The sequence below is a fragment of the Epinephelus lanceolatus genome, chromosome 24 (assembly GCF_041903045.1).
Source record: "Epinephelus lanceolatus isolate andai-2023 chromosome 24, ASM4190304v1, whole genome shotgun sequence".
Classification (NCBI taxonomy): Eukaryota; Metazoa; Chordata; class Actinopteri; order Perciformes; family Serranidae; genus Epinephelus; species Epinephelus lanceolatus.
In genome coordinates, this window is record NC_135757.1 from 18,389,448 (window position 1) to 18,454,731 (window position 65,284).

The following is a 65,284-nucleotide window of genomic DNA, read 5'->3' on the forward strand; positions in this document are numbered from 1 at the left end:
CCCTATCCAATCAGAAACCTTCCCTGCCCCAAACCTTGCGCGGACCCGAATACAGGCGATTAAAAGGCGATTAAACTGATCTCCTGTGCAAACCCTCATTCGGAATGAATATTTCCCATGTAAACTACCTGGAAAAACTAATTCCGAATGATTTCATTTTCAAATTGGAATACTGTATACCAGGGGCGTTGTAGTCAGGGGGAAATGAGTCTGATTACCCAGGGCCAAAGTACTCTGTCATGTCTTCCCCCGAAAGAACGGAAATCAGGGATCCAAAAAAGAAAGGAAAGAGAAAGAGAGCAAACTGACTTTGGAAAATCCAAAAAAATTAAAAAAGGTGCATGAGAAAGACATGGTTCAAGAGAGGGAGTGCAGGGGCCCACGGATACCGCTTAAGCACAGGGCCCAGAATGTGGTGCTACACCCCTGCTGTATTCTTTATGGCAGTGAATCCCAACTGGTCCAGCCACAGGATCCAGATTTCTCCTTAGTGATTAGTTCAAGATCCATACAGTTAAATACATTAAGCATCATGTTGTCGAACCAGTTTGTTGTTTCTGTCCAGTTGCTATCCATTATTTACAGCAGTAAATGGTGCTTCAAATTAAAAGCTCTGTGCTAGATATTTACTATAATTTAAAATAAAGTGTGTTTTCTACAAACTTGACACATTAGCTCTTGTTCTTGTTGGTAATAAATACAGTAATATAAAGGGGAAGCACCTGGGGAACCTTGCCAAGGGTGCTTCATGTGCTACTGTGCCTCAGGCTATTTTTTATCTACCATAAAGTTTAGTGTAAACTCCCCATGGAGGCCTGTGGTTGATAGCATCATCATGTTCTAAAAGGTATAATGTGATTCCCATAGTCCTTTGTCGCGAGGGCAGAACGGTAGTCAGCGTCTTGGATCTCAGGTTTCAGGCAGAGGGGCCTCCTCTTCTTGAATGGGGCCGAGTTACGTGGAGGTGGTGCGGAGGGAGGAGGAGGAGGAGGAGGAGAGTAGGAGCCTGCGGGAATCAGAGATCTTTCTTTTGTCCTCTTGTTCGGGACCCCGACACATGGGGTCAACACGGGCTGTGAATGGGCTCCGACTGAAAAGACTGGCTCGGACGCGGACGTACGCAGACGCCGATGAGAGCGCGCGCTAATTAGGAAAACCTGGTCAAGCAATTAAGCGCGAGGAGAGAAGCCGCCGCGCGGATTGGAGCGCAGAAGGTGGGTGTTTGGCAGCGAGAGAAGTTTGTCAAGAAAGTTTAGCTTCTTTCTACAAGTTAATTAAACCTCGGCTGAGTCGTTTTGTGCTCCAGCGGCGGTGTTTTACAAGCAGGGGTTAGGTTAAATTTGCAAAGTGGGTTCCACGTAACGAGTTTTGGATCTGCGCGTGCCGGAGAGTGGTGAGTCGCTGCAAAGTCCTATTTTCGTCATTTTTAAGCTTCAAAGAAGAAACATTAACGTGTAACACTTTGTAAAAGTCACTCTTAGTACGACTCAACACGTTATAGAGTCACAAAGTTTGATAAAAGTGCCCTCAATGCTACTTTAAAGACCATAGGAGATTTAACAACTGCCACATCGGAATGGCTAAATAAACTCACACCACAGACTTTAAAGCGTCGCAGTGATTTTCCCTTTTTTTAAATGAGTAATGCTCCTACTAATGGTGGTTTTAGCTTCCAAATTAATCGTGTCTGCGTCTCTTTGAAATGATGGCTTCATCTTCTAATTCGCCGGATTTTTGTTTCCCCACTGAAGCTTGGCAGCACTTTGTTTTCCTGCAGGACTACCACATTTTCCAGAACAATTCAGTCTGACTCAGCAAAGCGTGTTCAGAGCCGTCAACAGTTCTGCTGTGGATCCTTTAAACCTCCTTTCAACTTCTTTTTTCACTGCTTATTTGAAACAGAAAGGGGAATCAGTACTGTGGGTAAACTCTTGCTCCCCTCTGGATGTCTCTTTGCAGAGTCAAACTTGCTTTTTGCACTCAAGAGACAAGCAAGTGATTGACATTTGTAGGTGCTGTATTCTTCTCTGGTTGCTCAGACTGCATGGGGATTTCATGTGCCCTCTGTCTGCTCCCTGAACCCTAAAATCCAGCTCTGCTTTTGGTTAGGCAGGAATGTTCGCTCGCCTTCGCTTTGTCCAGATCCTTTGCCCAAAAAACTCTCCAACCCCCTCCATCTCCTCCTGGAGCCGAGTGACTCCTGAAGCAGAAAAGCCATTAAATCAGTTGAGCTGGGTTTAGCCCACATGAGCAAATAAGCTACTGTTTAAAAGCTGTCTTTGGTTAGCTGTTGGGAGGGTGGCACTGCAAAAAAAATGTTTGCATTTGTTTGAGCCAGGAAGCCAGTTTGTCAGTCAAATAGATTGTTGTTTTGTTTTCCTTTGTGTCTTTATTTAAAGAGGAAGATTGGGGGTATTTAACAGTCTGTTAACAAGGGGAGCTGTAAAAGTTTCATCTAAGTACATTTGGTCTGTCTGCAGTGGGAGGAGAGACTCTTTAAACTTTTGCGTCATCCCTGCATCTCTGGAAACCTTTCATGGGCCCTGAGCAGGAGCCCAACTCATCTTGGAGCAGTAACACCTGCTGCACAGACTTTATATCACTGTGAATAACAGCTAAGACTCAAAAGTACACCTTGACCAATTGGTGGCGCACAGCCATTGTCTGAAATTACAGTTTTTTTTGGCTTTCCTGCTAAGAGTCAGGAGCTTGGAATCATGTACCAGTCAGGACTAGCAGAAATACACCACCCATGTTTGTGATGTTTCATGTAATTTTGTATTAAAGGGACAGTTCACGCCCAAGATCATATATCTGTATTTTTAAAAGTTTTTCGAATGAGTTGCAGGGTGTTGGAGATGTCTGCCTTCTCTCAAGTATAATGGAACTAGATGGCACTCGGCTTGTGGTGCTCAAAGCATGGAAAAAAAATGTGAAAAACTCAACGGCAATGTCTCTTTCCAGAAATCACGACGAAAAAAAAGTACAAGGAATTAGTCAACTCGTTGATTAAATGTTGCTGCCTTTAATCAGCACCAGACATACTAGTCAGGTAAGCCTATTATGAAAATTGTTAGTTTATGTGAGTCAGCTGCTCTTAAGTTCTCCCATTTAAATATCAGGGAATTTAGTCATTAGGAGCATCCCTACACACACACTAAAGGATATGTGGATTATCTTGAGTAACAGGGTCATGATTTCTGGAAAGAGACATTCCTGTTGAGTTTCACAAATGTACATTTTGGCACTTTTTGCACCACAAGCCGAGTGCCATCTAGTTCCATTATATTAAAAAGAAGGCAGACATCTTTTCAGCCAGTATCTACAACGCTCATCAACTCAAAACCAAAACCAAAAATATGCGTTTGTTTTTGAGTGAATTGTCTCTTTAAGGGAAACATGCAAATCTGCCTTTTGTTGAAAGCATGATAGAGCTGCAGCAATTAGTAAGTAAGTCCATCAAAAAATTATTTTGACTGTCAATCATTTCAGTCATTTATCACTCAAATGTTAAACATTTACTGGTTCAAGCTTCTTAAATGTGAGAATCAGCTGCTCTTCTGTGACATTTATGATAGTCAATGATAGGGTTGGGGGAAGATACTGATACAGCATAGTCCTGTGATATTTTTGTGTGGCAATATCGTATCGTCACAGGGACACCAAGTATTGTTTTTTATTAGATAAATTATCAATTGCCTTTATAGTCCACTAGACACATTTTGCTGCAATAAACATTTAAGTGAGATGAACAGACTGAAAGCCTTATCTTGTTAGGTAAAACAGGTGTTGATAAAGTTTTCCTATAGGGGCAAAATTTGAAGTTCAAAAAAAGGTAATAAATCAAAATGTATCGCAGTATGTTTTATCACAATACTCAGCATATTGCAACACGTTTAAAATCTAGGGCTGCAACTAACGATTATTTTCATTGTCGACTAATCTGTTGATTATTTCTTCGATTAGTCGACTAATCATTTTATCGAAAAATGTGTTAAAATGTTGAAAAAAATGTCGGTCTGTCTCTCCCAAACCCCAAAATGATGTCATCTAATGTCTTGTTTCGTACTCACGCCAAAGGGTTTTAGTTCACCGTCATTGGAAAGTGTGTAAAACTGCCAATATTTGAACGTAAGAAGCTGCAGTAAGAGTATTTTGAGGCACTTTTATAGTACTTTTCTATGAAAAATTACTCAAACCGATTAGACTAAAATAGTCACCGATTATATCGATTAGTCGACTAATCGTTGCAGCCCTATTAAAATCACAATAATATTGTATCATCTTTGGGTTTTGACTGTTGTTAAAACAAAAAAATGTCAATATGAGGATGTCACTTTGTCAAAAATGCCATCACAACTTTCCAAAACCCAATTTTTCTAGCATTAAATGAGTAATTGTGAGAGTAATTGGCAGATTAACCGATAAAAAGTAATCATTAGTTTCAGCCCTTGAGTGATTGAAGCCAGACTGCAAGAAAAAAGCATGAAATCTACTAAAACAGAGAAAAAGATGGAAATATGTTAACAGTAAAGAAATAATGACACTGTTGACATGTGACTGACTTAATTGGAGCTATGTGAAGAGTATTGACTGCATCGGCTCCATGAACCAATTGCATTTCTAACCTCCATGTTGGCAAGGGCAAGTCAAATCCAGTGTAGTGTAGATTTTCCAGCAGCATTCAGGTAACTGAAGTGTAGAGATAAGTTTGTTTAAAGGCTGATAAAAAGGCACAAACTGACCCCTTAGAGGTCAAATTTAAACGTCAGCCTTTGGCGTCTTGTTTTGGCAGTTCAGCATGTTTTATAATTACACTGATATTAGTCACATCCATTAGTGGTTAGACTGCTGCGGATTCATGACGGTAATGCCTTCCATTTCTCGAAAGATGCTTTTGGTCAGTATTTGGATAAACGCTCCTCAAAGCACAGTGTGAACCAGAGATGGCTGAATACCAGATCACAAAGAGTTTCAATGGAGTAAACCAAACCTACTGGTAACTGGGGCACGTGATGTTTAAAGGGACAGTTCGCCTCATTGGATGTCAGAGGGGCTTTTAAATTTGACTTTTTAGCTGTGATAAACTATGCTAGTTTATGTTTCAAAGTGCCTTTTGCATATAGTGTGTTGTATACCTCTGCTGAAGCACCTAGGCCATGTAGGTGGGGTTTGTAATTGTATGGTGGGGTAAATCAGGTGTCACCTCGCAGCTGTGCTTGTTCTAGTCTCAGACTTAATGTCAGGGTCACAAAGTTGTCTGTTTCCTCAAGCAATTAACCATTCCCATGTCCAAGAATCAACACTTGGACGTAGGCATGATGATATGATGTCCCTGTAGTGGGTGAATCTCACCTTTTTTTTTTTAAACATTTTTTGAGTGGGATTTAATGGAGCTGCTTTTTTTTTTTTTAAACTTAGATCTGAGAAGTGTTTCAAGGCCTGTAATTTTCCCTTTCTGGATCTAGCCAAGACAGGCCAACTTCTAACGTGTTCATAGCTTTGGTGCAGCTGATGAGCCTTTTTAAACACAAGGGTTTTGTTTTTGGTAAAATATTTGTTCTGGTCAGGCTGGGGCAAGTCAGCCTCACCATTTCTAAGGTGCCAACTCGGCAAAGGGATTCTGCAAAGGAATGGATGAGTAACCTGGCGAGGGAGGGCCTGCATCATGCACTAATCTGAGGAGACATGCCTAGAGATGCTTGTAATGGCTAAAGCCTTGTCCTGTTCCAATGAGTCATGAAATGCTGGTTATTTTCTTTGCTACAACCCGTTTTCTTAAAGTAGAAATGTTGAAGGTAGGCTCAATGAGTCCTGAAGACTTTTGGTCCTTTTCTCGTTTGGCTCTATTTATGTTCACGGCTGCAACTAATGGTTATTTTCAGTTGAGTGGACATTTTTGGAAGCATCCATTTTCAGTCGTTGCACCTAAAATAATGTGACAGTTAGCTACTTTTTTAAAGATGCAAGTTGCAGTAACATTAGCCACAATAACTAGATAAAGAGACTACAAAATGGCTAAGCCGTTACCTATAGTTTTCAGGTGATTTGCCAAGCTCATTGTAGATTTGTGCTATTCCAGTTTCCTTTGGCATATCTGGCACTTTTTGGAGGTCATCTTTGTAAATGTTGACACTATTCCAGATGGTTGACTTTTGACATCCTGCGAGCGCACATGTAAGCCTGTCACGTGTGGTCAAACTGTCAGATTCACTGTCACGAAGTTTAAATGTCAAATATGGATTTGGATATCAATTTTTTTTTATAGCAACGTTGGGAGCTTTGAAGTATTTTGGCCTTCCCTGATATTCAGTTTACCGTCATACAGGAGTAAAGAAACTAGAAAATATTCACATTAGATTTTCTGTCTTTTTTAAAAAAAATTACTCAAACCAGTTAATCGACTATTGCAGCTCTAGTTGAGTTGGTGTTATTCAGATTGGTGTAGAAATAAAGTAAATTTGGTATTTATATCAGTTAAAATATTTTCCTGTGCCCTGTTTGGTCAAATATCTAGTTGGATCTGTTCCTTAACCAAACTGATATTGGATGCCTTTTCAAAGTACAAGCTTTATTTAATGTCTAATATTTGATTTCAGTGCTTAATAGGCAACCTTTTAAGCTTGTTTTGGAAAAAGAAACCTAATAATCTCATCTTGAAAAGTTGCCAAACAACCATAAAAAGTCTGAAGTTGTCTGAATTTTGTTCCCAGTTAGTTGGAGTGGGGGGAAGAAAAAGATACAGCATAGTGTCACGATAGTTTGCATTGCAATACTGTAGCGATACAGAGTTTGGGGACGTGATTCACAGTTGAAAAGAGGTAATACATCCCACCAGCATATCCAAAATGTTTAAAGTTGCCATACTATCACGCCGTGGCTTGCATATCTTGATAATATCTTATTGTGGGGCATCCGATGAGTACCAGCCCTACCAATTCCCTTCCAAAAATAGGTAAATCCAAATTTCCTTTAAATGCCGATTCATCCGCTTTAAAGGTAAAATCACTTCTAATGGTTACTGAACTGAAAAAGGACCAGCTCTGTTCTCCTCTCTATGTCTCGGCCATGTTAAGGTATCAAACTGGTTTTTAAGAATTTAAAGGGATAACTCCTGGCATTGTGGCAAGGAATAAATTCCTAACCCCATGCACTGCTTTAGTATCATAATTCCTGTAGTCCAAAGCTGCAGCAGGTCTCCTCATGGCTAGCTGCAACTTGCCAGCCGACACTTTGATGTTTGATTAAGCAGCTCGAGCTTAGCACGTCAGGGAGCTGTAAGAATGTGGGTTTACCAAACTGCCACCCCAACAAATGCGCTCTGACCAGCAAGTCTGATTCACACTGTGTTGTGCAGTTTCCGCATGGATACCTGCATATCTAAGAGATCTGTGTCTGATTAAAACAAAGCATGTGGCTGTGTTTATTTCTCAGCCCTGCGGTAACCCTAAATACTTGCATGCAGTATTTGCACTTTAATTCTTTGATCATTGTGTGAATGGTAGTTGTTTGATGCATGTGTACACTTCCTATGAATCCAGTGAGAAGTATTTGAGTAATGCCTGGAGGTTTCAAACGCTAAAGCGCTTTTTTTCATTGTTGAATAATCAGCCAATTACTTTATCCATTAATCATTTGGTCTTGTTTTTCCCAACTAACAGTCCAAAAGAGAAGTGTGTTCAGTTTAACGTCACATGAAGACAGCAAATATTTACATGTGAGAGGCTGGAAATGGTGAATTTTGCGCATTTTGCTTTAAAAGTGATTGAAATGATCAATCAAAAATGTGTCAATCAAAGAAGTTGCCAAAAGTTTTCTGTTGATAGACGAATATATGAATCAACGAACTGCTTAGGCTCGAATCTCAAACTTCTGTTATTTGAACTGACAAAATATTGCGTACAAGTTGCTTCTGTTAGTTCATTGTAGTTTGGAAAGTGGAAGTAAAAGAAAAATGTTGTTTGTGCAAAAGACCATATGTTCACAGTGCAATGACAGGTCACTGTTTTTTCATCCAGAACTCATTTAGCTCCCCGGTCACCTTGGCAACATGAGTTGGAGCTTCCTAACTCGTCTGCTGGATGAGATCTCCAACCACTCCACCTTCGTGGGGAAGATCTGGCTGACGGTGCTCATCATCTTCCGCATCGTGCTGACAGCTGTGGGCGGTGAAACTATCTACTATGATGAACAGAGTAAATTTGTGTGCAACACGCAACAGCCCGGGTGTGAGAACGTGTGCTACGACGCGTTTGCTCCGCTCTCACACGTCCGATTCTGGATCTTTCAGGTGAGCTGCACATCATGTTCAAAATTAATGTTTAAATGCTATCTAGTCAAGAATATTATGTGTCTGAATGGTTCATTTTAGCAGAATATGTCTGATGTGCTTTGTACAGGTCATTTTAATCACCACCCCCACCATCATGTACCTGGGCTTTGCTATGCACAAGATTGCACGCATGGATGACAGTGAGTATCGTCCCGTCCGGAACCAGAAGAAGAGGATGCCCATTGTCAGCCGTGGGGCAGTTCGAGACTACGAGGAGGCAGAGGACAACGGAGAGGAAGACCCCATGATTGCTGAAGAGATTGAACAAGAGAAACCAGACAAGGCAGATAAAAGTAAGGGGGTGCAGTTTCAGTATTCTGTCTGATGGGTTTAGCCCCTCTTGATGCTGCATTCTAACCAGTGTCTCTATTTTCAAGGCTCAGAGAAAAAGCATGACGGTCGTCGGAGGATCCTGCGTGATGGCCTGATGAAAGTCTATGTGTGCCAGCTGCTGTGGCGCTCTGGCTTTGAGGTTGCCTTCCTGTTTGGCCAGTATGTCCTCTACGGCTTCGAGGTGATACCCTCCTACGTCTGCACTCGCTCGCCGTGCCCGCACACTGTGGACTGCTTTGTGTCCCGCCCCACGGAGAAAACCATTTTCCTGCTGGTGATGTACGTTGTGTCCTTCCTCTGCCTGCTTCTCACCATCTTCGAAATCATCCATCTGGGGATCGGTGGCATCCGCGACACCTTCCGCAGGCGGGCCACGCTCGCCTCACGAGCTCCCCTTCCATCCTCATCACGTGCCATGCCTACAGCTCCACCAGGATACCATGCCACCATGAAGAAGGAGAAACTGAAAGGAGAGCTGAGGGACTCGCCGATGGGCGACTCCGGGCGGGAGAGTTTCGGGGACGAGGGGCCGTCGTCCAAGGAGCTGGAGAGGTTGAGGAGGCACCTGAAGCTGGCCCAGCAGCACCTGGACCTGGCCTACCAGGCAGATGAGGGAAGCCCTTCACGAAGCAGCAGCCCCGAGGTCAACACGGCTGCACAGACGGCCGCTGAGCAGAACCGCCTCAACTTTGCGCAGGAAAAGCAGGGGGAGGCAAGCGAGAAGGGTAATGAAGACGCTGCTGAAATGTCCTTAACTTAGTCATTTAATCCAAAGTAAAGCCAACCATTGAATAGTTGTTCTCCTAAAGGTTCAGGGTTTAAGATTTAGGGGGATTTAGTGGTGTCTAGCGGTGACGATTGCAGATTGCAACCAGCTGAAACTTGGAATTCCATCAGTGTTCACTGTTCAGGAGGTTTTTACCGTGAGCCGAATTATCCACAGAGGTCTCTTCCTCTCCATAACAAACTGACCAGGTGATTAAAACTGATAAAAACAATGAGTAAAGCAGTTGCACGTTGCAAATCAGTGTTTCTCCTATGCCATTTGGCACATCGCAGACATGCCGCTAGCCCAGCACCTGCTAATAATGTGGACTCACCTTTTTTCTCTGAAAACTGAAGACCCAGACATTCAGGAGGTTTTTTAGTGGGGGCTGAATTATTCGCAGAGGTCGCCTCCTCTCCAAGACAAATGGACCAGGGGTCTCATTTATAAAAGAATCGTAGGATCCATACTAAATATGTACGTACGAACAAAAGCCAAACATGGTGTGCGCCATAAAATATTTGACAATTTCTACAATCAGGCCTCTACCTCACCATCTGCATCGCCAGTTTCCCGTCTCCAAAATGTTTGTAAGCATGGGTCAAGTTTCTCCTATCTATTCTTTTTACAGATTACAACTTTTGCGTGGGAAGTGGCGTACACCTCCTTAAGGCCTTGTTTTGTGCATATGCAATGTTTGTAAATGAGACCCAAGGTGATTTTCAGCTGGTGAAGACACTGAATAAAGCAGTTTCATTTTTAAAAAAATGATGGCAGCTGATGCAAAAATGCAAATGGACCTTTAACTGGTTAAAATTTTAAGGTTTATATATGGAAGTATTATACAGAAACAAATTAGACAATTAACAGACTCAAAACTCAATCATTTTATCCGAAGAAAAGCAAACATTCACAAGTTCAGGCCTCTAAAAAATAAAGATTTATGGCTGAAAATGAGAAATCATTGCAGCTCCAAGCCGTGTGGATGCAAAACATCCAGAAGAAAAGTGTTGCCAACCTTTTAAAAATACTTCCTCTATTTTCAGAAGCAAGAATCCTCTAGCTGCAGATAATTTTCTGTCGACCAAGTAATTCTTTTAGTTGTGTTGTGAACATGTCACAATAGCTACCTCAGGATTTCTTTGTGTCAGATAAGGCCTGACCTTAAGTCAGCAAAACATGATGTTACCCATGAAAGAACCTTTTTAAAATCCAGGTTTAAAGTGAACACCCATGCTGAATATTCCTCTGTCTCTTCTTCTCCTAGGAATACATGCCTGAGCGTGCTTCCTGCCTCAAACGTCTGTTCTTCCATTCCTACTGGCCTTTAAACACATGGGGGAAGCACATATGGGAGAGCAGTCAGACCACTGAGGGAGACCAAAGCGTGTATGTGTGTGTGCTTGTGTGTGGATGAAAGAGACATGCCTTTCAGTATTAGGGGTCAGTCCGAAAGAAAAGAAAAATGCTGACTGAACTGTGTTCGACAAATGGTTCATCTCCACGAGTCTAAACTTGAAAGCCTGCCACATCTCGAGTTTCTGCTTGCTGACCTACGTCCAAACCTTGACTGTGCCTTCAGCTAAAACCATGTCAACACCCTGTTCTTTCGCCCACTCTGTGTTTTTTGTGGCTGTGCAATAATCCTCGTCCATTTCAGACCTTGTAAGGATTATCGAAAGCTTTAAACTCCTCTGGCCAAGTGTACTTTTGTCGTCTTCCTCACAAAAGAGAGGCTCTCTGTTTATAAAATGTCGCCGAATGTTAATGTCTCACTTTGTTGAGGCTTGTTGGCTTCGGAGAGAATCTCAAACAACACAGCCTTCGGTTATGTAATTTTTGGAGCGTGTGTCGCAGTGTTTCTTTGCAACGAAGGCGGCTTAACCTGCGCTAGATGAGTCATGTTTAATTTAAACAGATTTGATGTTAGGGATTATCGGTGTTTATTAGCCACAAGTCACAGCATTTCAGAAATATTTGACAGAATTTTGAAGCCTGTATATTTACTCCAATCGGCCAAAATGTTTACCTGGGAAATGCTTGAATTCTTTATTGACAGGAAATGTTCCAAGGAATTTCCAAGAATCATTTTTGTGTACAATCAGTTCATTGAAAATACTCCGTTTATTTTACCACTAGAATATTTACTTTGCAAGTTTGGCATCACATATGCCACTTATTTCACACCACTGCTGAAAAGTAGGCGCTTGATGTTAAGATATCTTTCTTCCCTAAATTATGTACGATAAGTTGATTCATCACACTGTTCGTCATCACTGAAATTTAAAGAATAATTTGACATTTTGTGGGTTTTTTTGCAAACCAGCTGGAAACATCTATCTTCTGGGCTACTGTCAACAACAAAATTCCATCCTTGTCTTTTGAAATTTACATTCTCTTTTGGTGAGACATATTTTCCATCCTTGACATGTACCACTACCCCTCCGTTGTGCCAAACCACGGACGCTTTCATGTGTCCTGGAAAAAACACAACCCAGCTGAAGAAAGGATGACAGTTGGCTGCCGACGCACAGCTCGGTGCCATGTAAACACATAATCTTTAATTCATCACGAGGACTTTGATCAATAGCTTTCAGTGTTCATACAGACTTCATACTCTTTCACTGCCTGTCAGTTGGTTTTATGATCTTTGGCTGAAATGATGAAACTACAGATTGCCAAAGAGCTGTTTGATGCTGTATTTTTGTAAACATCTCACTTCCAGTTTTGCTACTTATTGCAAGGTACGACATTCCATTTTGAATATGGTATTTCTTCAGTGGTTTATACTTTTTTTTTCCTTTTGCAAGTTTTGTAGTTTTTGTAACTGTAGAGATTATTTTGTCTTCAGAGTAAATAAATATATTTGAACAGTTTGTTTTGGTCTTTGGACTCTGTGGTGAAGTTGCTGCATAGAACTTTGTGTGAATGGGACAAAAGAATCAGGAGCTTAAACACTGGATCTGTTTGATATTTACACAACACTGAGTTAAATGTGTCAATCAATGATTTGGTATACATACAGTTTAAAACAAGTCAAGCTGCATGTGAAGGTATTGCAGTGTAAAAGTAGGCTTACACTGCCCTCTAAAGGTTTGAATCACAACACTGAAAAGCAACACAATGCTGGCCTTATGGTATCTTTACTTACAGACTGTAGCTAATTCAAAGTGTCAGAAACAAGAAACTTTGATAAGAGTATGTGTTTAGTAAGGTAGATGGCATTTAACTATGTTACAATGTGAAAAAGGGATGTGTAACAAAGGTATACGTTATCAAATTGGACATTCGAGTACATTGTTTTTAAATTGGGTAGGAGACCGGTCATTCTTTAAAGGATCTATTAATTTGTCAGATCCAAGAAAGAGGCCGTGACTGTCGCACATATGGGATCCAGTTTGACCATTACTTTGTAAATCTATTCATTTGGTATATGAATTGGTGCACTTCCATTGAAAGCTGCAAGAACTATACCATTCCTCCCTTGAAATCTCAAAATGACCCTCATTTTCCCATTTATTTTTATGGTGCTCTGTGGGATGGGATTTCTTTGACATAAAACCCTTACATAGTCTGTATAACCTTCTGATGTCTAATTCTGACATGTAGGGTCCTGTAACTCATTTTATCACTGGCTCATCCAGGTGATTGATGGCATTTAAAAGCAGCTCACCCCAAAATCAAAACTGCATATTTTTCTTCTTTTGTAGCGTTTTGTAAGCAGATTCATTTTCTTTCCACAGAAGTAGACCTGCCAACTGTATCACTGTGCAGAAGGGAGCATGCATCATACTTGTGACAGCAAGAGATGTCAGCATTAATGGCATGTGTAAGCTTAGCTAGCTCAGTGGTGTTAGGTGAGCTAGCAGTAGATTAACGTTTCCTTCTACGGGGTGATACAGTTGGCGGACGTATTTTGGTAGAAAGAAAATAGTTCCTACATCAAACTGCTCACAGCAAGGTCTGTGGATTATCTTGAGTAACCCGGTCATGATTTCTGGAAAGAGACATTGCTGCTGAATTTTTCAAATGTCATTTTTGGCACTTTGAGCACCACAAGCTGAGTGCCATGTTGTTCCATTATATTGGAGAGAAGGCAGACATCTCTACAGCTGATATCTCCAACACTGGGCAACTCACACCAAAACAATCTAGACTAATAAATAGCACTACAGGTAAGAGCAAGAATATACGTTTTTGATTTGGGGGTGAACTCTCCCTGAGGTCGACGATCACGCTGGCGTGATCAAATCACGTGACTAGTTTAGGACGTCACTGCGAGAAAACTAAACCACGTAGAACGCTACCGTCAACTTTTCTGGAAAGTGCGGACTTGAAACTCCATGACAGTTTTTGTTTTATGTTGACAGACCAAGTAAAAACGGAGATAATGATAGTTTAAAGTTGAAATAAAAATAATGTTTACGCATACGCAAAGTGTGAACGGTGTGTTGGAGCAGGCGTTGCATTTATTTGAATATTTTTGTCGTTTTTTGGCATATACAAAACAAATGAAATCAACTTTATTTATATGGCATTTTTCATACGACAGTAACACAAAGTGCCTCACAGGGGTTAAAAACAACAGAGCCAAAACAGAAAACAAAAAAGAAAAGAGAAATCCCAACCCTCCCACCCCACATAGAGATACATAAGTATACACATATGCACACACACACACACAAGCTATCACTAAAGAGACATGGCTGAGCACCGAGACCTGAGGCAAGGAAAAAGCCACCTCTGGGGGCCGTCCACACTGAGAGGAGCGCCGCTGTAGACACCACCCCGACCCGGGCAGACAGGAGGCTCCACACCGAGGTGCAGAGCCCTACAGCCACCCAGGTCAGAGCTGTCCACGGGACAGCACCCCCATCAGTAGACCAGGAACAACTCTCAGTGTGGTAGGCCCCCATGAGGAAACACTGGAGCTAAAAATGGACTACAATGGTAGAATAGGATAAAAGGTATAAAATGGACCAAATAAACAAAAAGCTATTTAGCTCATAAAATTACGTTAATAGCTAGGTAAGAATGATCTAAAACAGAGACATAAAATGCATCAAAACTAAAACCTATAACTAAAATAACAAAAGATAAAGATTAAATGAGATAAGAACGTAAAAAGAGGAAGGGTAAGAACATTTTTTTAAAAACAAAAAACAAAGATAAATCGGTTAAAAGCCTGATTAAAAAGATGAGTCTTGAGCCTCTTTTTAAAAACATCAACAGTCTCTGCAGCCCTGAGGTTCTCCGGCAGGCTGTTCCACAATCGGGGGCCATAATAACTAAATGCCGCCTCCCCGTGTGTTTTAGTCCTAACTTGTGGTATGGTTAAAAGGCCTGTGCTGGGGCGTCGGTGGCTTAGTGGTAGAGCAGGCGCCCCATGTACAAGGCTGTTGCCGCAGCGGCCCGGGTCGAATCCAGCCTGTGGCCTGTTGCTGCATGTCACTCCCTCTCTCTCTCCCCCTTTCACACTTGTCTGTCCTATCAATTAAAGGCAAAAATGCCCCCAAAAAATATCTTAAAAGGCCTGTGCCATGGTCCGCAAGGGTTGATATGGTAAAAGCAGGTCAGATAAATAAGAAGGCCCAAGACCGTTAAGACATTTAAAAACTAATAAAAGAACCTTAAAATCGATCCTGAAGCGCATGGGGAGCCAATGCAGCGATTTTAAAATTGGTGTAATGTGCTCCCGCCCTCTGGTCCTCGTCAGCACTCGTGCAGCTGAATTCTGTAATAATTGTAGATTTGAGATACTCTATTTGGGAAGAGCAGAGAGCAGGGCATTACAATAATCTAACCTACACGAGATAAAAGCATGCATCAGCACCTCCGTGCTGGCCTGAGAGAGAAACGGGTGGACTCTGGCTATATTCTTAAGGTGGTAGAAACCTACCTTTGTTATGTTTTTAATTTGTGGAATAAAACAGAGCTCAGAGTCAAAAATCACACCCAGATTTTTTACAGATTGTGTTGGTTTAAAATCCTGTAGTTTTGGTAAAAGTTTCTCTCTCTGGCCTTCAGGACCAATGACTAAAACCTCTGTTTTGTCCTGGTTGAACTGCAGGAAATTTGCTGCCATCCATGACTTTATGTCTAAAATGCAGTTAAAAAGGGCATCAATTGGCCCTGCGTCATCAGGAGACACAGCGATGTACAGTTGCGTATCATCAGCATAACTATGAAAGCTGATGCCATGCCTCCTGATGACGTCCCCCAGGGGAAGCATGTAGAGATTAAAAAGAGTTGGACCTAAAATTGACCCCTGGGGGATCCCACACTTTATCTCATGGGTTCCTGAGGAACATGTATCCATACTTACAAAGAAGTGTCGATCAGTAAGGTAAGAGACGAACCAGTTAAAAACAGTACCAGAGAGGCCAACCAGGTGCCTCAGTCTATTTCATAAAATGTGATGGTCTACTGTATCGAAGGCGGCGGTTAGATCCAGTAAAACCAAGACTGTGAGTTTATGGTTATCTAAATTGCACCTGATGTTGTTTAGAATCTTTAAAAGGGCTGTCTCGGTACTGTGGTTCATTCTAAAACCAGACTGATACTTCTCTAAAGTGTTATTTGTATTTTAAAAAATCATTTACTTGGGTAAAAACCAGTTTTTCTAAAAATTTTGCTTAAAAATGGTAAGTTGGATACAGGCCAATAATTATTAAAAATGTTGGGGTCTAAATTGCTCTTCTTCAGAAGGGGCTTCACCACCGCCGTTTTCAAGGAAGTTGGGAAAACACTCGTCTGAAGAGAGCAATTCACCATGTACAGTAGCTGTTACTCAAAGAATCCATAAAACGTTTTAAAAAACGGTGTGGGAATTGGGGCTAAAAGGCAGGTTGTGGGCTTTACTTGGGAGAAAACTCGACCAAGTGTCCTCGCATCAACCAGGGCAAAACTCTCCAGTGTTTCCTCAGGTAAAAGCAATGATCCAGGTGTGTCAACAGTTAAAATCTGGAGAGAAAAGACTGGATCTGATGTCATTGATTTTACCTCTGAAGTGGTCTGCAAAGTCCTCACAAAGGGCATTGGTTGTTGTCTTAGGCGATTTGATTTGAGATGTTGACGTAATATTTTGTAGTGGACTGTTAGTTTTGATTTTCTGATTATTACGAAACGAATCAAAATGTCTGAATCTGCTGACTCTGCTCTACAGGCTGCACATTCTAGGGACGTGGGGGCGGGGCCAACTGAGCAGTGTGGCGGAAGCGAAGCGCGGGAGAGTGAGGCGGATGAGAGAGGCAGGAGATATATTGAGAGAGTTTTTGGAAGATTTGGAGTTGTATTAGTATTCGTATTTAGAGTTTATTAGTGAGGAGTAGAGGATGTTGAGGACGTTGAACGTAAGACAAGCCGTGGACTTGTTCTTCGAAAAGGAGGAGCAGCAGGGCGAAATCTGCATTTCACCGTTGGAGTGGGAGAGGGAATTTGACGATGAAGTTGAGGATCCGTCCTTTGTGATTGACGACAAGAGGTGAGTCAAACTTCTTATGAAAATGTATTGTTTTTGTTTTTCTTATTACTCTCTTTGTAAATGTGTGCTGTGTGATTTTGTGACACTGACACACACACACACACACACACACACACACAACTCGCGGTAAAATATTAATATTTTCCCGCGGTAAAATAATATTTTCCAGGGCCTCCCCAAGAATTATGTTATTTTATTGTTTTTGTGTATTTTATAAATTGTGCAAATTGAACTGAACTCAACTTTTTACAATGTGTTATTGTCGTGTACATATACAGAGATGATGAGCAGCCTGGGACATCTACAGCCCCAGTAACAGGCAGAGGCAGGGGGCGTCAGCGTGGGAGGGAGAATAGATGCCGATCTAGATCTCCATGTGACCGGTCATCCCAGCCACACCACAGCCATGAGGCCTGGAGAACAGAAAGTGAACCTGATACTGCTCCAGGAGTCAGTAGGTTCATGCCCCACAGACCACTAGGAGCCCAGGTGGACATGCACTCGCCATACACACCAAAAGAGCTGTTTCAGCTGTTCTTCTCCACTGCCACCGTGAGGATACTCTGCAAGAACACCAACAAATATGCAGCAATACAGCAGGAAATGGGGAAGAAATACAGCTGGGCTGACGTCGAGGTTGAGGAGCTGTATAAATTCTTTGGCCTTCTCATGTACATGGCATTAGTCTCACTGCCAAGTCTCCAGGACTACTGGAAACAAAACCACATCCTGTCTGTGCCGTTTCCAGCCATGGTCATGACAAGAGACCGATTCAGGTCCCTGATGTGGAACATCCACCCCAGCGATCCAGAGGAGAATGTGATAAATAACAGAAAGAAGGGAACACCTGACCATGACAAGCTCTTCAGGACAAAACCCCTCATGGATGAGATCCGCACTGCGTGCCAGGCTCATTACCACCCAAGGAAGGAATTGGCTGTTGACGAGCGAATGGTGGCAACCAAGGCAAAAAGTAGCCTGACCCCAGTACATGAAGGACAAGCCAACAAAATGGGGGATCAAGCTCTTTGTGTTGGCTGAGTCAAGCAGTGGCTACACTGTCAACTTCAGTGTGTACAGTGGGAAGTCTAGCTCGGCCAGTGTGCATGGACTGTCACATGATGCTGTGATGGACCTCATTCAGCCGTCATATCTTGGGACTGGATACCATATTTATATGGACAACTTCTTCACCAGTCCCAAGCTGTTCCTCGACTTGGCCAGCATGAAGTATGCTTGTGGTACCTACAGGGACAACAGGAAAAGGTGTCCCTGTGGAAGAGGAAATGCCCTCACCCCAAAGTCTGAGAGAGGTGCTGTGAGGTGGATCAGGGAGGGCCCCCTGCTGTTTGTGAAGTGGATGGACACGCGGGAGGTGTCTGTGTGCTCCACAATCCATCCAGCATTTTCTGGTGAGGTGGTCCAGAGGAGAGCAAAGGATGAAGATGGACGCTGGGCAGTGAAGGAGATTCCCTGCCCCACCCCTGTCATGGCCTACAACAAGTGCATGGGTGGGGTTGATCTTTCCGACCAGCTGATCCAGTATTACTCCACCCACTGCAAAACTGCTCGCTGGTACTGGACGCTCTTTTTGCACTTTGTGGACATTGCAGCAACAAATGCATACATCATGCATTGTGAGATGAGCAGCAAACAACAGGTGCAGCCCATGACTCATAAGAACTTTCTTACCCAGCTGGTGTCCGAGCTGTGTGGAGTGGACAAGACAGGGACTCCAAACAACAGGAGCAATCAACATGTTCCTGTTGCCATCGCCACTGCCACTGATGCCAGCCAGAAAGCCACTCAAGGCCGCAGGGCATGCCAACGCTGCCACCAGGTGGACAAAAAGAGGAACCTGACGCCATGGCGATGCAAGTCCTGTGATGTGCCCCTCTGTGTCATTGTTGACAGGAACTGTTTTGAGGAGTGGCACGTTAAAAAACAAAAACGCCTTGTTGTAAATAGTTATGTTATTGTTGTATATAGTTTGATTTTGTCTCAATTTGACATTTATATGTTATTTTTGCACTATTTAGAAACCCCTCACAGTCTGTGAATGAAAGGCCTGTTATATAGTTCTCTGTCTAATTGTGTACATAAACTATTTTGAAGAGAGGCACGGCCAAAATGGAGGAAAAAAAAAAAATGCCTGTGGCTTCACCTGTTTTTTGTTGTAAATAGTTTAATTTTATCTCAGTTATACTTTTGTATGTACATATTTACAACTTGTGTTTACAATTTCTACCTTTGAATTTTTTCATTGAGCATGTTTGAATTTTGTATAGTAAAGAAATTAATTTATTTTTCAAATCCGATTTTGTGTTTTTGAGTGTTTTTGGGTCAAGTATGTTAATATAGTATGTCAGAGTGGAAACATAATTTTCTGGTCATATAGCTAAGGTTGTGCTGAAAAAAAAAGATATCAAACATTGGCATGACAAACATTTTTTTTATGTGGTATATGAAGGCAAAAATTAAAAGTATACAAAAACGGCCAAAATAGCCCAAGACCCTTGAGGGTTAAGGGGTCTGTTCAACCAAATTACAACATATCTGGTATCTGCATGTAAACTCCATTTCAAACACAATCAGAGTGAATAATGTGTCATCTATGCATGTAAACATTACTTTTGAATAACAGAATGGCAAAATGTCAGTTTTGGGCAGTTTTCATAGGGACTATGTCTTTGGTAGCAGCAGCTAAGAAAACTTTAATATCCATTACATTACATGAAATTCTGGTAGCTGTGTAAAACAGTAAAGAGCAGGTAAACTGCACGAGAGAAATCTAAAAACCTCAGCACATAAATTCAGAAATGTCTGCTTGGCTAACAAGAAATGTCCCTCTGTAATTTGGGTGACTGTCCCTTTAAATTTTCAGATACAAGTACACTCTTCAGGTATGATATTAGGCAAGGTCTCATACTTAAAGGAGTACCCGCCGTCAGATGTTGTGGTGATTCTCAGCGACCTCATTGTCCCTGGGACCGGAGCGCAGCACTGTGTGATCCCCAGCATGGCGGAGGGTCTGTCCTCGGCCGAGCAGTTCCCATGACAGTAGTAGAAAGTCAGCACCTTTGGATGGACGATCCAGTTGTCCCAGCCCAGCTCCTCAAAGCTAATTTCGATCTCTGCTCGGTGGCAGTCGCTGTGCTGAGGTCTCTCCTGTGAGGGCCGCTGGAGCAGGTCGATCGCTGAAGGAGACCAGGGGATTGGTACGGGTGCATGGCGGGGTGAGCGGACAGGACCACGAGGCTGAGCATGGACGTGGAGAAAGGGCGTCTTGGCTGGTTCATTGGTGTGGCATTGACAGGCTGGACAGCGAACCTGGAGCAGGAAAGGGCCCTCGGCCACAGAGGCCAGCAGGTTTTGATCCAGGTGGAAGGTGGCCCATCCGTCTGAGCTCATCTCTGATGGAGCCTCTGCCGCCTGGAGGAGCTCCTGCGCTGAGGTGAGAATGAACAGCTGGGCAGAGGAGTTGGCTGTGTCTCCTTCGTCTGCATAGAACCAGAAGTGGGCGGATGTGACCAGGGTGTCCTGGTTGTTCATGGAGGGCTGGAAGTAATATGTGAAGTGGCTGTTGGTGGTTTCTCCAGGAGCTGGAGATCTGGCACAGGACAAGTCTGCCAAAGTGAAATAAGAGAGCAGTTAGTAAAGTTCATTGCTTTTTTATTGGGCAATTTGGGGCTTCCTCAGAGTCCTGCTGATGTACAGCTCTACTGCGGGAGGCTGTGACATCACTGTGGGGAGTGGTTACAGGCGCAACAAAGCTCTTGTGACCACATTTTCAGCCTGGTGTTCAGTTACTCTGTACAGCTGCTGTAATCACATAAATCATCTACACAGTCTTAAAGTAAAGGCCCATTCTATTAATTGTACTGCAAGGCATGGGCTGACTATGAGATAATAGGCCCCTAGGCACAGATGTGCAGACGGCCCCACCACCCATAGAGGCAAGACGCACAGACTTTGCGGTGGTTTTGCCCCTTTTTTGTTGTTGTTTTGTGTCTCTTTGTAGTCATTTAAAGCCTCTGTGGTTGTGTTATGTCTTTCATAGTCATTTTGTGTCTCTTTGTGGTTGTTTTACATCTTTTTTGCTTATTTTGTGTCTCTTTGAGGTAATTTTGTGACATTTTTGGTCATTGTGAGTCTCTTTGTAGTCATTTTGTGTCCCATGATTATTCTTTATATTTTTTGGTGATTTTTTTTAGCCCTATTCGGACGGGATTAGTTTAACGTGGAAGGATTTTAGTCCCGTCCGAACGCGTCATGTCTGTAATCATTACGGAAAACGACTTTTACCTTCTGTAAAACGGTCCGGAGAAAATACCTTGGGTAATATTAATCCCGTGTGAACGCGATCCTCTGTAAAAATGTATGTAAATATTTCGTCACGTCCTGTTTACAACGTTTTTTGGGGGGAGACCAATCAAACGGTCGAGAAGAAAGCACTTTTCAGTGCCACAAGACTTCTCTCATCTTGTGTTAGGTCAGCCTAATATAAATCCATATTGCTAATTGTTGTGTACACACAACGTAAACGTGACACATACAGGAAGCAACGTAGCACGCACAAGCCGAAAGGGAGGTGACGCCAGGGCGCAAACGGAGTTACCACTCCCATCTCTGGTAGAATTACGGAGATTTCTTGTCCCGTGCAAATCAGATGTTTATATTACAGACATCCTGTGGTAAACTGACATTAGTCCACGTCCCTATGTAAAAATAATCCCGTCCGAATAGTACTTATGTGTCACTTTGTAGACATTTTAGGTCACTGTGAGGCAAATTTGAGTCTTTTTGGTCCATTTCTGTCTCTTTGTGGTAATTTAATGTCTCTTTGCCATTGTTTTGTGTCTTTCTTGGTCGTTTTGTGTCTCTTGTAGCCATTTTAAGTCTCTTTGTGGTTGTTTTGTTTCTTTTGGTCATTTTGTGTCTCTTTGTAGTTATTTTGTGTCTCTTCATTGTCATTGTGTGTCTCTTTGTCATTGTTTCGAGTCTTTTTCAGCCATAATATGTCTCTTTGTAGCCGTTTTATGTCTCTGTGGTTGTTTTGTTTTGTGTGTTTTTAGTTATTTTGTGTCTCTTCGCTGCTTTGTGTCTTTTTATAGTCTGTCTTTTTATATTATGTCTCTTTGAGGTGTCACTATAGTAATTTTGTGTGTCTTTGTGTGTTTTTTGGTGGTTTTATGTATCTTTGTAATCATTTTGTCTCTTTGCCATTGTTTTGCATCTTTTTTTTTTTTAGTATTTTTTATCTTCGTCTAATCTTCATGTTGTGTGTTTGTGGTCATTTTGTGTCTCTTTTCCAATGTTTTGTGTCTCTTTTTTTGGTCTTTTTGTGTCTCTTTGGTGTCATTTTGCGGCTTTTTTGGTCGTAATATTTATCTTTGTCATTTTGTGTCTCTAGTTGTTTTTTTGTGTGTCTTTTTTGGTTGTTTTGTATTTCTTTGATTTTGTGTCTTACTGTGTTCTTGTGTGCATATGTTCATTTTGTCTTTTTGGTCACTTTGAGGCTGTTTTGTCCATTTTTATAGTCACTTTGTGCAGTTCCTTTGCATTTTTTGTGGTCTTTTTATGTCTCTTTGTTGTCTTTTGAGTCTCTACCTTAAGTATTAATTGAGTGATAGTTTGCAGGCGGGGGCCAGGGGAGCCCTGACACTTTGGGCCATTGGGTCTGTTCCTTGTAGGCGCATTCAGTAAACCATCCATGCTCCAAGGACACCTGCTTACACACAAATTTATTTGCAAAGGCTCCATATCATAAACTAATACAAAGTGCAGATAACTGAGTATATTTCTTTTACATCTTCAGCGTGGATATCGTGAGTTTACTGCAATATAGATGGCAGTTAAGCCCAGGCAGTGTACTTTTAAACAAGAAACACAAATATTAAATTAAAACCTTTTTGGAAGCACTCTGCTGCACTTTCATTTTAGTCTTATGCTCAAGCACCCTATTAAACCTGAAGACTAAGTATTTCAAATTTACTGTCACATGATCGGGGCAGTTTTGTAATGCAGTTGCAAGAAAATATGATAAAACTGTGCTATGCTTGAATGGAATTATACATTATATTATTTTTGCTCACTGAAAGTCTGTATAATTTCAGTCCTTAAAATATCAGATTTTCCACAAGAAAGCAAAAATAATTCCTTCTATAGGACAAAAACACACTGGATTGAAGGATCCAAAATAAAGGTATACTGTTTTGGAGTGAAAGTGCGCACATTTAAGAGTTTTTGAGTTGTTATTCGGGTAGGAAAAAAAAGAAAATTAAAAAAAAAGCCTCTCACCAGAACTGGGGAAGAGAATAATTTGAGATCTTTCCTGGGTCAGACTGGTTTGAGGGTTAACCCACGCTGTCCTGCTTGTCCTGGGGGCCCTCCGAGGTGTGCGCCTCGCTTCTGGATGTGCCATGTTCCCATCAGGTCCCTGCACTGTGGTTAGAGGCTCCTCCAGCTCGAGGCCCTCCAGCACCCGCTCTCTGAACCAGGACAACACCGCTTCCCGGGAGAGCTCCTCTCCCCTGCAGGCTTGTGTCAGAATATGGATCCACAGAGGGCCCAGGATGAAGACGGCACAAGACACCATGACTGTACTGAATGACAACCGCTTGACACTGCCGGGCTTTGTTTGGCTCTGCAGCTATCTGGGTCTCAGTGAAGTCTGCAAGCAAATGCATTTTGTTGCCAACACATAAATGGAAGATAGCAAAGAATGGCCTTGGCTGTTTCACACAGAATCAAGGGACTGTCTTTGCACTTTCTTCTTTTGTGTCTGCAGTTGCTTTCTGTCGGCACAGTCGACTTAAAGCTTGAAAAAAATATATTTCACACCAATACAAAAACATCTTTATATGTTTGTTTTAGCTGTGAGTGTTTATTATGCACACTTTGACTCCATCATAGCGGCCGTATCTAACACACACCTGTTTTCCCACCAAACAAAAAGTCTTTGTCTACTGTAAGGAAAACCTGTGTGTGCCGTCTTTATCTGACTGGCCTTGAATCCTTGTATCTGTCTCAGAGAAATATTTTTTAATAATGCGTGTTTCTGCACAAGGACAATTTATCAGCTATGTCAGACCAACCAGTTGTCTTCAGAGTAATGTCCACTTACTCACTTTTTCCAGAGCTTAAAACTGTGTTTAATTGTTTTTATCAGAAGATGGAGTTTGCACAGTTGTCATGGAGAAAAAATGACTCATAAACTGAGCATCCTCTGATGAAGATATACAGCCTGTTAAAGGATAACTTCGGTATTTTTCAACCTGGGCCCTATTTCCCCATGTGTATGTGTGTGTATGATACTGTAGGTACAACTCGTTTTAAAATTGGTTAAGTATTGAGGGAGGCGGATGCAGCCGGCAGCCGCGAGGTAGATATGGGGGCAAATGCGTCCCGTATAAGTTTGCGCATTAAAAGTGCTTTTTTTCGCCACTGACCGGTTCAGATCGCCAGTGCTGAAGGTAGCTGAAGGAAACACACAAATGTTCTCAATGTCAATGTTTCATCATACCTTTATTGCTCACTTTATTTTGATAGCTGTCACTGAATGTTACCACAGTATTTAAATTTTGATGACTTTCCAGATGCGAGACTTTATATCCACGAAGCATCCTGTACTGGTTTAGCTGCTGTCAGACGGAAATAGCAACTTCAAGCAGGTCTGATCGAGTGCTTTCTGCCTCAGCAACAACAACCATTTACTGGTCCATCTACAAAACCCAAAACCAGTGAAGTTGGCACGTTGTGTAAACCGTAAATAAAAACAGAATACAATGATTTGCAAATCCTTTTCAACCTATATTCAATTGAATACACTGCAAAGACAAGTTACTTAATGTTCGAACAGGTAAACTTTGTAATTTTTTGCAAATATTAGCTCATTTGGAATTTGATGCCTGCAACATGTTTCAAAAAAGCTGGCACAAGTGGCAAAAAAGACTGAGAAAGTTGAGGAATGCTCATCAAACACTTATTTGGAACATCCCACAGGTGAACGGGCTAATTGGGAACAGGTGGGTGCCATGATTGGGTATAAAAGCAGCTTCCCTGAAATGCTCAGTCATTCACAAACAAGGATGGGGCGAGGGTCACCACTTAGTGAACAAATGCGTGAGCTGATTGTCGAACAGTTTAAGAACAACATTCCTCAACGAGCTATTGCAAGAAATTTAGGGATTTCATCATCTACGGTCCGTAATATCGTCAAAAGGTTCAGAGAATCTGGAGAAATCACTGCACGTAAGCGACAAGGCCGAAAACCAACATTGAATGCCCGTGACCTTCGATCCCTCAGGCGGTACTGCATCAAAAACCGACATCAGTGTGTAAAGGACATCACCACATGGGCTCAGGAACACTTCAGAAAACCACTGTCAGTAACTACAGTTCGTCGCTATATCTGCAAGTGCAAGTTAAAACTCTACAATGCAAAGCGAAAGCCATTCATCAACAGCACCCAGAAACGCCGCTGGCTTCGCTGGGCCCGAGCTCATCTAAGATGGACTGATGCAAAGTGGAAAAGTGTTCTGTGGTCTGACGAGTCCACATTTCAAATTGTTTTTGGAAACTGTGGACGTCGTGTCCTCCGGACCAAAGAGGAAAAGAACCATCCGGACTGTTATAGACGCAAAGTTCAAAAGCCAGCATCTGTGATGGTATGGGGGTGTATTAGTGCCCAAGGCATGGGCAACTTACACATATGTGAAGGCACCATTAATGCTGAAAGGTACATACAGGTTTTGGAGCAACATATGTTGCCATCCAAGCAACGTCTTTTTCATGGACGCCCCTGCTTATTTCAGCAAGACAATGCCAAGCCACATTCTGCACGTGTTACAACAGCATGGCTCCATAGTAAAAGAGTGCGGGTACTAGACTGGCCTGCCTGTAGTCCAGACCTGTCTCCCATTGAAAATGTGTGGCGCATTATAAAGCGTAAAATACGACAACGGAGACCCCGGACTGTTGAACAACTTAAGCTGTACATCAAGCAAGAATGGGAAAGAGTTCCACCTGAAAAGCTTCAAAAATTGGTCTCCTCAGTTCCCAAACGTTCACTGAGTGTCGTTAAAAGGAAAGGCGATGTAACACAGTGGTAAAAAGGCCCCTGTGCCAACTTTTTTGCAATGTGTTGCTGCCTTTAAATTCTAAGTTAATGATTATTTGCAAAAAAAAAATAAAGTTTCTCAGTTTGAACATTAAACATCTTGTCTTTGCAGTGTATTCAATTGAATATAAGTTGAAAAGGATTTGCAAATCATTGTATTCTGTTTTTATCTACGATTTACATAACGTGCCAACTTCACTGGTTTTGGGTTTTGTATGTCCCAAACCTCACGTCATGAGCTCTGGGTAATGACTGAAAGAACGAGGTCGCAGACGAGCAACCAAATTGAGTTTTCTCCGTGAGGTGGCTGGGCTCCAGAGGGAGCTCGAAGTAGAGCCGCTGCTCAACGTACGTACGTGCTATTTACAGAGATAGCACTGGCGATCTGAACCGGTCAGTACTGAAAAAAAGCGCTTTTAATGCGCAAACTTATACGGGACGCATTTGCCCCCATATCTACCTCGCGGCTGCCAGCTGCATCCGCCTCCCTCAATACTGAACAAATTTTAAAACGAGTTGTACCTATGAATCATACACACACATACACATGGGGAAATAGGGCCCAGGTTGAAAAATACCAAAGTTATCCTTTAACCTTCAAAGGCTGGTTTACATGGTCCACCATCATGATATTGTCTGGCTTGAGATCCGTGTGCACGAGTCCAAGGCTTCCCAGGAGTTGTAGAGTCGTGGCCATCTGAAAGTCATGAATGAATCATGCAATAAGGTCAATCACTGTATACAGGTCAGTTTTTATTTCTGAACACGGGCTTTGCCAGGCAGAGCCCTGTAAGATCTGCACTGAGTATCATTTCAGAGCAAATTAATTATTTACAGTTGGTGGAACAGAAATAGGCTGACCTTAAATCTTGGACACGTTGCTTTAGCCTCAGTTTTTAGCACTACATGTACGTAGCTGCCAAGTGCATATTTCAGATACCTTTTACAGGATTCTCATTTTAAAACTGATCGGCTTGAAACATTAAAAGGTCAGCCGGAAAACTCACTGTCACTGTTATCATTGTAAGCTGTATCTTGTGGGAATGGGAAACTTGACAGGTAGAGTAACAGTGACAGGGCTTGGTGAATTGTATTTTAATGTGTCCATCTCCTGTATGCAGTACATACCTGGTGTAGGATGGGGCGGATCTCTTTCACAGAGAAACAGTTGCGAGGTCTCTTATCCAAGAAATTCCGCGAACTTATGTCCAGCATTTCAAACTCAAGACAAATTTGCTCTCTGTCAGTAAAAGCGCCATAGTATCAAAGCAAATCATGTTGGTTATACTAAATTAATTGAGTTTGTCAGATTATTAAACCCTCATAGGATTGACTCGAAAATGCCAGAGTTGGAACTACTTCAAAAGATGCATGCAAATTGTTGCCTTAATTTTTAAAAGTTAAATCAGTGGATCCTTGTTTACAGTGTATAATAACACTATCACAACTTGTACTTGTGTGTGTATTTTACAATTTCCTGACACCATGAGTTTGGTTTTGCTTAAATTTAATGATAATTTGTTCGGAGTGACTATTTCTACCCCAGTATAAATAGCCTTAGCCTCTCAGCTGGGCTATTTTAACTCCTGTATGACGTGTGACAACAAACTTTGCGCGTAACGTTACAAAAAACCTAATTGACGCAGATCTCCTGTCTGTTTCTGTATACTGAAACCATTTTCTTCAGTGGAAACGAAGCTTTTATATACTCTTATTTCACAGATAAGAAACTATAAATTGTGAAGAGAGGAAAGCCTCCACTAAAATAGCATTTTAAGTCAACTGTGTGTGATTTATCCTTCAGGGATTTATCCAGGTTTCATATGAGAAGAGGAAATCTCCGCTCATCACTAGGCTAATTTATACAATGTAAAATGCCATAGGCTGGCGTTAGCATGTTATATTTGTTTGGAAAACGTGTTTAATACAAGACAGTTGTTTTGTCAGTGAACTTTGTGAGTTGTAATGGAGCAAAACTGTGTGCCATTACCTTTGTTTAATGTTGCTGTTGTCCCTGGTTTTATATGAGAAGAGGGAAAGAGCGCTAGTTGCTAGGCTAATCTATACAATGTAAAATGCCATAGGCTTGTGCTAATAATGTTAGCATGTTGTATTTATGGGGAAAATGTGTCCAGATAAAGACAAGTGTTTGTCTGTGAATGCTGCGAGTTATAGTGAAGCAGATTTGTGTACTTGTGTTTGAAACTGTTGCTATTAATCCATGTTTAATGTGTGTTGTGGGTGTGTTTTGAATCAACTAAACTTTAACGTTACAGCACTTCACAGAAACCTCCGCCGCCGACTAGTGTTTTGGAGGTGTAACTGCAGAGTGACACAGACACACCACCGCACAAGTATAAATGCTCACAATGGCATGGGCAACGTGCGTAGGGTCTACACACAACCATAAATTTGCTTAAAGAAAAGACACTTGGCATGGTTGCATTGTAATGGTAGATTCAGGACCGATAAAACCTAGGTTAGCTACATAGCTAACTATCCGTTAGCTATGTAGCTAACGTAAGTCCTGAGGGTTGAGAAGATAATAGTTTAGTTGTACAAAATGAGGGTACAAATATTTGCACCAAGGTGGGTATAAACAGCACACATCATTAATAATCCAGGGTACAAATAGCATCCACTTCTAATTGTACAGGGGTGTAAATAGCATACATTGCTATTTACAGTACAGTACAGTACATGTCTTTGCAGGGAAACTTATTTTCACTGGAACAAACAAATTTAATCAACTTACCATGTTGTTGCTTGTTGTATCTTTGATACAGTGAGAAACATTTGTGTGTTTCCAACATTCGTGACACATCAGATTCTGTGACCTTCAGCTATGTTCCCAATGTCAATGTTTCATCATACCTTTATTGCTCACTTTATTTTGATAGCTGTCACTGAATGTTACCACAGTATTTAAATTTTGATGACTTTCCAGATGCGAGACTTTATATCCACGAAGCATCCTGTACTGGTTTAGCTGCTGTCAGACGGAAATAGCAACTTCAAGCAGTTCCGATCGAGTGCTTTCTGCCTCAGCAACAACAACCATTTACTGGTCCATCTACGTCCCAAACCTCACGTCATGAGCTCTGGGTAATGACTGAAAGAACGAGGTCGCAGACGAGCAACCAAATTGAGTTTTCTCCATGGGGTGGCTGGGCTCCAGAGGGAGCTCGAAGTAGAGCCGCTGCTCTTTCACTTCGAAAGGGGTCAGTTGAGGAGGTACAGGCATCTGATCAGGATGCCTCCTGCTGGACATGTTTCGGTTACGTCGCACTGGTAGGAGGCCCTGGGGCAGACCCAGAACATGCTGGAGGGATTACATATGTCATCTGGCCTGGGAACACCTTGGGGTCCCCTAGGAGGAGCTGGAGAGCATTGCTGGGGAGAGGGACGTCTGAGATGCTTTCCTTGGCCTGCTGCTCCCGTGACCCGGTCCCCGATAAGCGGATGAAAATGGATGAATACTCAAATGTGGTAGAATATGTAGCGGCTGTTGTCATTTGTTTTGATGACATGATTGGCTGTAGACGTTTTGCTCTTTAAGGACATTATGCTTGAACCCAACTTTTCAAAGTGAGAAGCATTTCTTCTTTCAGCTATTTTTTAGTTAATTTCATCTTCAACTATTGACAGTATTACAGTTTAGCTTCCAGCTTTTCTAGCTCTGTATTTCAGCTCTTAGCTTCTTTAGGTAAAGCAGCTCAGCTTCCAGCTCTGCCAGATTTATATCCTCTGTCTTCAATCTGTAGTTAATCCAATAACAGGAAATAATCTGCCACATAACCCCCCTGTAAAACAAATTGTTTTCACATTGCAGTTTTGTATGTTCACTTTGGACAGAGCTAGGAAAGCTGTTTCCCCTGCATCCAGTCTTTATGCCAAGCTAAGCTAACTGCCTACTGTTGTCATCCTGGGTTTTTTTATATTCTGCTATCCTATGGACTTTGTTTTGGATGTTCCTTGTTTCATGTTATTCATTCATATTTAATCTGCTTCCTGTTTTATTTTGTAGATTCTCTCCTCATGTGTTGTGTCTGCTTTTACTTCCTGTCTTTGTGTGTTTTCCTGCCTGTTTTCTGTCACACCTGTCTCGTTAGTCCCTCCCTGTTCCCAGAGTCTTCCCCTCACACCTGTTCTGTATTAGTCTTGTTTGCTCCACCCTTGTTGTTAGCCAGTCTCCCTCCTTTTGTCCTTGTCCTCCTAATACAGCTGTGTCTCGTTCTTGTGATTAGTTTTCTGTGTATATACCTGTGTGTTTCCCTTTGTTCTTTGTCAGTTTGTCTGTGTTCCTCCTGGGTGTGTTCTTTTGTTCATCCTGCATTCATCCCTGTTAGTCGTGTTTTTCACGATTGGTTTTAGTTTTTGTTCTGCTTTCATTCGGACTTTGAGTTGCCTGCCTGTACTGGATGTTTTCAATCAGCTACATTAAAGCTCGCTTTTTGTTAAAGACTCAAACCGCCTGTTAGTCTACATTTGGGTCCTCCTCTGAACTGACTCGTGCCACTAACTCCTGGACCTAGAGAGACTTCTGCTGGACAAACCTGATCCGCTTTTTCATCACACCCAATCAGAAGTGGAAACAAATTGGCACCCAGCTGTGTTGCTGGAGGTAAGGTGGAGAAATCATGGTTGCACATATGCCCATATTTTCTGGTCTTGTCCTTCTGTTCAGACTTTCTGGAAGGAACTAGCAACAATCATTTCAAAAACTCTGGGTTTTAGTATCAGTACAACATTCACATCCCTTTGTCTTTCACACATCCCCGATGGACTCAGTAAAAGTTATATCTATTTATCTACTAAAGATCCTGCTGGCAGCGAGTAAAAAGGCCATTACTAAAATACGACTTCAGAGAGAACTGGGACGAAAACATTGGAGAAAATGGTGTTTATTTAGCCAACGAGACAGGTGTCACATGATAATGGTATGTACCATATATGAAACCTTACTTAGATTAGGAAAATTTGTCATGTCTTTGTAAACCTCACATGACCTCATATTTGTCTTTTTTCCCGTGTACTGCTTTGTTTCCTTTTCTTTTTTGTTCATAAATAAAACATATTTTAAAAAAACCTGACTGATGCTTAACCCCTGTTTTAAAAAAGAAAACAAAATAGAGCAGCGAGTGACAATACCAGGGTTTGAGCTAACTAAAAAGCAGGGATAAAAAGAGTCCATACTGTCATTTATGTTTGAGTATTGTTAAAATACTGAACTGTTATTTTTCTGGTTCTCATGTAATTTGGGTCATGCATTACTCACCAGTACAGCATATGTTAAAGAAGTCAGTCAGGAGTATTGTCATGGCTAATGGTACTTGCTATTACTTACCTGTATGCTGTGTAAGAGTAAGGTGAACATGTTTTTTTTTTTTTTAGTACTTCACATGCGTATTTGGACAAGGTACCCTGTGACAAGAGGACTGAGTATGGTATCAGGAGTAATATGCCTATTCTTAGTGTATATGAGTTATGTGTATGATAAGATGTATTATGGTTATTGGTATTTATTTAAGGTGTAATAGAGTATAGGATAGCAGTATAAGATACATCAGTAGCTGATGCCAGCAGAGCAGAAGTAGCGGTCAGTAGTAATTAGTGAAAGTTGTTTATGGTGTTCTTTTATAGCTGATGCCTTAACTTCTGCTATCTATCTATACGTTATCTATTCAATACTTTTGTAATTTAACATTGCTGAATATAGTGACAAAAATATCCTGTATGACCAATGTACTCGTACATACTCGGATATCGGCGGGTGTTAGCCTCCACCAGGGTTTTCCCTTGTCACCGATCCTGTTTATGATTTTCATGTACAGGATCATGAAGCGCAGCCGGGGGGGGGGGGGTCCGGTTTGGGGACCTCAGAACTGCATATCTGCTTTTCACGGAAGATGTGGTTTTGTTGGCTTCATCACACCGTAACCTCCAGCACGCACTGGGGCGGTTTGTAGCTGTGACGGCCCCTGCTTGGCTGCGTGGGTTGGTTCAACGGGTTGACATCCCAGTAGATCAGCAGTTTGTGAAATACTCAGACCAGCCCGTCTGACACCAACAACCATGCCACGTTCAAAGTCACTGAAATCACCTTTCTTCCCCATTCTGATGCTCGGTTTGAACTTCAGCAGGTTGTCTTGACCATGTCTGCATGCCTAAATGCATTGAGTTGCTGCCACATGGTTGGCTTTATTTATCAATTTATCATTTATATAAATCTTTGTGCAAAAAGAGTAATTGCAACAGTGCATAAGTAATGGAGATATGTTTTGACAATTTCAGGAGTCAAGTCTGTTCATTCTAACAGATTTTTGGTTTACTGAAGTCACACGTCACAAACGTAAGAAAGAGACATAAAGGCATCGTGACTGAGAGTATCTGAATGTAAATTTGCCCCAGGAACATCCTCTATCTACATAAGTGATGCTTTTGGAACAGCTCACTAACATCAACTCCAATAACTGAGGACTATGAGCTACATGAGTTATGAAGTAACATTTTAAACTTCTTACAATTTGTTACAGCTACGTCCCACACAGGGGCAGAAAGTGTCACAGACCATGGGGTGAGTGTATTCAAACTTCAACTGATGTGATTTAACTGATAGTCTAATTGTTAGACCTGAGAATGAAATCAGGCGTTATCCTGCCATTTACCAGAAGAGGGCAGTGAAATACTACATCACTGGATGTGTGTGTTACATGACAGTTGCATGTTTTTGGCCAAAAAACAGCCAAATATAAAATATTTTGCCTCTGACAGGCAATGAAAGGGAAAAAAAGGCATGAAATTTAATTGTCTTCACAGAGAATGCACAGATTTATACACTGGGGAAACAAAACAAACACTCCACAAGCGCATGGCACAGCACAGGAGAGCCAGCTCCTCAGGTCAAGACTGTCTGCTTACATCTAAAGGAGAAGGGACACTCTTTTGAGGACAGCAATGTGCACATGTTGGCCAGGGAAGAAAAATGGTCTGAAAGAGGCATGAAAGAAGCCATCTACGTCTAACTTTAACGACCATCATTAAACAGAGGGGGTGGCCTGCAACACCAACACAACACACCATTTATCACCCACCTACAATGCAGTCTTGGGATCCCTTCCCAGACGACCTCACACCCATTCACCCCTGGTCTCACCTGACCCTAACGACTCACATGGTGGCCAGGTGGGTCAACGACTCACGTTGTGACCTTAACGACTCTGAAACTAAGAGCTCACATGTGACCTCTACGACTCTGCGAGGGTTCGCACCCACACAGGGTGTAAAGCCTGCAACTCTGTACCTCACAACACACCTTTTTAAAAGTTTTATCAGATAAAGAGGTCAACTGGTAACAAATTAAGACAGTGTGAGGTTCACCACTGTGTGGAAAACTGCAAGCAATTTAGGATTTCACCATCTACAATCTATAATATCATCAAAACATTCAAAGAATCTGGAGAAAACTCTGCACATAAGGGTCAGGGCTAAAAACCAACATTAAATGCCTGCGACCTTTGACCTCTCAGGCTGCACTGCATTGAAAACCAACATGATTACATAAAGGGTATTACTGCATGGGCTCAGGAACACTTTGGAAAAACAATGTCAGTGAACACAGTTCATTGCTGCATCTACAAATGCAAGTTAAGACCCCACCTTGCAAAGTGTCAACAACATCCAGACACAACATACTGTCTGTCCCTGCCTCAGGCACACCCCTATCACCAACTCTCCTGGCCTGCTGAAAAAACACGTAATACCAAATGTATTTAGTTGTCATTGGGGTTAGTTGTAACACTTTTTTAAAAGGTGTTTCGACAATTCCTGCCCATGTTAGCCAGTGTTTAGCTGTGGCAGCATGGTGGTTTACAATGAGCAAAGATAAAATGCCCCACATATTACCCTAGCCCTGTAAGGCCCACTGTTGTAAAATTACAACATCACTTTTAGCTGTCCCAAAAACAAACCTGCAAATGTTTTTTTTAAGACCATATTTACATAGTCGTTAGGCCCTATTGTTTAGCCTTGCAATGCCATTGGATGGTAAATGTGTAAATAGGTCTGGCCATCAGGCCATGAACTCATACAACTTGCCAACTCTCCTGGATGCACATTTCCCTGTTTCACTGAACTGGATATATCAACACTGAAGTAAGTAAAATCCCTGAAACATATTTTTTGTGTGATAATTAAAATGTCTAGAACGGGTAAATACTTAATTATTGTTGAATGCATTTATCAAATTAGGTTTTCAGCTTGTTATGTCTTTGTTGTAATTTTGCAACGCTGGGTGAGGATGGCATTTAGCATTTTCACCTTGCACATTAACATTAGCATTTTCACCTTACACATTACATGGGGACATTGCACTTCTAAGTAAGTAAAATACTTACTTACTTATTACTACTAGAAATATAACGTCTTTGATGATTTACAGTTTCTAAATGTGTTTTAGCTGTTTAGACCAGATTTGAGTAATTCTGGATGAATACATGATTTCTTGTTGTGGTATTTAAAGCCCTTTCAGAAACAGTATTTGAAACTGTGGCTGTATTTTATCAGTAAAAAATACATATACATACATGTGTTTTTCTGGGCTTTGTTTGTTTGCTCAAATGTCTAAAGCCAGACACTGGTTTTGTAGGATAGTTACTGTATGGGTGTAGGGACAGGTGTGAATGTTCTTGACTGTGGGGGTGTAAGTGGTCTGGGGGTTCCTTTTAGTATGTTAACGAGAGAGTACATTAGGTTAGCCAGATAGTATTATGTGACTTCAGTGGAATGTATCACATCATTAGGATTCATTTGCATTGAAAAGATTTAGACTTTAACCACTATTATTTCCATTTCAGAATGCTACGAGCAAGGGGGCGTATTTACGCTGTGAAAGACGCCATTGAAGCTGTCCAAAATGGAGAGAGTTATTTGAAATGGAATCAGACACCAGTGAATCAAGTGACGAGGAGGAGGATGAGGATGCAGGTCCAGTGGACAAACAGACTCAGACACTCATTGATTGCCCAGATGATGATGAGGACGTCAAGCCACCCAAACCAATCCAACCAACTCATCACACTATGCCACAGGACCGGTGTTGCTGGCTGAAAAAGGACTTCACTAGTCCATGTACTGATTTCTCCGGTCCAGATGTCACCAGTGGTACTGTCTCCCTCCACACACCACTGGAGTACTTCCAGAGGTTTGTGTCAGAGGACATGATCCAGGCTCTGATAGAAAACACAAATGAGTACAGCTTTCAAAAGAATGGAACATGTCTAAACACCAATACCAAGGAAATTGAGCAAATGATTGGCATGTACCTGAAGATGGGTCTGATGCAAATGTCTGGAGTCCGTATGTACTAGGAGACAGACACGCGGTACCCCCCGTTTCAGATGTGATGTCACGCAACAGATTCCAATTACTGTTAACATCATTGCATTTTGTCAACAACCTCACAGTGTCAGAGACAGAAGAAAGACAAACTCTGGAAACTCAGACCATGGCTTGATTCAATCAGAGAGAAATGCCTGCTGGTGGTACCTGAAGAGCACAACTCTGTTGATGAGATGATGATTCCATTCAAGGGTAAATTCAGCAGCATTAAACAGTATATGAGAGGCAAAGCCCGCCCATGGGGCTTCAAATTGCAGGTGAGAACTGGGGTCTCTGGCATCCTCTGTGACTTTGATGTGTACCAAGGCAGCATGGATGGAAGAAAAGCCAGATCTGAACTTGGAATGTTGGGTGATGTTGTAATGAAGCTTGCCTCCACGCTTCTAGAAGGTCAGAATTACAAAATCTATGCTGGCAACTACTTCACCCGTGTCCCATTAGTAGTTCAGCTCCTTGATCGTGGAATTCATTATGTGGGAACAGCCAGGCAAGTGTGCTTACCCAACTGTGTGTTTGAAGATGAGAAGAGCTTCAAGAAAAGGGGGAGAGGAAACTTTGACGTCAGAGTGGAGGCAAACCACAACATCTGTGCTGTGAGATGGTACGACAACAGGGCAGTCACCCTTGTGTCATCCTTTGCTGGCCCAGAACCTGTGACAAAGATTCAACGCTGGAACAAAGCCACCAAATCCTACACGCAAGTTGAGAGGCCTTACATTGTGGGTACATACAATAAATACATGGGTGGTGTGAATTTGCTGGACTCATTTGCTGCAAAATACAAGTTCCCGATGAAATCGCACCGCTGATACATTTACATCTTCTGGCACACCATCATCCTGGCCGTGATCAACGCCTGGCTCCTCTACAAGCGGGACTGTAAAGCTTGCAATATTCCCAAGAAAGACATGCTGAACAGGAGAGGGTTTCAGGCGCAACTAGCATCTTCTCTCATCCTGGTAAGAATCCATTTCCGTTGTTTACCTTTTTAACATTTTGTATCTGATTATACACTTTTTAATGTATGTTTGACATTGTAACTGATCTTTTTCTTATCTTATTCAGACAAAATCAACTGTCAACACACCAAGGACAGGGCAACCATCTTTAGGCAGTGGGACATCACAGAGCCCTTTGACATCCATGACAGTAACACCACAGAGACCTGTGACTGCTCCGAAGAGGTCATGTGTACCACCAGTGGATGTGCGCAAAGACATGATGTCGCATTTCCCAGTAAAGGCAAAGAGAGGACGCTGCAGACACTGCAGTAAAGGCTACACCAATACGCTCTGCAGGAAGTGCAGTGTCCGTCTCTGCTTTTCAGAGGAAAGGAACTGCTTTTTGGACTACCACTGTACATGAACACTTGGCACTGGTTTTTGAACAAAGTTGTCATCACCGTCTTCTCTCGCTAATCCGGGTTCCGCCAGTGTGTCCTGGGTCTGCCCCAAAGTTTTCATTATGTTTTTTTAGCCCAATAAATTATGACTGATAAAAATATGACTGTTGTGTGATTATTATTCATGATCTGAATAGCAGTTTGTGAAATCCTCAGACCAGTCCGTCTGACACCAACTAACGTGCCACGTTCAAAGTCACTTAAATCACATTTCTTCCCCATTCTGATGCTCGGTTTGAACTTAAGCAGGTCGTCTTGACCATGTCTGCATGCCTAAATGCACTGAGTTGCTGCCACATGTTTGGCTTTATTTATCAACAACACCAGAAAGATGTATGAAAGAATGTAATAATGAGATAAATAATGTAGAGTGCAATCACATGGAAATGCTTAAAAAATAACAATACAGCTGGGGCATCAATGTAAAGGTGAACTTAACTGTCACAAGGCAAGTGTACATAATGAAATGAGGTAGTTATATCTCCAGTACAAAATCATTTTGAGTAATAAGTAGAAATTATAGTAAAAGATTGTAGACATAACAAACCACACTATTAGCATAAAATAGATATAAATCGTACAGATCTTTGTGCAAAAAAAGTAATTGCAACAGTGCATAAGTAATGGAGATATGTTCTGACAATTTCAAGAGCCATTATTTATCATGAGTCCTTGTGTGTGAGACAGTTTATATGTAGCAGGCTCAGTTTGGGGAAGAAGCTGTTCTGAAGTCTGTTCTCTCTAACAGATTTTTGGTTTACTGAAGTCACACACGTCACAAACATAAGAAAGGGACATAAAGGCATCGTGACTGAGAGTATCTGAATGTAAATTTGCCCCAGGAACATCCTCTCTCTACATAAGTGATGCTTTTGGAACAGCTCACCAACATCAACTCCAGTAACTGAGGACTATATTTTGCCTCTGAAAGGTAATGAAAGGGAAAAAAAGGCATGAAATTTAATTGTTTTCACAGAGAATGCACAGATTTATACATTGGGGAAACAAAACAAACACTCCACAAGCGTATGGCACAGCACAGGAGAGCCAGCTCCTCAGGTCAAGACTCAGCTGTCCGCTTACATCTAAAGCAGAAGGGACCCTCTTTTAAGAACAGCAATGTGCACATGTTGGCCAGGGAAGAAAAATGGTCTGAAAGAGGCATGAAAGAAGCCATCTATGTCTAACTGACCATGGTTAAACAGAGGGGGTGGCCTACGACACCACTTATCACCCACCTACAATGCAGTCTTGGGATCCCTTCCCAGACCACCTCACACCCATTCATCCCTGGTCTCACCTGACCCTAACGACTCACATGGTGGCCAGGTGGGTCAGGCAACTGGACTTGCTTCGGCTTCTTGAAGATGTTTCACCTCTCATCCAAGAACCTTCTTCAGTTCCTAATGATTGGTACAAAGTTGCAGGCTTTACACCCTGTGTGTGTGCGAACCCTTGCAGAGTCGTAGGGGTCACGTGAGCTCTTAGTTTCAGAGTCATTAAAGTCACAGTATTACCCCTTTTCCACCAAAGCAGTTCCAGTGCTTGTGCTGAGCTGGTGCTGGAACTCAGTTGGTTCAACTTGCGAATCAACTGAGAACCAATTTGCTTTTCCATGGCTGGAGGTGGTTAGGGTGCCACTTCATTGGGTCACTGTATACGTCAGTTACGTGGTTGCTTTCCCACTGGCACTGAGCTCGAAGAAACAACGATGGCGGACCACGTATTTGTGCAGCCGTTACTCCTGGCTCTACGAGGCTTCATCGGCATCCAAACACAGCAGATACATAGTATTTGTGCTGCTGGATAAGATTTGTATGGACAGTGATTACATTCCAGAAGATAGGTAATAACCTATCACGGTTTGTCTCTTACTAACACTGAATGTGAGATTATGTTAGCCTTTGTTGTAAGCTAATGTTAGCTGGCAGAGCACAGCTAATTCACAACGCAAATGTGTATGTGCTCTGTGAAATGAACTTTACTATTTGAAATGTATGTAAACAAACTGTATGAAAATACAAGTCAGTGATTTATGTTTAACCTCGTTTTCTTAAGCCATATGCCTCATTATAAACATTCTTGGTTTGTCACTTAATTTTCTTGATAATTTTGGCTGTGTTCATATATATATATATATATATATATATATATATATATATATAGCTTCAATAGAACAAAACTCAATAGAATGATATATTACACTTCAAATGTGCTGTACATTTCCTCATACATTAAATGTACAGCACACTCACTATGAATGCAGAATCAAGCTTCATTGTAAATATTAGTTCAGATATATAAATATTAGTTCTTTTAGAAAAGAGCTATTTACTGTTGACGGGGAATTTCTGAGCCAAAACAAAGTGTCCATCTCTGACTGTGATGTTGGGCATTACCTGATAAGTGATCCAGCCTACCCCTTGCAGAATTGGCTCATGAAGCCCTTTGCAGACACTGGCAGATTAACCCCTGAACAATACACCTACAACTACAGATAAAGCAGTGCACGGTCGGTTGTGGAAGTGGGTTTTGGGAGATGACTGCAAGCTTGACCTGAGCAAGAATATAGCACTGACCTGCTGTGTCCTTCATAACATTTGTGAGGAACATGGTGACAATTTCACAGAGGAGCATCAGGACAGACAGGCCAACATTCAGCCTCCTCTTCAGGCATTACCAGAGCATGGCAACCAAGAAGGGGCTGACATTAGAGCCGCTTTAATGGCATACTTAAACAGAGGGAACGATTGAACATGACATTCAAATGTTTTAGTTTAGCTCTGGTTGTGTATGCTGCACGTTTTGGCTGCTTCTCCATTGTTTTTGCTGTTTTGCTGCTGCTTACCTGACTACTTGTGTTTGCTGGACTACTTCATGTCACCAATACCGTTTCATCCTTCAGTTCAACAAATTCATAGAAATGATTATGGCTGTCATGGGCTCATTTCTTTATAAACACAGTGAATGAAGACATCAATGAAAAGCATCTTCATAAATGGATAACCTGTTGAGTTCTTGACTTGTTTTTACTAGCTTTACTTGAACTTACCACACAGTTAAATTGTACATCACTAAGTGAAAACATACAGAAGCAGACATGTCTCTTTAGAAAACGAAAATTTATTTAAATACAAAAAACAAGCTAAAGATAAATGTGAAAAGTGTGTACTGAATGTGCAAAACTAAAACTACCCATGTAACAGAACTGCTCATTTCTGGGCTTGGGCCTCCATCACAGACACCATGCGCCCCATCAGTTCAAGAAGCGCACTGGTGCCAGTCTCCAGCTTCTGCAGCAGGGCATCATTCAGGTCCTTGCTGTGCTGCAAGAACCTCTCGTCTGCCCTCTCCAGGTATTCCAGCAGCTCTGTGTTGCTGTCTCTCTTCCTCTTCCCTGTGTACAAGAACAGAAGAATCAGTTTAAAAGGTTTTTTAAGTCATAAGTAGATAAACACAGGTTCAGCAGTACAATGTAGCAAACATGTCAGCTCAACAATCAGTACTAGTCTTGTGACACAGTATACAGACCTCACACCATATGGAAATGAGGATGTGGGTATAAAGTAACAGGCGCTTTCGTCCAGCATTGCAGTGGCTGAGTTTAGAGCTCCGGTCGGATTTCTCCTTGACCGCCCGTTGCCACTTCGGCCGAGGTCCTTGTTTTGGTCCCGATAATCTTTTTTTTTTTTTTTTTAACTTTTTAAGCTTGTTGCTTATCTGGTCAATGGTCCTCTTGTACCCCGCAGCAGCCATCTCACTCTGTATTTGGATAAATACCGGCTTGGTCCGCGAAGCTCCCTCAAGTTTGTTTTGAACCTCTGCCGACGACCAAAACAGACAGCTTGTTTTCTTGACGGACCACTGTTGCTTCGATGCCTCCATGGCTTCACTCTTCACTTTTTTTTTTTTTTAAAAATCGCGCTTCGCACGGTCTCGTTTATTGTTGTTGGTCTCAGTAACCCTGCCCCCTTCCCTGTGACATATGTGGTTCGTTCTTCTAGTCCAACAAAGAACTGGTGCCACTCTGGAACCGGTTTCTCTGGCACAGAGCCAGTTCTTTTGAAACAGGAAAACAGGTTCCAAATTAAGCACTGGAACTGCTTTGGTGGAAAGAGGCATGAAAGAAGCCATCTACGTCAAACTGGAACGACCATGGTTAAACAGAGGGGGTGGCCTACGACACCACTTATCACCCACCTACAATGCAGTCTTGGGATCCCTTCCCAGACCACTTCACACCCATTCACCCCTGGTCTCACCTGACCCTAACGACTCACATGGTGGCCAGGTGGGTCAACGACTCACATTGTGACCCCTACGACTCTGCAAGGGTTTGGTTTGCACCCACACAGGGTTTAAGCCTGCAACTCTGTACCAGCCATTTAACACACAAACAAACAAACAAAAAAAAAAGTTATTCAATGCAATTCACAACAATACACATATCCTATGAGTTCAGGTTTTTGTTAGTGTGGCGAGTTGGGGGGGGGGGGGGGGGGGGGGTGTTTAAATATCAGTATCAAGATCCAGGTGTCCGACAACGCCACCTGGGGAATTGCACCCCAGGAAATACTAGACTAAGATTTTAACTAGATCAGGTCACACAGATTCGTAAACCACTGGGGCGAGACGGTTTGTAATTTTAAAAACAAACAAATTTTATTAAACTAAATTATACAAAAGAAAAGAAGCAATATGTCACACACCACACATAATATAAAATAGGCACTTGGACAGGGGAGGGGAATAAGGTCAGGGCTGAGGCTTACCATGCGGCAGAAACCAAAAAGGGAGAAGGGATCCTCAAAATAAACCACCCGTGACACTGCACACACACACACACACAACAAAAAAGGGAGGGGGTTTGTGAAGAATGCACCACCACCAGGGGTCAAACTGCCGCCGTCAGCCACCAGCACCTGAACAAAAAAAAAAAAAGAAAACAAGGATTAATAAAACATGCCCAAGGACTAAACAAAAATTGGTGTGGACTAACTAATAAAAATTACAAAAGAACCGTAATTTAATGAACCTAATTTAACCCAACTGAAATCCAATACAAGAAAATATGAATAAATATAGCCGCGAGCAGCAATCTGCGGGTTCTAACCTGTTCCGCCCCAAACCAGCCACCGTGACCCTCACCACCCACCGTGACCCTCATCTGCCGTAGAGCAAGACGTTCCCCACTCTGTCCCTGAAAGCTCCAAGCAATACATACTCTTTCCAAGTCACAAATTTCTTGAAATCAGGTTTTCAGCTAGCCTACATGCTAATAACATTTGTGGTATATTTTCACATAGAGACTCCATTTGAACATCAAAACATAAATTGAAATTTTACCTATTGATGCATATTTCAAAGTTTCAATAGGTATTTTAATGTTTACCTTTAGTATACCTCAATTCAATTTCAATTCAATTCAATTCAATTTTATTTATAAAGCCCAATATCACAAATCACAATTTGCCTCACAGGGCTTTACAGCATACGACATCCCTCTGTCCTTAAGACCCTCACAGCGGATAAGGAAAAACTCCCCAAAAAAAACCCCTTTAACGGGGGAAAAAAAACGGTAGAAACCTCAGGAAGAGCAACTGAGGAGGGATCCCTCTTCCAGGACGGACAGACGTGCAATAGATGTCGTACAGAACAGATCAGCATAATAAATTAACAGTAATCCATATGACACAATGAGACAGAGAGAGAGAGAGAGAGAGAGAGAGAGAGAGAGAGAGAGAGAGAGAGAGAGAGATGCAGGTAATGACAGTAGCTTACAACAACATTAATGAAAGTAATAATATTATAGTTATAGTTCTGGCTACTGTGGTACAATATGTTGAAAGTATGTATTAATATCTGACAGTATACTTGTGTGACAATAGTCATATGTGTATAATAACAGTAGAAGTATGACTAATGACTAATGATGGCAGCAGCAGCAGGAGGCATCTGGCAGGACCACGGCAGCAGCACAACCACACACGTCACACTGTCCAGGCACCACTGCGGTATGAGTTATTCTGAGAGACAGTGGAGCACAAAGGCTCCGGAGAAGAAGCCTCAAAGCCACTTCTCTGTTTTCCCACTATCCTCTTGCTCCACCCTTCTTCACATATTTCAACAAGTCACAGTCTGCCAGCCTCTCCCTGTTCTCTACCAATCTGTCATTAGCTGTCAAATTTCTCTCTCTCTATTCAAATAAACACAAGAAGTTTGTGCTCTAATAAAAAAAATAAATAAATAAAATAAAAAGGGATCAGCACTCAGTGAATAATCCTCCTAAGCCCTACGATAAGCTATTATGGCAAGGCTTAACTATACAGACCCGTGAGCAGTGATAACTAACATGTCTTTGGGGTCATCGGGTGGGAACCTCCTTTCACCGGTGTTTCGTCTAGTTAGTCCCACGACACCTCCAGGAGGCTAGACAGTGATCTCTGGCGTCCCAGAGACACTCCCCTAATGCCAGGTCTCACTGCTCCCCACACTAACCGAACAACCTCCTTTATCTTACCTATACTACCACAGAGGAGGTAGACCCAGGGAAGGAAGCCTTGTTAGGCTATCACACTCCCCCGCCGGGTTAGGCTGTACAGTCTACCTCCCCAGGACGAGCCCTCACAACAAAGACACCTCCAGGAGGCTGGACAGTGATCTCAGCCCAAACAGCACTGCCAACTTCAACCAAGCCCAGGCTACGTTTATGTGAGCTCCAGGCAGAAGCAATGCTGATACTACCTTTACTAGCACATTCACCATACTCTATTTCACACGCTACATAGCATAACTACAATGTAAACTAAAGTTAAAGGAGATAAATGAACTCACAGGATCAGCAAACACACTCACTTTGCGGCATGGTCTCAAACAAAATGGATTCAAATAGGCCACTCCCACACTTAAATAACCTTCCTCTTCCTGGATTTCCTTCTTACTTACACATGGCTTTCTCAGCCCAAACAGCACTGCCATCTTCAACCAAACCCAGGCTCCATGCGAGCTCCAGGCAGAAGCAATGCTGATACTAGCTTTCCTGTCACATTCACCATACTCTATTTCACACACTACATAGCATAACTACAATATAAGCTAAAGTTAAAGGAGCTAACTGGACTTACAGGATCAGCAAGCACACTCACCTTGCCGCATGGCCTCAAACACAATGGATTCCAATAGGCCACTCCCACACTTAAATACTTCCTCTTCCTGGATTTCTCCTGACAGGAAGTGGATCTCTCCACCTGATCTCAAGGAGTTATGTGCCCTGCTTAGTAGTTCCCCCTGCTGGCCCCCAGCTGACATTATTTCTTCTGTAATAGATAAACTGGCTGCATTTAATTGCTTCATCTGACATTTCCCTCACTGTCTTCCTCAAATTCTGTCCCCGCACTCCGAGTTCCCCCAGGAGTGAGACAGTTGATCTTGCTATGAATCCCCTACACCCCACTTCCACTGGACAAATCCTAGTCTTCCATCCTCGCTGCTCAGCTTCTGCTCCTAAGTCTGCATATCTGAGCTTTTTTCTTTCATAGGCTTCTTCCACTGAGTCTTCCCAAGGAACCGTCAGCTCAATGAAATAAACTATCTGTTGACTCACTGACCACAACACTAAGTCAGGCCTCTGCCTGGTACAGACTATTTCCTGAGAAACAACAAGCTTTCCCCCTAAATCTACTTGCATTTCCCAATCACAAGCACCTTCTAGGCGGCCACACCCTTGCCTCCTCACTAACTTATCCCTTCTGTATTTCTCTCCCTCACGGACAAACTGAATTACTAAGCCCCTATCCTTAACACCTTCTGAATTCACCTGTCTTCGTTTCCCTTCGATGCCTGCAGCTAAACATTTCAACACCTGATTATGTCGCCATGTATATCGGCCTTGTGACAAGCTAACTTTACAGCCTGACAAAATATGCTTTAAAGTTGCGGTACGTCAACACAATGGGCATGATGGGTCCTCATTTACCCACAGTTTTAGGTTCTGGGGGGTTGGTAACACATCGTATGTAGCCCCTACCAGGAATCTAATACGATTCTCCTCCATACTCCACAGGTCCCTCCAACTAAGCTTCCTCTTCTCTACACTTTCCCAATTCAACCACTGTCCCTGATTAGCCTGGGCCACTACCTTTGCACCCCTTACTATCTCTTCCTGTCTGCATATCTGTTCTACGACCAGCTTTCTTTTATCTTTGAGGCCTGCTGTATTCCATACCGGTTTACCTGAGCCAAGCCCCAGGCCTCCCCGGCCAAACTGAACATTACCTACAATCTCTGCATGTCTAAGAGCTGCCTCTGCCTCCTGAACTCCCGATCTTGGGTTCCACTTCCTCCCCTTGGTTGGATTTGGAACCACACTCCTAACTACCACGTCCTTACTCCCAGATAACAAGAGCTCTGTCCTGACCTTGGTACATTTAAATTCCTCTGTTAAACTAGATACTGGCAGCTGAAGTATCCCTTTTCCATACAATGCAACACTACTTAGGCACCTAGGAGCGCCCAACCACTTCCTAATGTAGGAGCTAACTGACCTTTCCATTCTCTCCACAACAGATATTGGAATTTCATAAACTGACAATGGCCACATTAACCTAGAATATAGCCCAAATTGCAAACACCACAACTTCAACTTTCCTGGAAGTTCTGATTTATCTATTCTATCCAATCCATCAGCCACATCTTTTCTAAATTTCACCACCTGTTCCTTATCATTCAACTCTACATTGTACCACCTACCTAAGCTCTTTACTGACTTTTCCCTAATTGTTGGGATGTCCTCATCATCTATGACAAACTTCCTATCACTTAACTTCCCTCTACATATCGAGATGCTTCTAGATTTACTAGGCTTGATTTTCATGCTGGCCCACTTGAGGTTCTTATTTACCTTCTCTAGTAACCTCTTTGTACATGGCATTGTTGTGGTCACCAGTGTCATGTCATCCATGTAAGCCCTAACTGGTGGAAGATGCAACCCATTCTGCCGTCTCTCCCCACCTACCACCCACTTAGAAGCCCTGATGATTACTTCCATTGCCATAGTAAATGCTAATGGAGAAATTGTACACCCTGCCATGATGCCTATTTCTAGCCTCTGCCAACCTGTTGTGAAACCTGCTGTACTTAGACACAACCTAATATCCTGAAAGTGAATGGGGCAGTTGGTTGGACTTGTTGTCCTTTTAGACCACCTGCAGCCAAAACCCTAAATCCATTTTCTTCAGCGGTCGCACCTCTGCGACCGGAACGGCTTTTCCTACAATTTGGTGTACAATTTGTGTATGTAGAGTGAACGATGTGGCCGCACCAGCGAGTTTAAGAGAAAATTTCTTGATGATTTCAGAGGTGCTGTGCACTCTAGCGATGACATCACCCACTCTAACTCTCAACATTCCACGCAATACACACCCATTATAAATTCTGAGAAGGGCTGAAAATTTCATGATTTTTAAACAGCTGGTGTAGAAAAACTAAAAGAGATATGGAAAATATGAATCAGTCACTGAAAGTCCATGGCAATGTCAACATTTCAGAGTTGGAATGGAGTTTCTACGTGAATGTATGAGTTCGTGAAGTGTGGGTGAAGATGAGTGAGTTTGAAGGATTTTCTCATTGACTTGCATTATAACCAAGTTTCAGAAAACGCTGAATATTTTGGAAAGTTTGAATGGGATTGAAAAGTTTAATCATATGCAAAAAGTCAAGGAATTGCTGAATATTTTCCAGTTTGAATAGAGTTTCTAGCTGAAAGTATGAATCCGTAGTTACCGTTTGAAAGTTTGTGATTTTTGAAGATTCCGTAATTCATTTTCAATGGAGAAAACGGTTTGGCGGTGGCGCCCCCTATGTGCCAATCTCAAAATCTTTTTTTGGGTGTGTTCTTGGTCCCCTTCTGATGATATTTACCCAGTTTTGTGACGATCGGAAAAACGGTTAACATTTTACAGCCGATATTCGCTAAGCCCCGCCCTTTCCAAGGACACTTTGCTTGACGGCAGCCGTGTTTTTCGTCCAATCTTGCTCATTTATAATAGAAATGAGTGTCTCGGTCCCCCGATGCCTCATACCAAGTTTGGTGTTGATAGCACAAATATTTCAAAAGCTTATTCATTTTACTGTTTTTAACATTATTAAAATTAGCAAAAATTCTGTAAGGGTGGCATTCAGGGTGCAAGAGGCTTTTTTGTAGAGGACTATCAGGAGGATGTGTGTGTAAAATTTCAAGTCAATAGCACTTGTGGTGCGGCGGGCAGAGCCTTTCAAGCTTTACACTCTATGTTATAGCGCCCCCATAAGGCCGATTGGGACCAAATTTTTTGAGCAGTATTTGGATGTCATTTATAGTCCATGTACCACGTTTCATGTCCCAAGGTCCTTCCAGCTGGTCATAAATTAATAAAACGCAAATTATGACGGTTAATGACGAATAGGCCACGCCCACTTTCACCTATCAACATGGCACTCAAGATATGAGTTAATAGCCACCCCTAGAGCATGCATACCAAATTTGGTGAAATTCCATCCAATGGTCTTTGAGATACAGATGTGTGGCATTTATAGCGCCCCCTATAGGCTGAGCTCAAAATGCTTTGGTAGGCAGCTTCCAAGTCTCATTGTGGACCTACCCACCAAGTTTGGTGATGATAGGTCAAAGGGTGTGGGAGTTATGGCCAATCACTTCTAAGCTCCGCCCACAGCAAAGATTCATTGGTCCGTGGCGGCCATGTTTTTTGACCAATCTGGCTCATTTCTAATAGAAATGTGTCTTGTCATCCCCCAAAGCCGTGTACCAAATTTGGTGTTGATGGAGTCAAAATTGTAAAAGTTTATGTCACTTTACTGTTTTTCAAATTATGCAAATTAGCAAAAAACCTAGTAGACGGAGCTTAGTGGTCCCAGAGGCTTTTTTGTAGAGCACATTGAGCTGGACCTGTGTGTCAAATTTCAAGTCAATCAGACTTATGGTGTGAGGGGCGTGGCCTCCCAAAAAAGTCATTTTTAAGCCTTAATTACAGCGCCACCATGTGGCCGAATGGGCTCATATTTTAATAAAAGTTGATGCACATCATTTCCAATCATTGGGCCAAGTTTCAGGTTTCTGGCTTATTCCAGCTCACGGGAATTTGAGCTCAAGCGGCAGACAACAAAAAATAATAATAATAATAATAATAAATATAGCCGCGAGCGGGAATCTGTGGATTCTAACCTGTTCCGCCCCAAACCAGCCACCGTGACCCTCACCACCCACCGTGACCCTCATCTGCCGTAGTGCAAGACGTTCCTCACTCTGTCCCTGAAAGCTCCAAGCAATACATACTCTTTCCAAGTCACACATTTCTTGAAATCGGGTTTTCAGCTAGCCTACATGCTAATAACATTTGTGCTATACTTTCACATAGAGACTCCATTTGAACATCAAAACATAAATTGAAATTTTACCTATTGATGCGTATTTCAAAGTTTCAATAGGTATTTTAATGTTTACCTGAAGTATACCTCAAAGCCACTTCTCTGTTTTCCCACTATCCTCTTGCTCCACCCTTCTTCACATATTTCAACAAGTCACAGTCTGCCAGCCTCTCCCTGTTCTCTACCAATCCGTCATTAGCTGTCAAATTTCTCTCTCTGCTGTCATCCAGCTGTCATTTCAGCAAAACTCCCAGCCCACCTCCACCCCTGCACCACCTCCATCAAGATACAGACTGTCTTAATCTGGATCTTCAACCGAGAAGTTCCCTCATCCGGTGACCTCAAGATTCCCTACCTTCCCCAGTGTCTAGGCCGGGGGGTGGGGGTAACTTCTTCAGTTGCAAGTTTCTCATCCACAGATCAGTTTACTCAGCCGGTCTCCTCCCCGTGGTCTAAGTGGCAAATTATCAAACCATTCTAAATATATTCACGTGACCTCAAAAGTCACATAACTATGGCAACATGTGCACATGCAGGCTTTTTTATTCAAACATGACATAATAGCTTCATTTGCATGAAGTGGTATTATGTGGTAGTGAGGGTTCGTGTACCTTTTGATAGTTTGATATTTTGTTTTCAAAATAAAACGGATTTACGGGAATACGGCTGTTTTCCCGTTATTCCGTTTTGAGACACAAAACGAAATAACGGAAGTGCTTCCGTTTTCCCGTTTTCTCTTTCAAAACCAAATTACGGAAAAACCAAATTGAAACGAGACCCAGATGCATTAGCTAGGTACAAATAGGATAGGCCCAGTACTCTATGTCATTGTTTTCTCTCTGCTCAATTCCTACAACATTGCTTTTTGTGTTTATCTTTCTTAACCCCACCTGAACAACCACTAGTGTATAAAAATGTTATGTAATGTTTTATGTTTCCAAATCAAATGAAATCAAAATGATAGTAGGCCTATTTACCATATTGTTCAACCAGGTGAAGTTCCAAAAACATAGGCTAATCTGTGGCATTTAACTAAATCTAAAATAGGCCTACATGTGCTGCCCTCTTCAAGGGTAAAAAATGTCCTGACATCATGTTTGTTTCACTTATGTTGTAGGATGGGAAGTCATCAAATATTAGCAAAACTCACAGAGTGAGAGAGACCTGCAATGTCTGTTTGTCAGTCTGTCAGACTGTCCTGGCCATAATAGTATTAAACTTAAAATCTGCACCATATCATTAATGAGTAACAAGACTGAGTAACTACATTGGAGTTGGAACCCAGGATCAACTGTGTGAACATACAAGGAGTTATACATGTAAGCAGAAAGGAGAGTGGAGAGAAACCTGATGTAAAGAGAAAGCTTGGGTAAATGACATGCAGTAATCATTTCGTCCATCGCTGCTTACTTGGGTGACATGCATAAGATTTGTCTACTTCTCATGAGAATTGTGTCATATAACACACGCGGCCTGCGTCTAGGACACAATGCAGCGGATAAGGCACGGCGACTTGTTGTTGACAAACTCCTTGAGGAAACTGACATTCTTTGTCTACAAGAAACTTTTCTTGCTAAACAGGACCTGGACAAGCTTAACTCTGTTCATAGTAACTTCCATGGGGTGGGGGAGTCAACCACAGATTTGAGCTTGGGGTTGGTTCAAGGCAGAATACCTGGAGGTGTGGCCATTATGTGGCATAAAAAATATGACCCTCTGATCAGTGTGATTAGATTGAGAGTAGACTGGTGTGTTGCAATAAAAGTTTCTTATAATGGTAATGTTCTTATCATTTTGAATGTTTACACACCTTATGAATGTTCCAGTAACGAGGACCAATATCTTCAAAAGCTTGCTTTTATTGGCTCTTTTATTGAGGAAAATGAATGTACCCGTATTTATGTAATGGGTGATTTGAATGCAGATATCTCTGATAGGAAGTCTGTGTTTGGCCGATACCTAGTTGAATTTTGTCATGATAATAAGCTCTTGTTAACAAGTAAGATCCATTTGCCAACAGATAGCTATACATATGTCAGTGAGGCTTGGAATACAACATCCTGGCTAGATCATTGTGGAAGCACAGCTGATGCCCATGAATGTGTGGATAAAGTTGAGATTTTGTATGGGTTTGCAACAATGGACCACATGCCTGTCTCCATTATGCTCAATGTAGAAAACCTACCTACAATGACCACGGATGATAATCAGGTTAATCATGGTGGGAAAATTGAGTGGGCTAAACTCTCAGAGAACGACCTGCTACATTATCATGACTTGACTGAGAAGACCATAGGTAACATTGAAATTCCATATGATGCTATAATGTGTGATAATTTCAACTGTGGTATGCCAAATCACAAAGAAGAGCTATGTGTACTATATGACAGAATTGTGCAGGGTCTGAATGAGGCTAGTAAACCACTCATTCAGAGAAAAGCAAAGAAGTACAGCTTCAGGCCAGGCTGGAATGAGTATGTGGATGAACTCCACCAGCAAGCCAGAGAAGCTTTTAAAAATTGGGTTATCGCTGGTAAATCAAGGCATGGACCTGAGAGTGAAATTAAAAAGAAAGCTGTTGCTAGGTTCAAATATGCAATTGGGAAATTGGCTTTAAACAAATCCTGTGGCCTTCATCTGATCTCTGCAGAGCATTTGAAATTTTCATGAATGAAATTTTCATTTTCAAGAATGAATGAATGAGTGAATGAATGAACTAGAAAATTTCACATGAAATTTTGAGTGTGCCTGATGCTCGCTGCCAACTAGTATCCCCATACCAATATGCTAATTATTAATAGCAGTAAATGTATCACTGTGTGTCTGTGTGTGTGTGCATGCCTGAATGTGTGTATGTTCACGTGCTGTCACCGCGTTTGTGTATGTGTGAGTCTGTTTGTCTGTCTGTGTGTATGTCCACTTCCAGATAGAAAAAACAGCTTAACTTAACAGCTAAAAAAGACTGCAGTCTAAAATGTCCAAGATGGACACAGAAAGACAGAGACAGACAGACCCAGACAGGCAGACTGACACATATGTAATTATCTCTGTATGATGAGGCTTTAACTGCAAAGAAGTCAGGTTGCTGAAATATTCAAATTTGACTGTGCTGTGACACACAGACGATTGGCCGAACGGCTGGAGTTGATTCAGCCAATCACCAGTTGGCAATGGCACAGTCAAATTTAAATACACCAAGAAAAGGCAGAAACTGAGCCAAAAGTTCCTCTCAAACTCCAACTGTTTAATGAAAAACCGTAAGTGCTACAGCTACAAAAAGCACACCGTGAGCGAGAGGACAGGATGCGGATCACAAAGGTGTAAATTTCATTTCTGTGGTGTGAAAAATGAGGCCAGAGCCATGATGGACATAAGTGGAATGGTCTGCTTTCTTCCAGAAATTTGGGCTCTCACTTAACATGGGAGTGAATGGGGCAGTTGGTTGGACTTGTTGTCCTTTTAGACTACCTGCAGCCAAAACCCTAAATCCATTTTCTTCAGCGGTCGCACCTCTGCGACCGGAACGGCTTTTCCTACAATTTGGTGTACAATTTGTGTATGTAGAGTGAACGATGTGGCCGCACCAGCGAGTTTAAGAGAAAATTTCTTGATGATTTCAGAGGTGCTGTGCACTCTAGCGATGACATCACCCACTCTAACTCTCAACATTCCACGCAATACACACCCATTATAAATTCTGAGAAGGGCTGAAAATTTCATGATTTTTAAACAGCTGGTGTAGAAAAACTAAAAGAGATATGGAAAATATGAATCAGTCACTGAAAGTCGATGGCAATGTCAACATTTCAGAGTTGGAATGGAGTTTCTACGTGAATGTATGAGTTCGTGAAGTGTGGCGGAAGATGAGTGAGTTTGAAGGATTTTCTCATTGACTTGCATTATAACCAAGTTTCAGAAAACGCTGAATATTTTGGAAAGTTTGAATGGGATTGAAAAGTTGAATCATATGTAAAAAGTCAAGGAATTGCTGAATATTTTCCAGTTTGAATGGAGTTTCTAGCTGAAAGTATGAATCAGTAGTTACCGTTTGAAATTTTGTGATTTTTGAAGATTCCGTAATTCATTTTCAATGGAGAAAACGGTTTGGCGGTGGCGTCCCCTATGTGCCAATCTCAAAATCTTTTTTTGGGTGTGTTCTTGGTCCCCTTCTGATGATATTTACCCAGTTTTGTGACGATCGGAAAAACGGTTAACATTTTACAGCCGATATTCGCTAAGCCCCGCCCTTTCCAAGGACACTTTGCTTGACGGCAGCCGTGTTTTTCGTCCGATCTTGCTCATTTATAATAGAAATGAGTGTCTCGGTCCCCCGATGCCTCATACCAAGTTTGGTGTTGATAGCACAAATATTTCAAAAGCTTATTCATTTTACTGTTTTTAACATTATTAAAATTAGCAAAAATTCTGTAAGGGTGGCATTCAGGGTGCAAGAGGCTTTTTTGTAGAGGACTATCAGGAGGATGTGTGTGTAAAATTTCAAGTCAATAGCACTTGTGGTGCGGCGGGCAGAGCCTTTCAAGCTTTACACTCTATGTTATAGCGCCCCCATAAGGCCGATTGGGACCAAATTTTTTGAGCAGTATTTGGATGTCATTTATAGTCCATGTCCCACGTTTCATGTCCCTAGGTCCTTCCAGCTGGTCATAAATTAATAAAACGCAAATTATGACGGTTAATGATGAATAGGCCACGCCCACTTTCACCTATCAACATGGCACTCAAGATATGAGTTAATAGCCACCCCTAGAGCATGCATACCAAATTTGGTGAAATTCCATCCAATGGTCTTTGAGATACAGATGTGTGGCATTTATAGCGCCCCCTATAGGCTGAGCTCAAAATGCTTTGGTAGGCAGCTTCCAAGTCTCATTGTGGACCTACCCAACAAGTTTGGTGATGATAGGTCAAAGGGTGTGGGAGTTATGGCCAATCAATTCTAAGCTCCGCCCACAGCAAAGATTCATTGGTCCGTGGCGGCCATGTTTTTTGACCAATCTGGCTCATTTCTAATAGAAATGTGTCTTGTCATCCCCCAAAGCCGTGTACCAAATTTGGTGCTGATGGAGTCAAAATTGTAAAAGTTTATGTCATTTTACTGTTTTTCAAATTATGCAAATTAGCAAAAAATCTAGTAGGCGGAGCTTAATGGTACCAGATGCTTTTTTGTAGAGCACATTGAGCTGGACCTGTGTGTCAAATTTCAAGTCAATCAGACTTATGGTGTGAGGGGCGTGGCCTCCCAAAAAAGTCATTTTTAAGCCTTAATTACAGCGCCACCATGTGGCCGACTGGGCTCATATTTTAATAAAAGTTTATGCACATCATTTCCAATCATTGGGCCAAGTTTCAGGTTTCTGGCTCATTCCAGCTCACGGGAATTTGAGCTCAAGCGGCAGACAACACAAAATAATAATAATCATAATAATAATAATAATAATAATAATAATAATAATAATAAACCGGTACAATCTTAGAAGGGTTCTACCCCTTCGGGGTTAGAACCCTAATTAAATCAATTTATCACAATTAATAACCCAAAAAGATAAAGAGAAAATTACTGAGTTAATTGAAAAGAACCACCAAAGAAACACGAATGAAACAAATCAACACCAGGTTTAAAATAAAGAGATCATGGTTGGTGGTAGGGGCAATCATGTAGGCCCCAGCACAGCCCTTAAATCAATGGGACCTCAGTCAGTAGGTCCAAGCGGCAACCAGCCGCGTCGGGCCAAAGCGTAGTCCGCCCCACAGCAAACCAATACAAAAAAACCAAACAAATTTTAAACAGGAAACCAAACACCAAAATGAAGAGAAAAGAAAAGAAAGAAAAGAACCAAAACCAGAAAAGCCAAAACAGAATAACCAAAACAGAATTAGAACATGAAAACCAAAACAGCAACGCAGCTCCAGGAATGATGGTCAGTGATGGCCAGAGTTACAGGCCACTAAAAAAAAGAAACAGAAACAAAACCTAATATTTAGTAAATTAATTAAATGAATTGAAACTAACTTAAAAAACCATATTAATACATACCAGGGGTGCCAGGCATGCACAGCGAACATAAACAACCAGCGAATGCGAGCCTCACAGGACGCAGCTTTAAACACACACGGCCTGAGAATTACGCACAAGAGAGTGATCAGCAGGGAGCCAAGCAACAGTTGAAAATGAACAGGCAGACAACGTGCGGACAACATACCAGAGCGGACCAGTAGCTGAACACAGCGAGGCTCCAGCGAGCCACTCCCGCCTCCCCCGGACCAAGCAGTCAGCTGCGTTGCAAGGAGTGGAGAGCGTGTGACCAAACTGCGCATTACGCACATACAGAGCAAAAGGAGAAGACCGCAGATGCTTACCGGGGTAGAGAAGATTTGTGTGCCTCGACGGCGGTCACAAACACGGGACGGCTGCACCAAACAAACGCTGCACGCCAAACAACGCTGACACGCCACGCCACAGCCACCACGGGAGCAAGCGAGGAGCGGAAGAGAGGACGGGGCGCGGCCTCACGCCTGAATATAACGGTGCGCATGGCCCCTCCCCGCAATCACGGTGGTTGGAAAGCAAACACAGTGCCGAATAGTGGCAAGGAGGGAGACAACCTCCGGCTACATCAGGACTGTTTTAGGCTTCTTGTTTTGGCTGAAACCTTACCATTCTAATTGATTGCATGTCTTCCTTTTTTATAGATTTTTTCAACATAATGCAAAAAAGTTGAATCATCACATTTTTACCACAGTCTAACCAAAAAGTGGCCATTAAACAGGAAGTATTTACAGGTTAATAGATGCACCAGATTGTAATGATTGCATTATGTTGGACAGACCAACAGTAATTGTTGTCACCCCTGTGCATTTAAAAAAACGTGCTGTACATCAGCACGTTCTCAGTGGTGCTTAGAATACTCACCAGGACTTTTTTTGTGACAGTTGTAGTCGATCTGAAGGAAGATTATCAGTGTGATTGCACAAAAACATGTGCGCATGGGGCTTGGACAGTCGACAGTGATCCATTTCGTCACAGCTGAAGGAATATCAGAAAAGGTCAAAATGTTCCCCAGTCAGGAGAATATCTACATATCGACAATTTAAACATTTTATTCATTTATTAATTATTCTTTTTGATTTTGCAATGGAAAATCTCTTTGTAACTAGGGATTTGGACTTTTTTATGTAAAATTTGCTATTTTGGATGAAACGTTAAATAATGGATCATTTTTAAAAAAAGTTTACACCTTAAAATAAACCCAGTCATCCTTTTCCACTTGTAAAATATGTTCACTTCTTGTTTCTCACTTAGCTTGTTCCCACATACACAGCAGAACAGAAAAGCTCTTATATGAACTTGATCCAGCCTAACATGTCCTCATGTATGCAGTGCTCACCCCATGACCTCGGCAGTCTTATCTCGAGCCACGCAGTCGGCTGAGTGTTCACGCTGTCCTCTCTTAGACTGTGTTATCAGTGTCAGGCTCATCTTCTTCTGACTTACAGACAAACTTGCAATCGTAAGTACAGCATAGGCTCTGCGTAGATGCATACCCTACACTGTAGCCTGTGCCTTAGCCTGATGTGCACCTCCCAAGAAATGTAACTACATGTTGCGTCAGCACAGGCCTCCTATTTATTTTTATGCTTCTGTGCTTCTGTCTGTCCTGCTCTCGTGAATGCGATATCTTAAGAATTTCTTGAGGGAATGTCTTCAAATTTGGCGCAAAAACTCACTTTGACTCAACAATGAACTGTATTAGATTTTGATGGTCAAAGGTCAAGCTCAATGTGACCTCAAATATATGTTTTTGGCCATAACTCAAGAATTCTTCGGCTAATTATGACAAAACATCACACAAATGTCTGATAGGATAAAATGATGAAGTGAATGAAGTCAAAGACCAACTTCACTGTGACATCACAATGTTCTGCACAAAACACTTCTCTGGCCATTACTCAACGTCATCTCTCAGGAACAGAAGGGGAAACATTTGGTCAGATACTGAATTGGTGACACTAATGTCGGGTGTTGCTGCTGGGGGGAAGATATGTGTGAAGCATCCATGTTGTCACAGACATGGATAAAAACTGTAACAGAGACTTGATTTTGACTTAGTATTTATGACTTGAGACTAGACTTTGACTTGGACAGACGACTTGAATGGACTTGACTTTTTTAATCTAATATCTGTATTTTTCTAGACATTGAGAAGTTACGTTTTGTTTTTGATATAGGATGACAGTTGAGCTTTACCATGTGCTTTTATTCAGTTCTACCTGCGTGATATATTTAAGTTAAGTTTTCAATAACTCATTGAGTACTGAACGTGCTCTGCAACCAGCGACACGCCAGCTCCAGGCCGTTACACACACACAGTCACCACTGTGAGAGCCGATACATGTGCTGCTAGCTTTATACTCTGAGGCTCTCCCCTTATTTGTACAAGGTTTTGATACTGCCACAGTGAAGCGACTGTCCCAACTTAAGTTCACTATGTGTGAGTGTGTGTGTGTATGTGTGCACCATGAGATAGTGTCCACAATGACTTCTTAGATTCTTACTGACAGTACCTGAGTAAATGAGCTTAGTTACATTTCATCACTGGGTGCAGTCTATGTTATATTATCTTTATGAGTTTGTGAGTATGACTTCACTTGTGACTCGCTTGACCTGACCAATGGCTTGACTTGCTTGACTTATTGCAAGTACTCGACTTGACTTGCTTAATTTTCACCACAGTGACTTGAGACTTGCTTGAGACTTGAAAGTTATGACTTGAGACTTGCACATGTGTGACTTACTCCCACCTCTGGCCATCAGGCAGAACTGACTTTCACACATACAAAAAAAAAACTAATTGCACTGGTGCAGATGTGATTTTCTCAAAAAAAGACAAAAACACAATTATTGCACTCTTTTAATAAATTAATCCACCACATATTTGTTGATATGTGTTTGGAAGAAGCCAATGGATCAGTTAGATGAAACCACTTATGAAGTCACTGCTCCTCTCTGGGATGCTGCTGTTAGAAGAAAATCTCCTAAAAGTTGCAAGAAAACATCCTCAGGTGTCACATGACACATTAAATGCTTCAACTGTTTGCAAAACTGTGCACAGGACATATATTTATTCTTAAACTCACCAATCACTGACAAACATAATCCACAGTGGTGTACTTGGGAAGATCATCACAGAAAGCAGGTTTTCCCAGGTATCCAGAGTTGGAGAGAAATTTGCAAATTCTATAGCCATCACAGCTGAGGGTAAACCAAAACGAAAAGTAAGAGTTATTGATGTCAAAATGAAAAAAATCAAAAATTCATTCCACCTTTAAAATACTAAATCAGCCATTCTGAAATACAAACAGCAAATCCTTTTGTGAATTTGTCCCAAAATCTTTTGTCTTTTGCCCCAGTACACACTCTTTTTTAATGACTCCAGCTTGGGGACTTGAACAGAAGGTCATTGTTGAAGCCCTGTCCGTGCAGATGTACTCGTCGAAACGTCCAAAAGTGGAATGCAAAATGTTGAGGCGTCCTCTTGCTGAGGGTGACACAGAAATGAAGACAAAATGTGTCACTATAACTCGCAGCATTCACAGACAAAGCATTTATCTTCTGTTGGACACATTTCCCCCACAAATATAACAAGCTAATATTTTTTAGCACAAACATATGGCATTTTATATTGTATAAATTAGACTAGCGGCTAGCAGACTTTTTTTCTGTGCTCTACTCATATGAAGCTAGGGACAACAGCAACATTTAACAAAGGTAATGTTACAAATTTCGGCTCCACTACAACTCACAAGGGTTCACTGACAAAACAACTGTCTTATACTAAACACGATTTGCAAACAAATATAACATGCTAATATTATTAGCACAAGCCTATGGCCAGTGGCCCTGTAGGGGAGAAAAGTTAGGACGATTCCAAGGGCCCCTGACTGACAGGGGCCCCAAAAGTAGGTAAAAATTAATATAAAATTATTAAACCATCATCATTAAGAATTTTTTTTTCAAATATGGTAATAAAATTAATGATGTCTTTGTTTTTACTTGTGTGTGGCAGTAAAAGTTAAATATCCCCATTGACCAAAAAGTAAACATCCATATTGACTGACCACCCCCTTGTATCTGCATGAAATGGTTTGGTCCTGCCTTAGCGCACTGACGGTCATAGATATATATATACAGACATACATGCATTAGGCAGCGCGGCTCCACCTGGGCAAGATGGCGGCCACATTGACGTATCGCTCCAATGAGGAGCACCGTTGAATACGGCATCTACGTATATATATCTATGACTGATGGTGACGGTGCGTAGTAGCAGTCAGCGGTTGCGCTAGAATGCTACATTCATCATAATGCTACCTAGTAACGTTACTAAAAGAAAATCTGGTTTTCAAAAAAGGAAGGAGAGAGAGGAGAGAGAGGAGATGATGATCTTAATTTATTCTGATTAAAAAGTTAATGTATATTTAAGTTGTTTTTTTTTTAAAAAAGTCTTTCATTAATGTTAAGAGAATTTTCCATTTTGGGATTTTACAATAAAAATTACATTTAGACTGTAAAAGATGGCCTTTAGCACATTTTTTATGGCGGCTTTTAATCTTGCATCAAATAGTGAATGGCATACTGTATGCAGACTGTTGCATGTACAACTCACTAGTAGTAAATATTTTACTGGCAGTATTGACCTACAAGAAGCAAGACAGTTGCAAGCCTTCGAAGTTAGAGTTATGTAAAGCTTTTAATGGGTCAGTTAGGTCCTAGAGATGTGGTGACAACAGCTGCGCAGGGGGGCTCAATGTGATTTTTTTTTTTCATGGGGCCCAAAATTCCTGGTGGCGCCCCTGCTTATGGCATTTTACATTTGTAATACTCTGATAAATATCAGTCGTATTTATGTTCTTTTTTTATGGGAATGAGTTAAGAAAAAGTCAGTTCATGGTGAAGTTAAAATTTGCATAAATAACTATTTGATAAAACTAAGATGTTAAAATGTATAAATGATTTATGTTTAAAATGAGTGGTTTTAAAAACACAATTTCATGTGGTGTGAATGCCTTTAAAAAAAGTTAAAAAGTAATTCTTATTACATTATATTATGTGTGTGAGTTCATGACCTTTGAGTGTTTACACTTCCGGACAGACCCGAGAGAGGAAGAAGAAGGCGCATTGTGTTAATGGCGTGGAGCGGAGACTCTGGGACTGTGTTATATCTGTGCCGTGGTTTATCCATGACGGACTGAACTGCTGTCTGCAAATTATGCCGTGAGTGTGCGAGTCAGCCTCCCCAGCGCAGATGAGTGTTTTTTTTGTTTTACTGGAGACGAAGTAAGTTCAGCTGAGTTAGCCAGTCGGAGCTAGTGGAAAGCTAACTGCACGGTCATCGCGGAGGATCATCGCCGGGTCGTCACAGACGAGGATTGCCGGGTCGTCGTGGATGAGCGTCGCTGGGTCGTCACGGACGAGCATTGCCGGGTCGTCGTGGATGAGTGTCGCCGACGAGGGGGCCGCCGCAACGGGGGAGTGGATCAGCAACTGCAGCTTGGCCCCGCTAGCTTCACAGAGGTACCCACAGACATTACAGTAACCATCATGAGCTCCAACTAAGCGCGCCAACAAAACAAAGTAAGAGTGCACTCAGGTTGAACAATTAGGACTAGACAAAACATCTCTTTTCCAAAACCAAAGGTCTGAATGTTTTTTCAGGTGCGATACATTTTCAAAACCTGATATCTTGTGTTGTGTCATTGAGTGGTGTTTTCATTCAAACTGCTGAGTAAATATAAGTTACAGGTCAGAGTATTCCCGCCAGCTAAATTAACATTGTACAGTGAGTGAGAATCATACATTACCCTAGACAGTTGTTTACTATGTGAGATGTCTCTTTTGCCACAAAATATTGCATAAGGGTTAAGAAGATTTCATCTTAAAGCATAAGGTGGGTTTCTTAATACACGAGCCGGTGGAAAAAAGGGTTACACATTGTATAAATTAGCCTAGCAACAAGTGTAGATTTCTTGTGCTTGAATGAAGCCAGGATAAATAGATAAAGATTTAACAAGTTATTTTAGTGGAGGCTTTACTGTCTTCACAATTTATTGTTTCTTATCTGTGAAATAAAAGTCAATAAAAGCTTCGTTTCCACCGAGGGAAATGGTTTCACCTTACACAAACAGACAGGAGGTCTGCGTCACCGTGACGTGTAGTTACATTTCTGTGAAGGTGCACGTGAGACTATGGCATAGGCTCTTCATCAACGCATAACCTACGCCGTAGGTATGGCGTTGATTCAGTGTATAAATCCCCATTAGCTTCAGTTAGTTTCATGATAAACTAATTAAAACATTATTACTGTTATATTCCATTTTTGCCAACAGATGCCACCAAATCCGACACACTGGACCTTTGGTTGACGAATGTTTGGTCGACCTGCTTTTTACAATTACCTATAATCTTTTTTTCATAATGAATCTATTATCATGCTGTATGAATAGGGCCGCTCACTCTAAACAAAAACAATATCTTATACTACATTACTGTAATGCTAAAAAGTGAAATAAAAATAACAGGCCTGCACTTTTAAATTCAGGGTTAAAGGAATATGGGTATGAACATTTTATAAAAAACATCATGGAGAGAGGTGTCATGTTTTTTTCTTAATATCTAAACATTTCCATGCAGAGAGGATTAAAGAAGCATTCTTACGACACTCAATGAGCGCTTTTTGTCCTTCACAGAAAACAGCCGTTTTCACATCTGTCAAAACATCAGAGGATGAGGTCATATCAGATCTTAGCTTTCAATCCTAAAATCATCTGAACATCTTCAGTGATATCTATGCAATTATGCTGCTGTACGTCAGCTAGTCCTCTGGGGTGCTTAAAATACTCACCAGGACTTTTGATGTTACACTTGTACTTGTACTGAATGAAGTTATCTTTATCTTTATTGCATATAAACATCTGAACATTGGGCTTGGGCAGTCGGCAGCGTTGCAAGTTGTCACAGCTGGAGGAATATATTGGAAAAGGTTCAAATATTCAGATATTGCACAGGCAAGATTTTTTATGCATGAGAGAATGTCTGCACAAAGACAATTTTAACATTTGATTGTTTTTTTAACAAGGGTAAGGGTTGGGGTTAGGATTTCCTCTAACATTTCCTTTTTTGTGAAATGTTGGATTAAGGATCATTTAGAAAGTTTTCACCTCAAATGAAACCTTTTCATATTCCTATTGAAAAAAATATGCTCACCAACTTTGTTCCAAACAGAATTGAAAAACTCTTACATGCTCTTGACCCATCCAATCATCCTCCAGTGTATGCACTGCGCCCTCACACTCGTGGCAGGCTGGCTTCTGGCAGCGCAGTCAACAGAACTCTTCTTACCATATTGCATGGATAGCACTTCAATCAATCGTCCTTGAGCTGAACATACACAAAACATGATCATAATGCAAAGTATTAACAATACATGATGGTAGGAGAGGGAAGAGAGGAGCTGAAGCTTGAGAGTGAATGGATTTTATATTATGTTTAAGTAGAAATTAATACATACGGCAACGCAGCTCACTGTTGACACCGGGACATGCCACATCATAGTAGATTTTTCCTGCAGCAAAACATTGTGTTAGTAAGTTGACACACTTAGTCACGCTTGTAGAGCAGAGGTCCCCAACATGGATGGGTCTTGCAAAGAAAATTTTAGGGCTTGTGAGATGATTGACAGGAGAGAAAAGTTTATATGATCAACTTTTCCATATTTATATTATTATTCATGGAGGAAGGGAAAGGATATCTGTCAGCTGTGACTGGTTTGTAACATGACTCCTGTCTGACTGCTGAGCGTGGCCTCTTCCTGTGTCTGTCCTTTCAAATTAAATTCCCACATGGTCCAGTCGTATAGGCCCAGCTCCTAATAGAGTTTCACATTTGTTTGTTGTTTTATTTTCTGCGGCTAAGCGACCAATGAAATCTTGCCGACTAATGACCTCATTGGTCGACTAAAGTTTGGTTGACCATTAGGGGGCAGCCCTAACAATTTGCAGCTGAAAAAAGGTAATGAATCTCAGTATATCGCAGCATATGTTATTGCAATACTCAGCACGTTTCAACACATTTTATATTACAATAGTATTGTACTGTGACCTAAGTATCGTGATAATATCGTATCATGTGGCCTCTGGGTATTCCCACCCCTAATATGCAGTCTACTCAGCCAGCGAGTGGGCAGGAGAGACAGACTGAATCTTTTTTTTTGTAACCTTATTGATACAGCACAATCATAATGCTCTGATTAGCCAACCACATGCATTTCAAATACCAGCCAACAGGTCAGGTTTCCACGGTCATCATTGTAGCTCTCATACAGTAGCAAAAACATTCTGATTAATAGCTGATGGGTTGTGGGTGGGTGGAATAATACATTATTATTCAGATCACAATCTAAAATATGAACGTAGCAGAAAGCAGAACTGCTGTCTGCTGCTGCTGTATGTCCCATTAAGAGAGACGCTGTGTGCACTTACACACAAAGATGTGTGTTTGAAAACAGCTACAGCACTGACAGACTGGGATATTAAACCTGTCATGTTTCTTTTCTGAGGTTTTGAGGACCTTGTCCATCACAACCTGTTCCTTTCATTTTTTTTTTCTCTCTGCCATTGTTCTGCCAACAGGTCTTGGCGCAAAGGCAATGCTTATACTTCCCTAGAACAGAGTCTGACTGTCACTGCCTGTACTTTTGCTTTTTGCTATATTGTTAATACTTTTGGAATATGCTGTCTATTATATACTTCAAGAGTGAATGCGCCAACCTCTGCAATTCAGAAACTCCAAAATTCTTCAACCTTTGCTATTGAAATGGTCATTGTGGTTATAGTTATGTAAACTAACATGATTCAGCTATGAGCTCTTGATCATAACGGAGACGTAGCTACTTAAAAGACGATTGAGTAGCCTACTTGCCATCTTCCTAAATCTGTAACGTTACTTTTTAAACAAAAATTTCATATTGTGATATCCCAAATCAGCTGTACTTCGTCAATTGGGGCACTTCTAAAGTGAGCCACAGGAACAAATAAAAACAGGGCATCTGGCAAAAGTTCAGAAATCCAAAATGTTGCCATATTGTTGCAGTTTTCTTGAGAGAATGACTTTGCCATGTCTCGTCTCATCAACCAAAAAACACATGGTCTTCCTAGTAAACAAACACAACATGCGCCACTTGTCCCCCCTCCCACCTCTGCTGAAGTTTGATCTTCTTTAAATTGCAGATGGCCTGCCAGACACTAGTGGCTCAGTTGGTCCATTTATGAACATAATATTATGTAACTCACTTTGTCAGATTGCTTATTACCAATGCAATACAAGTTGGATTTAGCACCTTGATACCATCAGCACAGGTTGCCGAAGGAGGCTATTTTTCCAATTTGCCAGAAACCAGCCATAATGGCAAATGCAGTTTCAGCTGAAACCAACCCGACTCTAGTGGACATTTGTCATAAGTTAACTTAGAAGGACTTGGCTGAACTGAACTCAATGCCATTTATATGGTTCAATTTGTGTTTCATTCTGCATGGCTGTCTCGCTTTCAGTACAGCCTAATTAACCTCAAACTTGATCTCGTACCTCTGGTATGTATGGCATAAACTTAGCTTTTGGCACACATTGCTCACAAATATTTTTTCTACCTTTCCTCTCAGGGCTTCCGTAAATCTCTGCTTTTTTTCCTGTCAATTACCCAATTGTTTTATTTTTTTCAAAACTGTAAATTATTTCTGGTAGTTTACGGAATAAAGTTTACAGATTAAAAACATTTACAGAATTCAGTTTGCAGGAGATGACATAGAGATCTTGACATTGCACAACAAATTGAACACATAAAAAAAGGTAAAATAAAGTTTGGAAGGCACAAACAAAAGTTAATATAGGAAGGAAATTAGAGGAAAAGAATTTAGAGGATCAAAGAAAAATTTACCTTCAGATGTCCAAAACCAAGCTGCAGCCAGGACTAAAAGATAGAAAACATATATCAATATTGTTGATTCTATAAAGGACATGAAGCATAATTTGGTTGCATTACTAAAGTTACACCCAAAGTCAAGAGCATTAAAGACAACAACAGGTCGTGTACTCACAGGCGATGATTGTCAGTCTTGTGGACAGCATCTTGTCAGTTGTAGCAAGTGATGATTACAGAGCAGACCTCAGCTTTTATATGATTTCTTCTTCTTTTGTTTCAAATCAACACAAATATTCTGAAGTAGGAGGCTGCTGAAAATCAACAGTCAACAGCCCTGGGGGCACAGAGACAGGACAGAATTTTATGACTAGACAGGTGGATGGATAAGGGCTCACTTACACAGATTTTAATAAATTTGCAACCAAAATTTGAGAGAAATGATTATTTTGTGGGCATAAAAATTCCCAATCTTTAACTTGAATCTATGAAAAATGGGACCAAAATCAAAAAAAATAAAAAAATTAAGCGCATAAATATGTACACAGGTAGCAAAGTGACATGACTTGTCATCGTGTCTCTTAGTGTAATCTAAACATTTGAAATCCAAATATTGTCTGTTGCTTGAGGAACTTTACTGTCGACACTTGCAAGATGAGTTTTCAGTTTGTCTAACAATGTATTAAATATTCAAGTCGGCAGTTTGGTAAAAGTTATTCTCAAAAAACTATTATTATTTATTTACACTGCTGAAAAAATAGGGGAACACTTAAATCAATCACTAAATAATAACAATAAATAATTCAGTCAGGCCTGGATCAGATAATCAGTGAGCCCCTGGACAGTTTATGCCAGGACTTGGCGCCATCAGATGCACCGATACATAACGTCCCATAGGAGCTCAATTGGATTAATGTCAGGGAAATGAAAGAGCCATTCAATAGCATTATTGCCTTCGTCATCCAGGAACTGCCTACACACTCTAGCCACATGAGGTCAGACATTGTCCTGCACCAGGAGGAACCCAGGGCCCGCTGT

The 65,284-nt window shown here is 41.5% G+C and overlaps 3 protein-coding genes and 1 long non-coding RNA gene across 5 annotated transcripts; 1 reads left to right on the top strand and 3 right to left on the bottom strand.

The window, feature by feature from the left end:
- The first annotated feature begins 1,007 nt into the window (after positions 1 to 1,007).
- On the top strand, positions 1,008 to 12,307 carry LOC117250169 (gap junction gamma-1 protein-like). 2 transcript variants are annotated; one of them, XM_033616204.2, is made up of 5 exons: positions 1,008 to 1,214; positions 8,019 to 8,290; positions 8,400 to 8,625; positions 8,710 to 9,390; positions 10,699 to 12,307. In XM_033616204.2, the coding sequence occupies exons 2-5, from the start codon at positions 8,051 to 8,053 to the stop codon at positions 10,710 to 10,712; spliced, it is 1,161 nt and encodes a 386-aa protein (XP_033472095.1). In that variant the 5' UTR covers positions 1,008 to 1,214; positions 8,019 to 8,050; the 3' UTR covers positions 10,713 to 12,307. The 2 variants fall into 2 exon arrangements, with proteins under 2 accessions (XP_033472095.1, XP_033472094.1); XM_033616203.2 differs by lacking the exon at positions 1,008 to 1,214 and adding an exon at positions 1,221 to 1,393.
- A 7,048-nt stretch (positions 12,308 to 19,355) lies between these two features.
- inha (inhibin subunit alpha) lies at positions 19,356 to 23,574 on the bottom strand. Its single transcript, XM_033615658.2, has 2 exons — positions 23,215 to 23,574; positions 19,356 to 20,540 (listed from the first exon to the last, which is right to left on the bottom strand). Exons 1-2 carry the CDS (start codon positions 23,510 to 23,512, stop codon positions 19,795 to 19,797), a joined length of 1,044 nt encoding a protein of 347 aa, XP_033471549.1. The 5' UTR covers positions 23,513 to 23,574; the 3' UTR covers positions 19,356 to 19,794.
- A 30,246-nt stretch (positions 23,575 to 53,820) lies between these two features.
- On the bottom strand, positions 53,821 to 54,861 carry LOC144461926 (uncharacterized). Its single transcript, XR_013490506.1, has 4 exons — positions 54,636 to 54,861; positions 54,479 to 54,551; positions 54,313 to 54,393; positions 53,821 to 54,223 (listed from the first exon to the last, which is right to left on the bottom strand). It is a non-coding gene; the product is annotated as an uncharacterized LOC144461926 (long non-coding RNA).
- A 2,308-nt stretch (positions 54,862 to 57,169) lies between these two features.
- On the bottom strand, positions 57,170 to 64,539 carry LOC117249834 (L-rhamnose-binding lectin CSL1-like). The gene is made up of 9 exons (XM_033615615.2): positions 64,425 to 64,539; positions 64,265 to 64,297; positions 61,844 to 61,897; positions 61,575 to 61,713; positions 61,178 to 61,293; positions 60,991 to 61,041; positions 57,694 to 57,814; positions 57,414 to 57,528; positions 57,170 to 57,311 (listed from the first exon to the last, which is right to left on the bottom strand). The coding sequence occupies exons 1-8, from the start codon at positions 64,453 to 64,455 to the stop codon at positions 57,417 to 57,419; spliced, it is 657 nt and encodes a 218-aa protein (XP_033471506.1). The 5' UTR covers positions 64,456 to 64,539; the 3' UTR covers positions 57,170 to 57,311; positions 57,414 to 57,416.
- Positions 64,540 to 65,284: the final 745 nt, after the last annotated feature.

Bases quoted from the DNA above. Each gene is read 5' to 3' on its own strand.
- LOC117250169 (XM_033616204.2), top strand. From the start codon at position 8,051: ATGAGTTGGAGCTTCCTAACTCGTCTGCTGGATGAGATCTCCAACCAC. The intron at 8,291-8,399 runs GTGAGCTGCACA...TGCTTTGTACAG, and splicing joins TCCGATTCTGGATCTTTCAG to GTCATTTTAATCACCACCCC. The intron at 8,626-8,709 runs GTAAGGGGGTGC...TCTATTTTCAAG, and splicing joins ACCAGACAAGGCAGATAAAA to GCTCAGAGAAAAAGCATGAC.
- inha (XM_033615658.2), bottom strand. From the start codon at position 23,512: ATGGTGTCTTGTGCCGTCTTCATCCTGGGCCCTCTGTGGATCCATATT. The intron at 20,541-23,214 runs GTGAGAGGCTTT...TCACTTTGGCAG, and splicing joins TATTCTCTTCCCCAGTTCTG to ACTTGTCCTGTGCCAGATCT.
- LOC117249834 (XM_033615615.2), bottom strand. From the start codon at position 64,455: ATGCTGTCCACAAGACTGACAATCATCGCCT. The intron at 64,298-64,424 runs GTGAGTACACGA...TCTATCTTTTAG, and splicing joins AAGACTGACAATCATCGCCT to TCCTGGCTGCAGCTTGGTTT. The intron at 61,898-64,264 runs GTAAATTTTTCT...GTTTTGCTGCAG, and splicing joins TTGGTTTTGGACATCTGAAG to GAAAAATCTACTATGATGTG.